This window comes from Magnolia sinica, chromosome 13 (assembly GCF_029962835.1).
Source record: "Magnolia sinica isolate HGM2019 chromosome 13, MsV1, whole genome shotgun sequence".
Lineage (NCBI taxonomy): Eukaryota > Viridiplantae > Streptophyta > Magnoliopsida > Magnoliales > Magnoliaceae > Magnolia > Magnolia sinica.
Window position 1 is genome coordinate 18,566,309 of NC_080585.1, and position 60,948 is coordinate 18,627,256.

At 40.4% G+C, this 60,948-nt stretch overlaps 2 protein-coding genes across 2 annotated transcripts; both read right to left on the reverse strand.

The window, feature by feature from the left end:
- Positions 1-13,629: 13,629 nt before the first annotated feature.
- On the reverse strand, positions 13,630-26,559 carry LOC131223066 (la protein 1-like). Its single transcript, XM_058218353.1, has 10 exons — positions 26,411-26,559; positions 26,240-26,318; positions 24,016-24,165; positions 21,530-21,672; positions 18,564-18,712; positions 18,095-18,193; positions 17,242-17,938; positions 14,988-15,135; positions 14,270-14,348; positions 13,630-14,010 (listed from the first exon to the last, which is right to left on the reverse strand). Exons 1-10 carry the CDS (start codon positions 26,459-26,461, stop codon positions 13,899-13,901), a joined length of 1,707 nt encoding a protein of 568 aa, XP_058074336.1. The 5' UTR covers positions 26,462-26,559; the 3' UTR covers positions 13,630-13,898.
- A 7,152-nt stretch (positions 26,560-33,711) lies between these two features.
- LOC131223067 (V-type proton ATPase subunit B 2) lies at positions 33,712-58,325 on the reverse strand. Its single transcript, XM_058218354.1, has 14 exons — positions 58,236-58,325; positions 57,021-57,076; positions 56,772-56,870; positions 45,476-45,535; positions 44,797-44,908; positions 44,477-44,685; positions 43,811-43,939; positions 43,451-43,588; positions 37,913-38,063; positions 37,416-37,498; positions 34,742-34,789; positions 34,565-34,618; positions 34,397-34,480; positions 33,712-34,285 (listed from the first exon to the last, which is right to left on the reverse strand). Exons 1-14 carry the CDS (start codon positions 58,291-58,293, stop codon positions 34,100-34,102), a joined length of 1,467 nt encoding a protein of 488 aa, XP_058074337.1. The 5' UTR covers positions 58,294-58,325; the 3' UTR covers positions 33,712-34,099.
- Between the last annotated feature and the right edge of the window lie 2,623 nt (positions 58,326-60,948).

Consider the following 60,948-nt stretch of genomic DNA (forward strand, 5'->3'; position numbering starts at 1 on the left):
TCATACCTAAAATGCCGTAACATTTAGACACATGTGCACGACTAAAACCTTAAAGGCAATTATCTTCCTGGTGACATATGAAAAGAAAATGCAGACTACACATGCATATAACACTCAAAGAGCACGCATAATTTGGTGTAACATTAAGGTGGTGACCTCCGATGTCACATGGTCAGATTTAATTGGCCATGCACAATTGTAGATCTTTAAGCGAAAAGAAAGCTATATAGAAATGTAAATATAAGTATAGAGGGTAACATAATGGTTGCCTTTGGTGGGCTCCTCAAAATAGGAGTATATTAAGCTAGGATCGCTAACAGATCGGGTCGTCAATGTTGAAAGCCAATGAGCCATACGTAAGGCTATCGCCTAATCCAAGTTTATAAAAGCGATGTAAAATAATAAAAAACTCTAGGTCTTTACTAATGTAACTAAACAAATCTCTTATTTAGTTCAACATTGCCTATTAAATTCTTCATTTAACATGGACATTTATATTAGTTTAGCCTAGTTTAGCCTCTCCACTTTTGTCCAACAATATGTGCAACAAGTTTGGATTAATTCGCATAGCTTTAACTAGCCTCTCCACTTTTATCTAACGCATTTTTGAAGCAAGTCATAATTAATTTCGTTTCATCAACAACTTTATCATTGGAACCCAAATCCCTATGTCCTGAGTGATTTTCTCAACCATAGCCTACTGGACAATCCATCTTCCCAAGGAGGAGCTCTGAGCGTTAGTTTTTATACATATGGAAATGATCCATATCCCTTATTTACATCCATTTTTACACACCCTCGTGGACCAATAGGATACTGTCATGTGTCAGTATTATGCGTCTTATAATAGTAAAACCATACTCGCACTCGAGGATATCTTTTGCCATTATCTTTCTACAACATGTCACCAACTTAAAGTAATGGCGGTGAATCGTACACACGTTTTAAGAAAATGAAGCGTCAAATGACACGTAACCCTAATTTATGTGGCACATGACTGAGGCAGCCTGTTCAACACGTTTATGAAAGATCCACTGAGGCAAGGATCCTATCATAAATTTGGATCTGCTTGGTAAGGGCGTATCTCACAATCATTCCAAAATGGGAGATCTTCCCAAAGACATTCTGAGCTCTCATAACGATTATGGAGATTCGAAGATCGGACCAATATCTGAGTGGATGGGAGAACCAATAAATTGTGGCCCAATCTAGATCCAATAAGAGATTTCCATGACCATGGTAAGGGGAGATATAAAAATAGTTTGTGACCAAATTGAATGAGACAAAATCCTAACGATTCACGGATCTCTGTAGCCATACTGGCAAGGGAGTTTAAAACAATTTATGATATTAGGAAATCCCTTCACAAAGCCAAGATGATCAGAGAACAACTTAACGTCATAACTGTGAAGATTCCTAAACCAACAAGGAAACCCATTGATTGTTTTACTGCCTCTAAAAACTATAAGAGGAGAATGCAATGAAGAGCACCAAGCCCACTTCAAACATAATGTATCTCTACAGTTTTTAATTTTTTTTAAAAAAATCTTAGATTAGACTTAGTTCCCCTGATTTAGCCATGCTACAAAATGTTTGAGGTTTAGATTAAATCACTATTGCCTAGTGTCACCACTACAGTACTATATGAGTAGGATAAATATCCACGACCTCTGTTATTGGATCCCCAATCAACCAAGTCCTTACTTTGAAGATCAAACATTTTGATCATATTATATTGACTATTCACTTAAATTGTCTGTCCATATGGGTGGTTCATGCATTTATTTCTCATTTTTATTTCTTTTTTCTATAGTTAAATTGTTACTTTATCGATTGTACTAAGCATCATCCATAAATCAATAAAAGTGATGTTGTTTTTAACCATCTTCTATTTTAACCAGATCATCTTCGTTTCATTGAAAAATACATTAGCTGCAATCACTAGTGAAAAAACAAATCCTTATGACACAACGTAAAAAGAATTTATCAAGAAGGACTAACCCATATACAAATCACATGGTCACTATTACATCTAGTTGTTGAGAGGATTGATAAGTCCTAGAATTTGATGTTAAACGGTCCAACTCAGCACAGAAAACCAACGTTCGATCAAACATTAAGTCGAGTACAACTCTAGCACACCAACATCATCCCAATCGCACACATTAACCATATATAAGCCCTTGCTAACACATATGGCCTCCTATTTAATTGAAGTGCACGAACACCCCTTATACAAAGGGCGTATCATGGCCTAGAGACATACAACAAATCTTCTCCATTGGTTTAGTATGATCCCGCGAATATGTAAAAGTAAGTGTGCCTGTGTGTCGATGGCGAGCAGATGCCGTCAGGTGGAGGTAACACCAATTTCAGTCAGGCCACGATTGTGGGCCCCATCTTAATGTATATGTTGTATATCCTCACCGTTCATGTATATTATTAACTCATTTTAAACCTTAATCCAAAAAATAAGGCAGATTCAAATCCCAAGCGGACCACACCACAGGAAACAGTGGTGATTGGACGCCCTCCATTAAAAACTTCCTACAGCCCACTGTAGTGGGTATTTTCTATCAAACCGGTTGATGATGTCACACAAACCTGGATGAAAGGAAAACATAAATATCAGCTTAATCCAAAACTTTTGTGGTCCACGATAAGTTTTTTATGGTTAAACACCACATTTTCTTGTTGTGTGTTCTACCTAAGATTTGGATTTACTTAATTTTTGGGGCATGCCAAAAATGAGCCAGCAAAAAGATAGCCGGCGTGGATGTACAACACATAAATGAAGGTAGGCCCCACATTATCGGTCTTACCAAACTCGGTGTTACCCAGACCTTATCGACTACCCTCCCTTGTGCACGTGCTCTGTTCTACACAGGCGTGTGGACTTTCCAAACTCTCGTAATGCTGCTATTCAAACTGACCCTTTGGCAGTTGGACGCCGACTGGGCTCTACCACAAGCCTGTCCAAAGCTCGGCAGAGTCTGGGGCTCGAGGGGCCCACTGTGACGCATGGGGTTCATCGACACCGTCCTTCAATTTTTCCTTGTCATTTTAAGGTATAAGCCCAAAAAATAAGGCAGATTCAAGGCTTAACTGGACCATACCACAGGAAAAGGCAGTGATAATGACCCCTACCATTTAAACCTCGTTAAGGCCCACCTGTGATGTTTATTTGCTATCCAACCTGTTGATAAAGTCACATTTAGATGAAAGGAAAACACAAATATCATCCTTATCCAAATCTTTTATAGCCTCTACAAAGTTTTCAACAGTAGATGTTTAATTACTATTGTGTGGTTGACTTGAGTTCTGGATTTACCTCAATTTTAGGCTTGTATATTGCAACGGTATGCATAAAACCCATATTATGGTGGACCCTCAGGGGCCCTGTGCCAAGCGCAGGAAGGAGTCTGCCTTCTTTTCTACTTGTACAGTTGTCAGTGGATACGAACAAAAAGTGGGCCCTTGATGTTACCACCAGTAGAAAATAAAGTGAGAAAGCACAAAAAAGAGTAGGTGCAGCGAATCTAGATTAAAGGCTAGGTACAACGCTAACAATTGGACAGTGCTTTGTGGACCCCGCAATGATGTATGTGTTTTAATGATGTGTCAATTCATTTTGAATCATTATTTTAAAGTATGAGCCAAAAAATATGGTAGACTTAAATTTCAGGTGGACCACACAATTGGAAACCCACACCCTTGAAAACTTCTAGAGCTCAGAGTAATGTTCATTCGCCATCAAGCTTATTAATTAGATCACAAAGATCCGAATGCATAGAAAATATAAAAAGTAGCTTGAACCCAAACTTTGTAACAGTTTGCTGTGATTAAATTAAATGGTATGAAATTGCATTAGATTTTGTTAACACAATTATTACACAGTGATTGCACGTCTAGAAATACTGGGATATTTTGGTCGTCCAATCCCAATGCTTGAGATAATGAAACTGACAATAGATGTCTGTCATTTATAAACGCATATATGTAAATGACACATATATGTACGGACAGCACAAATAAAAACATGTCAAAGTGGGGCTCACATGTGTAGTAAATTTCAAAATCCACTGAAAATCTTGCACGAAACATACAATTTCATCCTCGGTGATCCCAACCCCCGCTATCCTCCCAAAATGCCAGGTGGAATTTGAAAGAACTAAATGCAATTTCATCTCACCTAATCTCACTTAAGCCCTACCACCCCAGTGATGGGTGTTCAATCACAAGAAGTTTTTATTCTTGTAGTGTTGCTTATTTGAAATTTTGATATAGCTGCTTGTTTTTCTAACCTAATAAAATAATCTACCAAAGCAGATAAATGGTGTGGATGAAAGGCATCTATTATGATTAAAGCCTGCTATCCATTCCATATCATTTTGAAGACATAAGCTGGATCTAAGGCTCAAGTGGATCACACGGCGCCCCTCCGTTGAAACCTTCCTAGTGCTTATTTGCCATCTAATCTGTTCACGGGACTTTTTTTAAAAAATATCAGCTCATCAAAAGTTTTGCAGCTATTAGGAAGTTTTAATGGTAGGGATTCAATTCTCATTGTGTGGTCCATTTGAAATTTAGATCTGCCTCATTTTTTAGCTCATACCCTAAAATGATAGTTAAAAATGGATGGACCGTGTGGATAAAACAATTACATCACAGTGGGCCCAAGAGAGCCCCTATTAGACCGAGTCCGTCTACGGTCAGGATGCAATCCGCGTCCAGATGCGGACATCATTTCGTTTCTACTTTTTCCCAAAAAATGCAAAAGCATTACCCGAAATTCCACCAGAAGCGTGTGTACTTTTCCACAAATCCGGCCAAAAACGTCATTGTAATGGTATTGAAGAGAATCTTGTAATTTCGTTCATGGGCTAATTTGTAAATTCTAATTGAAAAGGATGATTTGGTCAATTTGCTCACGATACGGTATGGTAGGCGTAGCAGAAAGGAGAAGAATATGGCAGAACTATCTCTACAGTTTAAGTGGCAAAATAATTATCAATCTGGACCGTCCGTCTAGTGGTCTTCATTATGGATGGTCTATGTTTCGAAAATTAAAGTAATCTGATTATCATAGCCATCAATTATCATCAGTATCAATTACTTAACGTTTGCATTTAATAGTTTTCTTCCCTACTGCTCGGATGGCTATAAAGATTCCATCTACGTTTGTATCTAGAGTTGTTTCGTACCCGCTAGATAGACGGTCCTAATGGCTCGACGTCGCAGCAGTTCTTCGGGCTCCAACAAATGAGCGTACTGAGTAACTTAAACTCTATGGGCCCACCGTATTGTATTTATCTTGCCCATCAGTTATAATATCCACCGTTGAAACCTTCCAAGGCCCACAATGATGCCTTTTTATCATCTAACCTGTTAATAAGGTCACACAGACGTGGATGAAAAAGGAAAACACAAATATCAGTTTCATCCAAAATTTTGTTGGCCCCAAAGATGTTTTCAACACTAAGCGTTCAACTCTCACTATTTCCTATAGTGTGGTCCACTTTAGGTTTGGATATGTTTCAATTTTGGTATGATGCCGTAAAATGAGCCTAGAAAACAGATGGACGGCGTGGATAATACGCATACATCACCTTGGGCCCACATAATTTACTAAGTACCCAATCCTCGTTCCATTACATACTACATTGTGTGCTAACGTACAACGTTTTTAATCTTCTGATATCGTGACTTGTGTATAACATCTGAGGCGAGAAAAAGGTGGGCCACATCATGAAGATGAACACCTGTGAAAACCAAGGCGGTCCATTCATCAGTCGGGCTAAGCCACTGAGATCGATTTACAGCCGATGGTCTGCCTAAAAGAGCATGTTTGGCTCACTTAACCTTCCCACCTTTTCTCCAGTTGGTCTTCATTGCATGGTCCACCTTTTTCACGGCTCAGATGTTCCATTGAAGTTAATCACAAGAGGAAAAATCCAAGGATTGCATGGGGCGTTACCACTTGTTTATGGCTCAGGTAAGCAACATTCCATCACAGCTAAAACTACAGCCGCCTCAAACTGACGGGACTGGAAACGGATTGGCTACTCCCCCAGCCCCGTGGCTGATGGTCGGTGCTCTTTGGTATATATTTCATCCATTCCGTTCATCCATTTTTACATATCATTTTATATATCAATTTTGCAACTGAAAGGGATATAAATCTCTGGTGGACCACACCACAGGAAAACAATAGCGATTGGATATCCACCATTAAAATCCTCCTAAGGCCCACTGTACTGTTTATTTGACATCCAATCTGTTGATTAGGTCATAAATACCCAGATGAAGGGAAAAAACAAAGATCAGCTTGATCCAATACTTTTATGGCCCCCTAAAAAATTTTAATGGTCAATGTTCATTCAACACTGTTTCCTGTAATGTGGTCCACTTGAGATTGGGACATACTTCAGCTTTTTCTTTAAATAATATGAAATGATCTAGAAAAATAGATGGACGGCATGGATGAAACACATACATCATGGTGGGGCCCACAGAGCACCGACCACCAGCCATTGGCTGGTGGCAGGGAGAGGCACCAATCCGTTTCCGACGGGACTGCTAACGTGGACTAACGCCAGCTAGAGTTCGGACGAGGTTTGACCTGTTAGCCCAGGACCAGCCAGCTAGCTGGTGCCAAAGCTCGGTGGGCATGGGCTTATCATGATGAATGTGTTTTAGCGATGCCACTGGTCCATTTTGCCAGCTCGTTTTAAAAAATGAGCTTAAAAAAAAAAAAAAAGAAAAAAAAGAAGAAGAAAGCAGATCCAACTCTCATGAAACGATACTTATCAGAAATAGTATAGATTGAACACTAAGCCGTTAAAAACTTTTTACCGGTCACTAGAGTTCTAAAATAAGCTGATATTTGTTTTTTCCACGTCACAGTAGATTAAGTAATATTATTAACAAGTTGAATGATAAATAAAAATTGTAATAGCCCAAAAAACTTCTAAAAGTGGATGTCCAACCAATACTTTTCCCATACCCCTTAATTTTAAGCTCATGTTTCATAATAAGTTAACAAAATGGATAGCAGGGTCAATAAACACATTGATCATGGTGCAACCTTAGAGCATTGACATCACCTAGCTGGCTGGTGTTGGATCACTAGCTAAGCCAAGTCACTCCAGCTTCTGTAATAAGATGCCATCATCACATGTTTACACTTTTAATATAGAACCTATGGTATTTGTCGCATTTGAAAAATGTATCTCTCATTGCGTGAGCACATATGATATATGTGGCATATGTATACTGCAACCAACTATTCCAATACTTCTATGGTAAGGAAAAGCATATCCAAATATGGTAAAAATGAAGAAAGACTCATCATCCTCATGGTATATGACAAGGAAAAGAAAAAAAAAAATTTAATCTAATCAGAAGGGTTATCCCTTACCATTTTACAAATCGCTTTATCTCTAATTACAATTTATGGTTGAAAAGATAGCTGGATCTTATCTAGAGTCTCTACTCTTTAATCAATCTAACTCAATGAGAGTGCACCAACCATTTAATCAAATATTTAGTATACTTCAGCACACCTACTCATTATATAATCATATATGAAAATCTAAATACCGGCCTCAATTACTTGTCATGTGATATTGTATTTGATTGAATTGTACAAAACATGTAAAAGTATTCTAATATATGACTACGTCTTACTTTTTAGATGAATGTTAATATGATAGGTAAAGTGTAAACAATTAATTTTAATATTACACATTTGGCAAAATCATCTATATTAATAGTGCGATGGCTGGGTTACGCTTAGTAAATGGTGGTGAAATTTATTTCTAATTTCGTATATAACGGTCCTTAGAAACATCGTACAACTGTACCAACTCAACCATCGCACGTTTGGCAAACATAACGCTAATCCAGACCGTCCAAATGATTCAGCGACCGTGAATGGACCATAATCCACACACTATGATTGGGTAATACTAATAGGTGGCTGTTAACTGGACGGTTAAAGACAAACATTCAAGTATCCAAATTCAATTCAATGAGATATTTCATCAGACCATGAATCGGACCGCTGAGATAGCAATATATGGGAGACATGTCAATGTGGTGGGCCCGTCTTTCCATGTTGTTTGTATGAGATGTGGAAGAGGAAAAAGGCGGTAGACGAAGGATCTGGAGGAGGCGACAACGACAGAGGAGCTTGGAAGGAGAGAGCTGCAGAGGTGAGTCATTGCCACAGGAAAATGACGTGGCGCATACATGCAAAAGAGAGAGCTTTCTGGCTTGTCGGTGGCCTCGGCCGTGTGCTCCCCTCGTGGGGCCCACTGCCACGTAGCAATCCATTCACGTGAATCTACCGAACGCGGATTAGGTTAGACACCCTTATCCAGCCAGTGGGTGCAGCCTCACCGGGGGCCCACCTCGATGCATGTGTTGTTGTATATCCACGCCGTCCATCTGTTTTTTCATCTCATTTTAGTGCATGGTTATAAAAAATGAAGTAGATACAAATTTCAGGAAACAGTGGTCATTGAATGCCCAGCGTTAAAAACTTGCTGGAGTCCTGTGATGAAGGGAAAATATAAATAGCAGATCCAAAACTTTTGCCGGCTTAATACGTTTTTAATGGTGGAAATTCAATCCGTACTGTGTGCTACACCTGATATTTCTATCTACTTCATTTTTTGGATCATGCACTAAAATGAGCTGAAAAAACTAATGGACGGCGTGGATATACAACACTGGACCGCAGCTGCATGGATGGAGCCTAATCCGTGTTAAAAATAGCCTCCTTCCGGCGTCCTTATCCGCCACCCTCATGTTTCTTTCCCTGCTTCAGATAAAGAACAGTGCCGGTCTCGCAGTCCAACCCAGACACGTGGCAGATAAGGGACCCGGGGTGGGCCATGCTTAAGAAGCCAATCTGACTGGAGGATGTGGAACGATTTTGGGCCATCACTTATGGACGGTCAGGATCGTTCCATCAGAGTGGTCATTCGGCCACGGTTTTGTGAGTCATATATAACTCTCAACCATGTTGATTAGAATCAGCCGCTCAATTGGATCTTTGGGCCATGCTCGGTTCACTACCATTTGGACGGTCGGGATTGGGGTGCAGATTCCACTTGAACGGTGATGGATGGCTCGTAGCACTGCGGTGTACCAACGACGTCGCGTGTACCAAATATAAAATACTTACACAAACAATTTGTCACACGTGTGCCACATCTAAGCCACGCAGCAGGTGGACCAACCATCTAGATGGCTGAAAGAAAAATCGGTTGTAGGGTCAGCAAACATCCATGCCCTGCCCTCCCTGTTCAGGATGGAGCGTGGCCCAAAGGTCAAAACTCATTGGTTAATCTCAACCATCTAAATTCATCAGTTGATCTTTTTCCATCGGTGTGGGGCTGAATCTCTAAATTCAGGTGGTATGGCCCACTTTAGATTTGAAGCAGCTCCATTTTTTTTGAAGCGGATTGCGTACGTAGTAACTCAGTACGCACTGAGTAAACTCTGTGAGGCTTACTGTGATGTATGCGTCTTATCCACGCCGTTCATCCGTTTTCCCAGATCATGTTAAGGTATGAGGTCAAAATCGAAGCAGATACAAAGCTCAAGTGGACCACACCACAGGAAAAAGTGTGAATTAAACGTCTACCGTTGAAACTTCTCGGTGACCACAGAAGTTCTGGATCAAGATGATATTTGTGTTTTCCCTGCATCCATGTCTGTCTATGACCTTATAGACAATTTGGATGATAAATAAACATTACTGTGGGCCCCAAGAAGGTTTCAACGGACGTCATTATCCCCACTGTTTCCTGTGGTGTGGTCCACTTGAGGTTTGGATATGCTTCAATTTTGGGCTCAAGATATAAAATGAGATGAAAAAACAGATGGACAGCGTGGATAAGACACATGCATCACGGTAGGTCCACAGAGTTCAGAAGACCCACAGAATGAGTAGTGAACGTCCCCATCCCAGCATCTGACAAAACGTGGACTTCCGATCCGAACCGCTGGTTGGTGAGTCCAAACGGTCCCTTGGATCAGCCTATGAGTTTTCTGGTTTGTAGGGTTAACATGAGGTAGCCCATCTAAGGGACAGGTGGATATCATGCACGTTTACCTATGTAAGTTAGGCGAGCGCACGTGCGGTAGACAGGTTTTTTTCCCACACGTTAGAAATGCTGCTGGGTTTCGAGCCAACATGGCACATGTGCGAGATCCAAAGCCGTTGGGTGTGGCTGACCGTGAACATGAACTGCTCCTATGTTAGGCCCATCTAGTCATCGAGTGGGTTACACTTGGATAAGAACATTGGGCAGTTGGAAGAACATATCTAATGGTCTATATTCAATACACGAGTGACCCACCTGACCAATCTGCCTTTTGGGACTTGTGATTACAGACTGGAATTGGGCCAAGAAAAACCGTAGCCAGGCCCACTTATTTTTCTGGGCCTGGTAATAAGACCAGAGCCAGATATAGCTAGTGCATTGTACAATACCTTGGATTGATATGAAACGCTCTATTTCAGGTCAGTCTAAAAATTGGCCAGATTTTTTATTCCTGGACCATCTAAAGTAGAGGTCCATAATTTCAACGGTTACCATCACTTAACCATGGAACCATAGTTAGCAAACTCCATTATATGATTTCCATATTTTCGAGAAAAAAAAAATGTATAATTATCAAATCGTCCTGTATATTTCGAAAGAAAGGTTAGAAAAAAAAAAAAAAAACTCACTCTTTAGGCAAAACGATTTAAACACATTTTTTTTATTAATAAAACTTGTTTTATTAAAAACAAAACAAAAATCCTTTAAAGCAAATTTAAAATGTGAATGGGTAAAAAATTAAGCAGAGAAAGTTTGAGACATTAATTTATACAAGGATTACTTGAATAGGAAGGATGTGAGAGGTAAAGAGCAACATTCACATAGGCCCATTTGACAGTATTGATTAGGTATGAATTGGAATCTAAATCACAATTACCATGTACTGCATGTGAATTAGAAATATCAGTTGTGCTTGGCACTATGTAGATGGAATGTACTAAAAAAATAAAATTGTTTTTGGCAGGTGGAGTGAAACAAGAATTCTAAGAATTCACACGTGACCCATTTTGATGTTTATGTGAAATCCACCCTGATCTCTAGTTGGGTCACTCCATTTTATCGGTAGGGATGCCCACCATTGTGATGTTTATGTGAAATCCCCCCTAATCTCTAGTTGCCTCACTCCATTTTAGCAGCAGGGATGCCCACTTTTTTATTTTTCAAAGGCCTACCATGATGATTATATGAAATCCACTCCAACTGTTAAATGTTAATTTAGGTGTTGGGACTAAAAAATCAGGTCCATCAATGATTAAGTCAGACCACACAACGGAAAACAATTTGGAGGGTGAGCATTGCTCGTGTGTTGTTTCCCTTTGTAGCCCACCATAATCACGAGCTGTTTAATTTTTATGCCCTAGTGGTAAAATGAGGTGATGCACCTAATAATTGGGGTGGATCTGACTTAAACACTGCAGTAAGGCCCACAAATTCGGAAGTGGTTGACTCACAAGAGTTTCAACACTAGGTCACCTAGCCCACCATAATGTTTATGTAAAATTCAACCCAATCACAGGTGCGTCGCCCCCATTTTAGTGGAGCCCAAAAATCTACTTGATTAGTGACGATTAGTGATTCAAGTGATACGAAGGGAAATCTACTTGATTAGTGACGATTAGTGATTCAAGTGATACGAAGGGAAACAGTATGCAAGGCAACACTCACTCTCCAAATTGTTTCCCTTGGTGTGGCCCACCTAAATTAGAATGGACCATATTTTGTCATGAAGCCTAAATTTTGACTTGGCATATAACAGTTAAGAGTAAATTTCATATAGTCATCATGATGGGCCCTGAAAAAATCAAGGGCGGAGATCTCTCTTCCAACTGTTTCCTTTTGTATGGCCCACCTGAATGACAAACCAGGTTGATTTTTAGGCCTTGTGAGCTAAAATGAGATGACGCACTAGGTGATAGAGATGCATTTCACCTAAACACCACATTAGAGCCTATTAATTCTTCAAGTAATTTGGGTGATTTTCCTACTAAGGTCACTATGGTAATCAAGGTTGAAATCACTAATGATTTCAAAACACATGAACCAGTAGAAAACAAAATCCATTTATTACCTTCGCGACTAGCTTTTACATTTTATTTTATTTTATTATTTTTTATTTTTTTTTGGGGTTAGCTTGTTAGTACGCACCCCACTGTCAGTACGTACTCCACTGTTACCACCCCCACTAGGGAATCGTTGCCAAAACCTCAGTGTTGAAACGTGGTATTTTCACTCTGTCTACCACTTGAGCTATGGATCAAGGTGTCGACCAGTTTTTACTATTACCACTGAATCCATACTGCCAATCGAACCCTATCATTCCTTTTTTCTTAAAAATAACGCCAGGGTGTTCCCTCTCCATTTTGAAGCGAGACTATTACCTTAGGATGGATGCAATCACCTGCATTGGGTAATCCCAAGGAAAATTGAGCTCCAAATTTTTGGCATTTACGTTTTTTTTTTTTTTACCATATTCTCTGCAATCAAAACCAAATTAAAAGTGAACATTTCCCACACGACCTTCTGCTGTTTGCCATTTCACTTTGGCCCAGCAATGTATAATACCTAGTAAACAATTGCATAATCGATATTGGATGTGGAGAAACGATCACATACAACCATAGCATGCTAAGCTGCAATGCAACACCATTTTGGATTCCAATAGACCATCATAATAGTGCAAAAGGTGGACCCATTGTGACAAATCACTGAAGACATTAGGCCAATCCTCTCATCAGGCGAACCACACCATCAAAATCAATGGCCAGCCAGTGATTTAACTAAAAATGCAGGCATTGACTGCCTCACCCTGATTTTCACCAGCCGATCTTCAGAACGGGATCCACCTCTTGCATGTCCTAAGCGTGATACTATGGCAAGAAAATTAGGGTACAATGGTAAGATTAGCAGGCTATGGTCGTATGTGATGATTCCTCCTTTGACATGCCTCCTTATATACCCTGCAATAAACATACATGAACACTAACCATAAGCTAATTCATAAATGCAAGTATCATACATTTGAACCTGGGCAAAAACTTCAATGCTCAGGCAGTGTGATGGATGATATGAAAGCACAAGGTTTTTTTTTTTTTTTTTGAACACACAAGTAATTCAAATTAAACTATCCAAAGTATGCGTCCCAGTTTGGACTCACACGAACCAAAAAATTAGGGTTATTTGATTCATGTGATGATTAGATTGGTGGACATTTATTGGATGGTAAAAATTGGAAAAAATCAAATCAAACGGTCCTTATTTCAACAAGTGTTTAGGAATCAGAGGTAAGGATTGTTCAAACAATTTGATTTTGTACTGTCATTCAGGAACAGTGGCTTCCACATAGTCAGTTTAATTTGAGCTAACATATGCCAGGTGTACAACTTAATGAGTGCTGCATATCAAGTGTCATACTCTGCCAGAAATAACTCCCCTTTCAATATTAGTATGCATCTAGATCCGCATGCATGCATGTGTATCTTGGCACTCACATACCCACCCATCCACCCACAAATAGCCAAAAACATCAAGTCGGTGAACCTCCATTATTGTTACAAGCTTAAATATCATATGTGAACTTTGGAAAATTAGGACAAAAAGAACAACCCCAGCAAAATTAATTAATTAATTAATTATTCTAGAGATGGCAAAACAGATTGATAGATGAAAACACATGAAATCCTTATGAGGAAAAGATAAATTTAATTCTCAAGAAAATTGCCTGAATAAACCACTCTACATGTGGTCAGGCTAGAACAGTCCCGATCAAAGCATCTCCGGAGTCTACGCTGCTGCTACTTTCTGAACTTTATTCGGTCGCTCTTCAGTGGAGTCTCTTTCTTTGGGGCGAGAATGCTTACGGTCAGAATGTTTTCCCCCTTTGTTGTTTTTACCCCTGCATCACATAGATTCTCTAAGCTTCTTCCTTTTTTCCCCAGTGATGTTGGGGTTATCTCGCGGACAGAATATGCAAGATATGCATGTCAGTGGTTCAAAATATCATGAAACCCAGAAAAGTAGACCAAGATGACTTAGATTCGGTGGAAATTGAAACAAGTCATCCCCAATGAGACATGCATATCTGGGTATGCCGTGTTCTGTAACCAATGTTTAGAACCATGGACGTAAGCGAATGTGAAGCATGTGTGACATACCTTCCTTTATGGCCTTTGTTTTCCCGGTTTTTTTCCTGGTTATTGCGAAGTAAGCTCCAATAGTCCCTTTCAGCATCACCTGACAATACCACGGATTAAAGGATATGTTTGTTAAACACCAGCTCATAGCTGCCAAAATACAAATCATAAAATATGACATGAGAAACCGAAATGGAGCAGAGATGGAAATGCCTTGCAGCATTTTCATGACTCCATATTATGTACCATACATGTGGCCCACATATGATGATCCAAACCAGGCATCCTGTGAACTCCCCCATTGAATGGTGCATGGCAAAAATTGGTTTGATTGGACTACATATTAAATATCCAGTAAATGGATCTTTTCTCATTGAATGGGAGCAGTGGCCCTTTTTTTAATTTTCATTTGCATGCCACCAATTAAAACACTAGGATCATCCAAACATTGTTATAATAGACTAAGACCCATTCACTGTAGGAAATACCAAATGTATGGTTCCAATCTCATTTATGTATGCCACAGTGCAGAAATGACATGGACGCATGAAAAAGACATGCCTCCACAAACACTCTCCTCCTGGACATGCTTACATGCACGTACACAATATTTATGTAGGAGCACAATATGTCCGTAAGAGTGATCAGGCACCTTTCACTCATGGTAATGTGGGCGCTCAAATGACGTAAAATGAGAGAGAGAGAGAGAGAGAGAGAGAGAGAGAGAGAGAGAGAGTACCAGTTACTGCTTCTAACAAGGCAATGTAACTCTTCACTTTCAAGCCACATTCCTCAGAAAGCACTGCTGCAGCACGAGCTTTTTGAGCAGCCTCTGGGTATTCAAAACGTATGTATCCAGATTCTTCTCCCATTCTGAAGTCAATATACTTCACATACATAGAACACATGCAAGTAGAAGATTATCAGGTTCCAGTACAGTATGCCAGAAATAAATAACAAATGAATCCATAGTTTCCAATAGCCCTCTCAAAAATGCATGTTTTAAAGGGATAAGATAAATAATAAAAAATAAATATGATGATGATGATGAGCATTTTTTGTTATAGAAACAAGAGCTGCGGCACGAGAGGAAGGGAGTCATTTGGGAGAGAAATCCATGCTAGCACTTTGGAAAGAGAAAGTATGCGCTGCGCAAGGCTTTTTGCAGGAAAAAATATAAGCCGTTCTGGTCTTTTTTGCAATTGCAAGTGATTATCTAAGCCATCCGACAGACACCAGCCACAAGTTCCTAAAATACCCTTTTAACTTTACTCCAAATGTCATACAGGCACAAAAATGTCCAAGACCAGGCATTATATATAGTAGAGACAGGTTAATTACAAAAGAATGCAAGTGACAAAAATCCATGGAATTTGGTTTACATATTGGAAAATCAGCATGAGGTGTTTCTGTTGATTCCAGAGTAACTTTTAATAGTCACCATTATCCAATTAGGAAGAATCGGAATTAGCTCTTTCACTCTGACACCAGCTCACAGACTCTAATGTTGAAGAAAGCTTTGGAGGATGAGAGAGAAGATGCAGGCCTTGGAGAATCTTGTTGAACATGCAAGTGTTGTCTATGATAGCTAGATATAGTCATATGAACAACAGAAGGACCCACAAACTATTCATTTCCCGAATTTTAAGACATGGTTACATCCAGGCACTTATTTCTTTACTGTTCGTTCGCCACAAAAATTTGGCATAATTTCCTTTTCGAGTTCCAGACTGGATGGGTCATGCCGAAATACTTGGATGATGCATTGTGGGCTTGGCATGGAGGTGGAGTGGGCCGATCTGGTAAAACTAGGTGGAGGATGACTTTAATGGCAGTGCTTTGGCTATTGAGGAATGCGTGCTGTTTTCGAAACGAAAGGGCAGAGGTGCTCGCCACCATTATTAAGATCAAATGGTTTATTTCTAGTTGGGTTGGCTCCTCTTTAGTCGCTTCGGCGGCGTTCGTCTTTTCCCTTGGGTCCCTTGTATTTTTTTTGCGCCTTGTGCGAGCTTCTAATAAATTGTGTTGTCTTTCAACACACACACACACACACACACACTCTCACTCACTCACTCACTCACTCACTCACTCACTCGCCACCATTATTAAGATCAAATGGTTTATTTCTAGTTGGGTTGGCTCCTCTTTAGTCGCTTAGGTGGTGTTCATCTTTTCCCTTGGGTCCCTTGTATTTTTTGTTGCCTTGTGTTGTCTTTCAAAAAACATGCACGCACGCACGCGCACACACACACACCGTAACATGCTAGCCATATGTAGCTTTATTAATCTGTGAGAAAAATTCTACCGCATGTGGCTATGCTAGAGTTTTAAATTAAATAATGTCTTTACAGAGAGAAATTTAATACGGTTATTAACACTTGGAGAGTCATTATTTTTATAGTGAGATGCTCTGCAATGTTTCTCTTACACTACAGGACGAGAGAGAGAGAGAGAGAGAGAGAGAGAGAGAGAGAGAGAGAGAGAGAAGGGGGGGAAAAGGTACAGAAAAGACAGCTATTGGTAGAGCAAAAATTAGAAACTTGATGCACAGGAAATGGTTAAACAGTATGCTACGCGTATTCACATCACATCCTGTACCAGCATAACAATCATGTCGAGAAACGTGACAATGAACAGAGCCTATTCGTTATTGGAGCCTTTCAGGCTACATGAAATTACAAGAAAGGCAAAGATAAAACAGCATCATCATCATCATCATCATCATCATCCAAGCCTTATGCCAATTAATTGGGGTTAGCCACATGAATCCTTTTGCACCATACAATTGAATGGAGGAAAAGAGTTCATGTAGCCAACCCCAATTAGCTGGAATGAGGATAGATGATGACGACGACAACGACTCAGATGCACAAAATATATACAAAGATGAAAAACAGACAAATCCTTCACAAAGACAAGAAATTATTTTTTGAAGGGACAAAAAACAGAATCAGAATAATTAATAAATAAAAATGTTGTGTTAGTCACAATACCTTTACACTTCCATATCTTTGGAAAACAAGCTTTAGATCCTCCCTTGACACAACTTCTTGAGCAACCGTACCTTTTCCTTCATACTCCTGGGTATCATTTTCAGCCTTTTCTTCACTCTCCTGGATGGCATCCCCTGCAGCCTTCTCTTCACTCTCCTGGATGGCATCCTCTGCAGCCTTCTCTTCACTCTCCTGGATGGCATCCCCTGCAGCCTTCTCTTCACTCTCCTGGATGGCATCCTCTGCAGCCTTCTCTTCACTCTCCTGGATGGCATCCTCCGCAGCCTTCTCTTCACTCTCCTGTGTAGCACCCTCTGCGGCCTTCTCTTCACTCTCCATGGCATCCTCTACAGCCTTCTCTTCACTCTCCTGCATGGCATCCTCCGCGACCTTCTTTTCACTCTCCTGGATGGCATGCTCTGCAGCCTTTTCTTTGCTGCCTTCTGCATGACTTTGAGCAAACTTTTCTTTGTTCTCTTGGTCAACACCATCCAAAGATTTTTCCTCACTATCTTTAACATTTTTTGAGGTGTTTTGGTCACTCCCCTCAGCAATATTTTCTGTAGACTCTGGGTCCTCTACTATCTTTCTAACAGGATCTGCATTTTCTTTCTCATCATGAGCACCATTGTGTTCTATAGATCCTCCTTTTGACATTTGCTTTAATTTAAATGCAACAATTAAGCCTTTTGGATAACTGTCACCATCACGAATCAAAACCCACCAAAAACCCAACACCACAAAAAGGGAAGTAATATCAGCAACCCAAAAGGCAAAGATGAATTATAAAGAAAAAGAATAATTTAAAAATAATAATAATAATAAATCACTGTAATATGCAAGAAGAGCCTACTTCTCATTCACGTGGGAACCTTTTTTATAGTTTCCTTCTATATGAGGGGACTGCTCAAATTCTTCAATCAACTTTTCCCTTTCTGAGTCAAAATCTTCCCTGCATTATAAAAGGTCAATACAAGAATTTGCATGGACACAAAATGATGGATAATAGACAGTTTCCAGAGATTAAATTGGATGAGGCTGAAAAGGAAATAAAAAGCGTGTTCTCCACATGAACACAAAACAAAAAGCTGCAGAGCATCATTTTCTGTCAGGTTTAGGTCTCGAAGTTCTAGCAAAATTTTAACCTTTCATTGGGGACAAATAAAACTTAAAACATGTCAAATTTTATTTCCATACAGTACAGAGAGCAAAAACCAATACTTCATCACTTCCACTACATAAATCCTCATTGTTCATCTCATTTAAACCAAGCTAACAAAAAATATGTTTTGTGCAAGTCACAGACAAGTGGCATAGCTTACTTGGGTTTTAGTTCTAACTCTGTGCCCGCATAAACTAAGCTTTGCTTCAAAACATTGTTGGCATCTTCCTCTGTCGAGAACTCAATCAGAGCAGTGCCACAAAAGCATTTTTTGTTGGCAACATGTCGAGGTAGCCTCACACTATTCACCTGCAAGATTTAAAAAATACAAACATAGGTGATCGGATAAAGAAGACACATAACACCTTAGCACAAACATTATGATGATTAATGTATGCAACTAAGAAAACTAATGGTCTAACCATAACTCACAAGGATAACGAAAATATGAGAACATGAAATTTTAACAAGTAGAAAATACTTGAGGGATCAGCCTACTCAGCTGACATATTTTAGCATTCATGGTCGCATCAACAGCAAAATTCTTGTTCATAAAACAGGTACTACTGTCTGCCCAATAAATATCCAGCAAGAGATTGATAAGAAGCCACTCTCAGAAAGTTGGTGTGGATCCGAAGGTTACTAAAAGTCTAAAACATAAAAAATGGTGGTTTTTTTTTTGGCTTTTAATATACCATCCATGCCTTCTCAAGAAGAAGGGAAATGGGTCACAAATGGGTTGATTGATGATGTGCATATATATATATATATATATATATATATATATATATATATATATATATATATATATATATATATATATTCCAAAAAGGGCATGAAAATCCCTCATATTGATAAAAATCTTGTTTCATGTAAATAATTTCCTTTAGGTTTTGTTTTTGGACCATAGCATAACTTTCTCAACAGGCAAACGAAAATTGCAAATACACCCGACAAACAAGAGTTAATTTCTTTTTCCTTTGCAATCTTTCTATTCAAGACAAACTCTGATACCGTGGCATAGTGTGATGGTTGATGTGCACTAAGAAATTGCAAATGTGCAACATCCCCACTAATTGCGCTGACAATCTCCACTAAGTCACTAACCCCTCACACGTGTCGCCTCTCTCCTCACCTCCTTTAGTGTTGAGAGAGACAATTGCACCACGTGTCACCTTCCCTTTCAACTTGCCACTGCCTACTTCCAAAGCATGTACTCCTATCATGGTCCCTTCTCCTCTACAATCGCCGCCTAGCCGAACGCATTTCGCCCTTCCAGCTCCCTTCCCCCACCAACCCCATGTCGGCCAATCATCTTTTCACATGACCTCCCCTCCCCTTTTGGTGGTCCACTGGAGCACCAAGCATCAACTCCTTCCTATGCAAGGGTTTCCCGCATAGCTTTTCACACCTTTTTGCTTTTGTAGAGAAGCCTTCTTCATATCTGCTTTTCTGTTGATTCTCTCCAGGCTAATGACCGATTCCTTAACCACTCTTACAGAAACTCTTTCTTCCCCAACTTCAACGGGGATTTTTTTTTTTCCAACATCGGGTCAAGTTTTTTCCATTTTATGCAGATTCTAGCATATCACTGCATTTCACACCCTTCGGATAGCGAATCGATCGCCACCACCTTCCCGATACCCAACCACACCTAAACAAATACTTCATGGATCCAAAACACAAGCAGAAGCTCCCAAATTTGAAATCGTGCTTCTTCCCATAACAGATTAGTCTTCCCACCTACTTATCTCCCAGACTATGTCATCCCTGAATAGATTACATGCGAGAATAAACCTGCCAATATTCACATGAGGACGGATAGAAATCTACATCATGGTATCACTCAGGTGTTTAATAATCTTGTCTTCTTCTACCACAATGCACTCCTGAGAAATCCATGCTCCCACCTCCTTCAAAGCTCCTAGACTGATGGATGCAACAAATCTCCAGTAAAAGGACTCTCACGCCTTCTCCAGCACCATCAAGTGAATCTAAACTTATGGACCTTCTTTTGTCAAATCTCTCCACACCCATTAATTCTTCTAGGCATGATTAGCTTCTAACTTCTTAGAATCCATGACATGCCTTTTATCCCATGACTTGCAATTCCGACAAACCACATCTCTAAATGATTTTCCTCCCTCAAGCCTCTTCTTTACCCTCTTCCTTGGAATAATGGTTTCTTTCACATCTCCATACTTCCCAAACGCCCTCCGGAAACGCAATTCGGACCATTCTTCTGAAAAATCCTTGATATATGTTTTCGGCTGCTCTTATAACTTTCGTCTCCTGGTCCCCCCTCTTCCACTCTTCCTTCATTTTCCTTTTCTTCCTTGTCGGAGTCCACTCCCCTTGTTCCATATCCCCCAAGCCAGTTCCCTCATTCGATGACCATTCGCAATTACCACTGCTCCCACCCTCAACAATCATTTTCCCTTTTTCTCGTTAAGCATCTCATCCTTTTTTTTCCTTTTTTCTCAATTTGTCTCCCTTCCTTCTCCTCTCTCTTGCTCCTCGTGCAATTTTGCTTCACTATTGCTTCCCCCTATTCCTCTACTCATCTTTGAATCCTTTTCTGCACATTTAGTCTATGTTCGGAATGAGAGAAAACTTCCCACAGACCTCTCGGTTTCTCCCAAGAGAACGCCCTCTCGATCCGGCAGTCAACCGCCCCCATGAACAACATCGTTCTCTCTCCATAGCCCATCTTTGTTTTTTCTTCTTTTGTTAGCTTACAGGTTATCTCTTCAGCAGGCAACAACAATATGTCAAGATGTACTGTAGCAAATCTTTAGGAGATGCATTAGACTACCAAAACGAGGTAGTTATGAGTGCATTTTTCTCTTATGGTGAAAGAGTATTCACTAGGGACAAAATAGGACTTTAATGTGATTAGTTGGAAAATGAGTTTCTAATAAGAGTATAAGAGATTTAAGTCCATTTTTTGGAAACTATTTATAAAATTACATCTGTTTTGGTAATTATCCCAAAAATAGTTTGTTTGGAGCCAATTGTAATGGTAATTATCCCAAAATAGTTCGTTTGAGAAATTATAATTTCATGAGAAATGAAAATGAACCATGTTCTCAAGATAGATCAATCTAGAAAACTAGCACCACATACCTTCCCATATTGACTAAAGAAGGATTCCACATCTTCAAGCTTTGAAGTGTACTCTAAAGGCGATGCAGCAATCGTTCTAATGTCTACTTGTTCCATAACCTCTTCCGGCTTTAACATTTCAGTAGTCCTGCCAACCCTCTTCCCTGAAAAACCAAAAACCCAAGACCAAAAAGAATGAAATTAAGGGAACAAAACAAAATATCCAAACAAGAAGGTAAAGAGAGTTATCAGGTATGAATTCATGCTAGAATCTCTTTGTAGACAACCCAAATGCAAAATTGCGGGAATATGGCCAAACATACAGGGATTTTGACAACCATTTCTAATCATCAATCGAGCAACCAAAATGGTCAGCAACATAAAGGATTTTTTTTTTACTCTTCAACGAAAAATGAGAACTATTTTTAGTTGGTGCTAAAATGGATTTTTTTTATTCTTAGAGAGAGAGCAACAATTTTATTTGAAAAGCACCAAAGCGCAAAAAAAAAAAGAAGCTAAAACAGCCCAAACTCTACAATTCAAAAAAGAGGAGAGACACCGAAAGAAAGCAAAACACACCTAACCCTTCGAAAAAAGCGAGAGATTGGCCGGGTTAATCGCCTTTATATAAAAAGCCCAACTCCTTAAATTACAAGTAATCTCTGTTATCGGCTCACACTAAGAACAACTCCTATTACAAAAACAACTCCTATTTCGCTCTCCCCAAATCAACCACCAAATTGCAAGCAAAATCAATCTCCAAATTCCTTTCCCCGATTTTCCCATTCCTCCCCTGTGCCAGGCCCACAACAAATCTTGTGTCATCTTTGGCATAACCCAATCAAAGTGGAGGGACTGAATGAAGTGATCCCAAATTGAGCGCAAACGCACAATGAATGAATAAGTGGTCTATTGATTCAGCATCGACCATACACACCAAGCAGATATTAGGAAGGACCAAAGATCTTTGCAAATTATCCATCGTAAGCACTTTCTTCCTTCCCACAAACCAAGCGAACGCCACAACCCAAGGAGCAGCACCATAAGACCATAAGTGGGAAGGGAAAAGGTGGGGTTGAGAGGGATTGGATATAAACTCAAAGAATAATCAAACTGAGAAACGGCCCGAAGGGTGAGCTTTCCTTAGCACAGCTGACCCCAAATTGATTGAACACCATATTGAACAACATAAAAAACAAATTGATAATTCAGCTAAAAATGGGTTTCTTATTATTATTTTACTTTGTAATCAGCCATCATTAGCTGACCCCAAATAGCTGGTACAGAGCAGTGATGCAAAATTCTGCAAAGTTGCCAAACATTCAGGGATTTCCGCTAGCCATTTCTAATAACCAATTAGAGTGGCCGAAAAAAAAAAAAAAATCAGCTACATGTATTATGATGGGAAATCCACAAAACAAAGATCATATTCTTGCGGCCTAGAAACATAACAAACAAACAAACAAACCAAAAAAAAAACACCCACCACAAGTTTCAACGATGCTGAGAAAAATGAATTAATAGTTCACCTGCACCAAAATAGTTTTTTTTGAATGTTGTAATCAGCCACCACACCAACTAGTGGCACAAGGCTTACATGATGATGATTGTAATCAGACACCAGCTGTTGAACCCAAATAGCTAAGACAAGGATATGATGATGACGACGACGATGACAATGACGGTGATTTAGTGTCAACTACTGGGATTATATCCTTTGAGGAAGTATAAATCCCTCAGCTAAGTTAACCATGTTTTATTCCAGTCCGGCATTCAATGTAGGTGGGGTCACCTACTGGCAATCCTAACGTTCATCTGGTTGGACCCACTTTGGATGGGTGATGTTTGCAACGAACTCACCCTCTGACAATGTCATCCATCCGATTGTCACCCTCTGACAATGTCATCCATCCGATTGTTGGCTAATGTTGGAGGGAAAAAAAGGATTGACAGCTCAAATGCAACAGGAAAAGACGACCAATTGATGGGCAAGATTGTTTAATAGAGAAGATTTTCAGCCCATCAACCAACTACGAACAATCTGGATCAAATAAAGTTTGACCCCACTTGTATAAAATACTGGCTTGATAGAAACACCAACTTTGAACCAAAAATGTACGAAACCTCACAATGCCAAATGAAAAAATATAACAAAATAAACGCAAAAATAAAGTAAAAAGAAGCAAAGAAAGAACCACTCTTCAGATCTTCATCAACATCATCCTATTAGCCTTTCTCCCAGTAATTTGTGGTTGGCTTTTCAGGGGTATCATGGACTAGGCTAAAACTATCATGTATGATAAACAGATCAGTTTCAGACCAACCACTCTCGTCAGATATATAAAGAAAATGAGTTTTTTAAACTGATTTAATCCTCAATAGGAGAAAGAAAAAGAATTCGGCTGCATGACAATCAGCTTAAAAATGAAAAAGAAAAAGAAATCATCTGCAATTGAGATAATTTTTCTAATGCTTCATTTAAAAAAGATTAATAAAATGGTACCCACCATCTTCAGATATTTTGAGGAACTGAGACTTTCTCAGTGTTTCAGCAACTGATGATACCGTCTCATCTGACACTTCTTCCTGTTTAATGGTTCCCAAGCCAAGATGGCTTCTCATCCGAGCAAACGAACATATCAAAGCCAAACTAACCACTGAACTTACAGTCAAGGACAAGACACAGCAAAAGCATGCTATAGTTCAGAGGTATTGATCCTTTGAAGGGAAAAAAAAACATTACAAAAACCTACCATCTTTAACCTAATTTGCAAGTATCGATCAGTTCCTCCAAAGCATCTACAGAAACCTACTCCTCCCGACCCCCAAAGTCTTGAAATTTCATTTTCCGCTCATCCCACTCTTTCCTCCAAAATCTTATATATCTGCATTAACGCTGCAGGAACCATCTCATCCTTTGAAGACAAGTTTGGAATGCCCAAATCCCCATAGGGTCAAAGCCTTTGCATGGGTAGCAATGGCAAACAAGATACTGACACTTGATAATCTGAAGAAGCAGAAGTTGGCATTACCAAATACATGCATCATGTACAAGGAAAGTGAAGAATCAGTTGATCACCTATTTTTCCACTAATTGGTGGAAGGGGCGATACAATCTTACTTCCTATTGCGTTTTGGGATTGCATGGTGCTTTAATGCAGCCATTGAGAATGCAGTGGAAGGGTGATTGGGTGGCCCATTCAAGAATCATAACAAGACACTATGGAAGATGTCCATATTCGCAATCCTATGGGGTATGTGAAAGGAGAGAGATTCAAGGATATTCAAAGATCTCGCTTTGTTGGTGGAAGTTATAAAAAGAATGATCTCCACATGATCATCAATTGGGCGCTGGTGAGGCAAGAGTTCCTGGGATGCTCAAGGACAGAAATACATCAGAACTGGGAGAATCCGAAATGATTCACGTTATTGGAGGGAAGGATGGTTTTTACTTGCTCTTTGTCATTTTTGTTTTTGTTTTTCCTTCTTTTTAGGCTGGCCCATATCTAAGTGGTGAAAAGGGTAACTTTTGGTCTTCTTTGGAGGGCCTAAAACCATTTATTTTATTTTATTTTCTGTTTTTAGTGTTATTAATAAAATCATCATTTCTCAGGAAAAAAAATCCAGTATACAGCAATCAATACAGACTGTTTAAATCATAGGCCACATTGTGGATGGAAGCAGCTGCTCTTACAATCATATCTGACCAATTAGTGGCCATAAAATCGGCAATTAAAATAAATGCTTGTTGGTCCAAATTCAACAGGAAAAATGAGATGGCTGAGATAAGTGAGATTTTATAGATCCCATGTGTCAGGCGATATGGATTAACACACATCCATGCCATCTATCCAGTAGACGGATCTTCTGTTAAACTTTAGAAACTGTAAAATAGTCAGTAAAGACGTGTTACAGAATGCTCGGGCCAAGAGTTGCACAGTTGGCTCAGGTTTTCAGTTGGTACATGCAGAACAATGGTCCCGTGATCCAAATCGTTGATACAATGGCCCTCTCCATGAATAGCCTATGCACCAAAAAAAAAAAAAACCAAATTTGAAGTTCCTAACTCTGGAATATTCTGCCCTTTATTTGTTGCGTGTTTATTGATGTGTTTTCTCTCGCAACTGACTATTTTTCCAGCCACCAATTAAAGGATTAGGATTTTTTTTATCAAGGAGATTCTTTGGGAATCCACCATCCAACGGCAGGTTCCACAACATCAATAATTTTGAATAATTCAGTCACTGAATGACTATCCGCCCAGTGGATAACTTCTAACCTATTAAGTGAATGCGACATCCAGCCCTTCCAATCGGTTGTCCCCACCATGAGGATTACCTAGTGCAAAAATCCGCCCCATCTACTTACTAGGTGGGCCAAACCATAGAAAAGGATGTACAGCCATTGATAAATAGCAAAATACACGTGTGGTCCACTCAATGAGTGGATGTAACTGATATTTGCATACCGCAATCCTCGTGGTGATCCCAACTTACTGGACGAATTGGATGTCGCACACATGAAAGGTTGGAAGTCATTCACTACGTGGAGCTAAAACTTGTGGTCCAACAGGTTGGACCTGAGACCTTCTCTTTATAAAAATACTTACAAAAGAAGTAAATTCTTTAGAAATAAACCCTCTCTTTGTAAAAAAATACTTACAAAAGAAGTAAATTTTTTAGAATATTTCTAAAGAACAACAACAGAAAAGATCGATTTTGATAAGGATACATCCGTCATCGCTCTGTTGTATGGATTTCTGGAGGAAATTGTCGCGAGGGAGATTGCTATCGCTGAAATAGAACTCGACCTGAAATTAACAGAAAAGGTGCTGATTTTTCCATCTATTCAGAAGCAGAGAAGACGAGAAGAGAGGGGTGAGGGAAAGATCGAATCTTTTACCTGTCTGATAACGTTCTTCGCTTTTTCTTCGTCCAGTGCAGCGATGGCCATTGATGTATAGTCGAGGGAGCTCGGGAACAGTTGCAGAGAGAGAGAGAGGGAGAGAGAGAGAAGGGTTTAGGGTTTTTTTTAGCTGTTTTTAAGGAGTGGGGAAACTGGGTTCGTTTCCGAAGATATAAATAGCCTGACACAAGTAGGAGAATTCTCTTCCCGCCGTACAACTCGCACGCTTTCCTTTCATGCTTACACGTGCGACAACTCCTACTGTTGCGAGGCTCGCGTGCGACCGAGGAAGACTTGGATTCGATCGCAGACGCGGAATGCCAGCGGACGCTTTGAGCTACCGGACGGTGCTATTTGGGCCCCACCATGATGTATGTGTTTAATCCACGCCGTCCATCCATTTTTTAATATGTTTTTATGGCATGAACCTAAAAAAGACGCATATGAAAACCTCATGTGGAACACACCATGAGGCTTCGTTTGGCACCATGGGTTCCAAATACCCAAATTGGAAATTTCCTGAATTTAAGATTGCCTGAATTCAGAATCCCCATGTAATTCAAAGAGAAATAGGCACTTAAATTAAAATATATTTATAAGAGTTTAAATTTAATTATTAAATCAACTTTAATATTCTTTAATTATGATAGATATGTGATGTTTGATCCCGTGAGTGTAATAAGCTCGTTGAAATATATATTTTAGCTGAAAATAGTAAAATTCAAAATATTTGAGTAGCTAACCAATGAGTTTTAATCGTTGATTTATATGGAGAATATTTAGACTACTCAAATCATTCTATTAAAGTAATTTTAGTGAGGCAGTTTATAACATGATTGTTTTGAAATATCATCAGTTGGCCACATGCTCAATGTATTAATGGCCTAATGGCACATGTTATGCATACCACTCATCTACTTTTAAGTAGGAGCGAAAAAAGGAGAAGAAACTTCTCACGGCGGCAAAAGTTTTGGATGAGACTATATCTATGTTTGCCCTTAATTAAGTCTACCTTGCGGGTTTGATAGCAAATAAACTTGACAGTGAGCCTTAGAGGTTTTTAACAATGGCCATTTGATCTCCATTTCTTTCTTGTGATGTGATCCACTTGAGATTTGAATATCTTATTTTTGGATTCATATTGCAAAATTGAAAAAAATATATTGATAAGTGAGAAAACACATGCGTTATGATGAAGCCTGCATAGGCAAATTCAAATCCAAATCTTATTTGGACCACACTACAAAAAATGGTCGCGAAGGAACACAACATTAAAAACTTCTTTGGGCTACGGAAGTTTTGAATGAAGCTTATACTAAGTGTTTTTCAATGATTTAGAAAAATAAGCCGACTGCATGAATGAAACACATACATCATCTTAAGGCCTGTAGAGAACTGTCTACTACCCTCGTCGCTGACGGTTATGTCAGTAGACAATCGGCCTCCTTGGCTAGTGGTGACCCCACAAGGGAAGGAGGGGGACAATACCATAATAAACAGTGGTGATTGACCATTAATGGGCCACAAAAGTTTTGGATCGAGCTGATATTTTTTTTCTCCTTTCATTTAGGTTTATGTGACCTTATCAAGGTTGGATGGCAAATAAACATTATAGTGGGCCTTTTGAAATTTTTTTATGGTAGGGCATTTAATCACCATTATTTCTTATGGTATGGTCCACCTGTCTTGGTGAGGCTGGTGCGCACCTAATCTACTCTCTTAGGGACCCACCTAGCTGCCTTGGAAAAGCTTTGTGGACCCCACACATCATTCATCCATTTTGAAAACTCATTTCAGAGCATGAACCCAAAAGTAATGCATATCCAAATCTCAAGTGGACCACGCTTCAAGAAACAGTGATGATTGCACGCCTACCATTCAGAACTTTCTAGGGCCCACTATAATGTTTATTTCCATCCAACATGTACATCACTTACAATTGGAAGAAGTGAAAATATTAGCTCGACCCAAAACTTTTGTGGCCCTCAATAAGCTTTTAATGGTGGCATTTAATCACCGTTGTTTCTTATGGTGTAGTCCATTAAGATTTGGATCTACTTCATTTTTAGATTCATGCCTAGAATGAGCTATTACTGTGAATAAAAAACATTCATCATGGTGGGACACACAGCTTTTTTCGGATGGCAATACTTATTACGAAATTCTCTCTGTCTTACACAATGCGTAAGCCGGAAACGGATTGCGTCCCACACCGCTTGTACGTAACTTGGTCCATACAAGGGAGGTGTCGGGCCTACTTTGATGTATGGTTTTATCCATGCAGTTTATTTATTTTTTCAGCCCATTTTAGGAAAAAAAGCTAAAAAATGAGACAGATCCAAGGTTCAAGTGGACCACACCATAAAAAATTATGGTGATAATACACACCATTGAAACCGTCTTAGGCCCACGGTTTGTTTACTACCTAATTTGTTAATCGCCACGTAGACCTGAATGACTGGAATTTGTTAATAGTCACATAGACCTGAATAACTGGAAAACACATATATCAGCTTGTTCCAAAACTTCTGCTACTCCCAGGGAGTTTTTAATGGTGGGCGTTCATTTCCCAGTGTGTGGTCCAACTGAGTGTTGGATCTGACTCATTTTTAGGATCATCTATTGAAATGATTTGGAAAAATAGATGGACAGCAGGGATAAAACCCACTTATCATGTTAGACCCCACAGAACCGCTGCATGACCCGTCCATCCATGCGAGGCACAATCCGCGGGACCAGATGCAAAAGCTGCAGGAAGTGCCTGCGCTAGAAACCACGGTAGGGCCACCATGGTGTATGTGAGAAATCCACCCCGTTCATCCGTTTTTTGAGATAATTTTAGGACATGAAGCCAAATTTAAGCTGGATTAAAGACTCAAGTGGGCTGAAAACGTGAGAATTGAACGTCCATAGTTGAAATATTCATGGGGGCACTAAAGTTTTAAATCATGGTAATATTTGTGTTTTCAGTTCATTTCAGTATGAATGATGCTATGAACCGTATGGATGCAATTTTATTACCCACCTTTTCTTCGCAGCCAACTTGAGTCTTGGATCGTTATCATTTTTGGTCTCAAGTCCTAAAATGAGCTCACATAAGGGATGGACAGGGTAGATTTCTCAAAAGCATTAGTGTGGGCCCCACCTAGGTTTTAAGCGCAGAAACTTACTCGGAAAGGTTTTCGCAGGAAATCCGAGTCCCAATCAGCTTCTGCTTTAAGACAGATATCGGATTGCGTACTGAGTTATTCACTACCCTCTTACGTACTGATTAAACTCTATTGGGCCCACTGGGAATGTATGTGGTTTATCCACACCGTCCATCCGTTTTTCCATATCATTTAAGGAATTGAGACTAAAATTTAAGCATATGCAAAGCTCAAGTGAACCACATAACACATGGAACAGTGGGAATAATGATTTCCACTGTTGAAGCCTTTCTAGGCCCCATCCAACCTGTTCATAAGATCAAAAAAATATGGATGAAGGGATAACACAAATATAAGCTTGATCCAAAACTTCCGTGGCCCTCAAGAATTTTTCAATGGTAGAATTTCAATTCACTAAGTTTACCGTCGTGTGGTCCATTTGAGCTTTGGATATGCTTAATTTTTGGACTCAATTCCTAAAATTATCTGGTAAAATGGATGGAAGGAGTATAAAATATATAAATCATGGTGGATCCCACAGAATTTACTAGTTACTACGCAATCCGCCTCCAAGACGGAAACGGATTGGCTACTCCCCTGACACCAGCCAATGGATGGAGGTCAGTGTTCTGTGGGCCACACCATGATATATGTGTTTTATCCATGTTGTCCATTTATTTTTATAGATCATTTTACGGTATGAGACCAAAAATTAGGTATATCCTAATCTCAAATGCATCACATTACAGAAACAGTGTTGAATGACCGTTGACCATTAAAAACATTTTGGGGTCATAGAAGTTTTGGATCAAGCTGATTTTTGTTTTTTCCCTTAATCTGGACTGTATGACCTAATCAACAGATTGGACTTCAAATAAACAGTACAGTGGGCCTTAGGAGGATTTTAATGGTGGATATCCAATCACTATTGTTTTCATGTGGTGTGGTCCAACTGAGATTTATTTCCCTCTCATTTTTGGGATCAAGCCTAAAATGATCGGTAAAAATGGATGAACGGAATGGATGAACACACATACATTATGGTGGGGCCCATAGAGCACCGACCACCAGCCACGGGGCTGGTGGCAGGGGGAGGGGACGCGGATTTCCTGCGAAAGCCTTTCGTAGTAAGTTCCTGCGCTGGGAAATTAGGTGGGGCCCACTGTGATGTTTGTAAGAAATCCTTCATGTCCATCCATTTTGTGAGTTCATTTTAGGACATCTTACCAAAAATGAACCATATCCAAAGCTCAAGTGAGCCGAAAATGTGATAATTAAACGTCCACAGTTGAAATATTTGTGGGGCCACAGAAGTTTTGATTCATGCTAATATTTTTGTTTTCAGTTCATCCCAACAGGAATGACGTTATTAACGGTATTGATGGAATCTAAACATCACTGTTGAACCCAGGAAGGTTTCAGCGGTAGAAATTTTCCTAACCACATTTTCCTTTAGTACGGCTCACTCAAGCTTTGGATACCGTTCATTTTTGACATCATATCCTAAAATGAACTCACAAAACGGATGGACGGGGAGGATTTCTCACAAACATCACAGTGGGCCCCACCTAAGCTCCCAGCGTAGGAACTTCCTGCGGAGGGCTTTCGCAGGAAATCCGCGTCACAAACAGGAGTAGCCAATCCGTTTCCTTCCAAGACACGGATAGGCGGATAGCCGTGTTGGAGGAAGTTCCTGCGGTCAGAAGCTAAGTGGGCCCACAGTTTTATAAGAAATCCACCCTTCCATCAGGCTTGCCAGCTCCGGATTCAAAACTCAAGAATGCTGCGAGACGAAAAAAAAAAAGAGAAGCAGGGAAATGACTACAGTTGAAGCCTCATTGAAGTCGACTGTGATATTTATATGCCATCCAAACGGTTCATAAGGTCATTTATACTTGAATAAACTGAAAACACTTACTTTTTATAAAATAGGGCTATCATCACCTCTCTATTTTCCAACAAATGTGCAAAAATATAGACCATGATAAGTTAGAAACACGACTCACAAACAGCTATTTATCCCTGATATCCTAACTGGTTCAAACAGCATTAAAAAAACAGCCTACATTCATGACCAATTACTTTTCAGGAAATACAACACATACTACGAATGAGCTCCACATGGCCCAGCCCACAAAAACAAGCTGGTTGGATCATCCAAATGACAGAATTTGAGCATTGGAAGTGGACCTCTAATCAACTTTTTCTAATGTCCGTTTTATTGGGATGCAGCAGTTAGAATCATACCACTCTGATATTCTGCAGTATTCATAGTTAAAGAAGAGGCTTTACTGTTAATCTCACCCTACAAAAACTATTTTTGATAGGGGAATTTATATTTGCACTGTCTAATGTGGATACCTGCAACATCACAAATACATATCTACTATACATAATTCAAGTAGCTTTAAGACAAGCTGAGAATTTTAAATATTCAAAAGACATAAAAGATACTTTAAATGAAGGTAGGGAGTCAGATACGGCGCAAAAAGCTTATTTTTTACACACACCCACCCACCCCACATGGGCACTTGAACCCATGACTTCAGTGTTGAAACCCAATGCTTCTATTATTGAGCCATGCGATCTAGATCAAAAAGAAGCTTACAAATGGTAGATTTTACCGGCAAGAAGCCATCACCTTGATGTAGATCTATCTCTCTGACCTGCAACCTTTCCCTCCGAAATGAGATTTGCTTGGATAAATTCAATTAAAACTAAACTTTGATTCTCGTTCATCTTCAACGATGCAAACAATTTACTTTGCATGGTGAATCACATTGCGTGGGGGAAAATCAACAGATAAATGAATTGGGTCATTGAGAAATTAATTTTTAAAAATCCAAATCTGGGGGCTAGAGTCCAAAGAATCTTATTGCAAATTGCAATACGTCCAGATGGAGCCAAGCAAACCTGCATAATTCTCCCCATTTCTCTTCACTTTTCTCCACACGTGTTGCCAGCTTGTGTCGTACCCCCAGCGAGTTGTGATAATGGGAGTACGCGGATTGCCTGCCAAGGCCTTTTGCAGGAATTTCCTGCCTAGGTGGGGCCCACCGTGATGTTTGTGAGAAATCCACCCATCCATATCTTTCCCAGATCATATTAGGAGACAGTCCCAAAAACCAGGCTGATCCAAAACTCAAGTGGGCGACATGACGGAAAACAGTGAGGATTGAATGTCTACCTGTGAAACATTCATGGTGCCACACAAGTTTTGGAGCGGGCTAATATTTTTGTTTTCACCAGTAGGCATTTCCCTACACACTTTTTCCCGTCAGCAGCCCACCTGAGTTTTGGATTTGCCTCAATTTTTTTTGCCTACATCCTAACATGATCTGGAAAAACGAATTTCTCACAAACATCACGGTGGGCTCCACCTAGCTATCCCGTCACAGGAAATTCCTGCTGAAGGCTTTCCACAGGCAATCAGCATCCCCTTGAAATTATCTGCAGTTCAGCCTTCACAGTACAAGCAGCTTGCTGCTCCAATGAGCCACTGCAACAGTCGAAAACTGCAGTGTCACAACACTGCCCACCGGCTCAAGTGCCTCACCTATTAAATGTGGACCATTTTGCGATGTTTGAATAGACCATTTCCTTCTCAATCACCAGTCAGGTTGGCTGCCAGTTAATGATCCCCATCACAACGAACTAGTTTTAGTGTGCGCCTGTGCATGGGGCGCATTATCCTGGCAAAAGAAATGAAATTTCCTAAGCCACACACATGCAAGGGAGCCCGTCTACACACCATGCACAAGTCATAGTACATAGGCGTGCAATCTAATACTTTCATTGGGTGGGCCCAACCATGTATACGCTCTTATTGTCCTGAACCCAACTCGAAACCAAGATCCAAAGACCCAGTGGTACCCAACAGGTACCCGAATCGCCTTTGGATGTGGATCCAAATCTTCAAGAACTAGACCCTGAACTGAAAGGACGGAACCTGGCAAGAAGCACACCCGGTTGTCCTGGATGCTGGTACTAAAGGCCCAAGCCAAACCTGACCAGTTGACAGCCCTATGCACTGATGTCATCAGAACACAACTAAGCAAGCTCATGCTCAGGCAAACGCCACAATACTCGTATTTTTAGAAAGAATAAACAAAAAAGGATAAATTACAAACTACTGTAAAAGCAACGGCAGCACAAGAAACCATCATGGTCCTGATGATGCATTTAAACAAGGAATAGATGTAAACAACACAACAAACCATTCGTGATTTCTCTACAACAAATCCAAAAATCACAATACAGAATGAAAGACAGGGACCTAAGTATGACATAAACCCTAATAGGGTAATATAAGCATTAAAAGATGAAGATATTACAAAGCTAGACAGTACCAATAATACCTCAAGGCTTTCGGCAATTGAAAGAATAGTGACCATAATATATCTAAAGAAACAGCTGAATGGACTTGAAGAGTAACCACCAGTTTATTCTTTGCCAGGTTTCTATGAGGAAGGCTGCCTAAGAAAGAAGAAAAGGGACAGAAGACTTGAGCGGTTGTCCGGGCGAAGCCGAGCATGCATCAGTGACCAGCATCACGACTGTAGTACTGATCCAAGGTCTTTGCAGGAATGCGGTGGAGGAGCTCCCGGGGGAAGATACGCAGCAGCGTCCACGCAAGATCGAGTGATTGGAAGATGTTGCGGGTGTCATATGCTCCCTGAGCAACGAACTTCCTTTCGAACTTGTCTAGGAACTCGAGGTAGAGCTGGATCAAAATATATAGGTAGCATGGTTAATACAGCTCAAGTTCTGCATGGATGATGAGAGAGAGAGAGAGAGAGAGAGAGAGAGAGAGAGAGAGAGAGAGAGAGAGAACCAGATCCTCGGAAGAGAGCGCCTCTTCTCCCACCACAGCTTTCATTGCCTGAACGTCCTTCCCAATTGCATAATTGGCATATAGCTGATCATATAAAAATCAATTGAGATCAATTACCAGCCATCCAAAATCAGGTATAAATGGGTTCTTTACCACAAACTACTGTACCTGGTTGGACACATCAGAATGATCACGGCGAGTCATCCCCTCACCAATAGCACTCTGCAGGAAAAAAAAAAAAAAGAAGAAGAAAAAAGCAATGAGAACATGTACTGAGGATATATCTTGGAAGTTTGCAAAACAGAGTACATCATCTTTCCAGTCCCATATCTATCATCCATTTACCTTCATCAACCGTGAAAGAGATGGAAGGACATTGATTGGTGGGTATATCTGTTGAAGAGATAATAGGAGAAGGTGTTTAGTTTCTACAATCAGCAATAATCATGTAATAAACCCCCCAAACATTGTAAGATGGCAATACTCTGAAGCAGACCATAACATTGTAAGATGGCAAGATGGAACGTGTCATCCATTCATAAGTTAAAAACATGAAAATAATAAGGCCAATTATTGTATTCTAATAAGACTTATGATCATGTCAACTGGAATTTTTTAGATTACATAATCGAGCAGCTTGGTTGTGGCACTAAATAGAGAGGTTGGATCCAATCTTGTGTTCAATCTCCATCTTTTTCCATATTGACCAACAGGTCACCAAATGGCTTCTTTAAAGCTTTTCGCAGCATCAGATACGGGGATCCTTTATCCTCGTACTTAATTGTCGTGGTCGGGGAGGCATTTAGTAGGATGCTTCACAGAACAGAGAAAAATGGTTTGATTTGAGGTTTGAAAGTAGTAGATGTGGGGGTGCAAGTTACTCATCTTCAATATGTGGATGATGCGATTTTTTTACTTTTTTTTTTTTGCAATGCAAACATAACCTCGGAAGAGAACCTTCGGAAATTTGTTGTATGCTTTGAAGCAATTTTGGGCCTAAACGCTAATGTTTCTAAAAGTGAAAGGTTGGGGATTTGTGTAGATTGTAAAGAATTACTGCAGCTGGCAAACGTTTTCGGATGCAAACGAGGAGCTTTCCCTTCCACTTATCTTGGGTTGCCTCTTTGTATAGGAAAGCCGGCGAAGCATTTATAGGACAAGGTCATCAAAAAAGTTGAAAGCAACCTATCAAGTTGTAAGCGTCAATATCACTCATTGGGAGGTTGCTTAGTTCTTATTAAGGCATCATTTAGCAACATGTCGGTTTACTTTTTATCATATTCAAATGCCCTAAATCGGTTCTAGAAAGGCTTGATAAGTTGAGAAGAAATTTCTGATGAAAAGGGGCCAAAGAGAAAGTTCAATTTGCTTAATTGAGAAGACGTCTATAAGCCATTTAATGAGGGAGGAGCCAGATTGCTCTTCTTGGAAAATGGCCTTGGAGGTTCAGGTTTGAAGTGGGCAAATTATGAAGGGAAATCCTTGTTTCCAAATATGGCACTCTAATGGGCGATTAGAGCATAAAGTCTTCCTCTCTCCATCGTGCTTTTAATGTTTGGAAGGCGACCGAGCAATTTTTTTGTGGATGAATTTCTCTCTTGGAAAGGGGAATCATAACTCGCTTTAGGATGGACGCGTAGTGTGGAGACCAGCCATTACATGAGCTTTTCCTGAGAATAGCTAGTCTTGCCACTGACCAGTTCATTCTTGTGGATCATTGTTACTCTATGTGCCGGGTCAATGATTTGCCTCCTCCATGCCAGAGGAATTTACTGGATGAGGAAGTCGAGGGGTTATTAGCCTGACTAATCATTTGATACTTCTCATGCCTTTGCCCCCAAGAAGAAGATGCGATGGTTTGGACTTTGGAGAGCACATTGCTTGGGTGTTTTCTCGGTGTGCTCGTTTTACCGTTTGATTTCTAAGCCGGCTATCTCGTGATCCTTTCAATTCCATCAGTGGTCTAATGGAGCTCTTCCCAGGGTTGAGGCTTTTGTTTGGTTAGCGGGGAGGAAGAGGGTGATAACCATCGACAACCTTCAAAAGAGATCTATTATCATTCCCAACATTTGCTTGATGTGCATGGGAGACATAATCGATTAACCATCTCTTCATTCATTGTCCTTTCGCTCATAAAGTTTGGGATAATTTCCTTCTCCTTTTCCATATCTCTTGGGTGATGCCGAAGTCAGATGACCATCTTTTGTGGGCTTCGCACAGAGGAATAGGCAGGCAAATCTCGGAAAGCAATTTGGAGGCTTGTTGTGATGGGTATCTTTTGGTTCATCCGGAATGATCAGAACAGTCTGTGTTTTCAGAACAAGAGATCTTCAGTTGAAAGGGTCATTTGCTCAGTGAAATGTGCCGTTTCAGAATGGGCCCCTTATGTTCAGGCAGCTAATTCTGCTAGGCTTTCTTTTCTGCTGTCATCGTAGTGTTGATTTGTATTATTTCCCTGCCTTTTGGCAGGCTTCTTAATAAATTTTCAGTTCTCTCTATAAAATAAAAATAAAAATTACTGTATTCTAATATTCCACATCAAACAGTTATTAAATTATTTAATGGAAATTCTGTAGTAAATAGTAATTAACAATATAAAGAATTGAGAACATCAAACCTTGGAAAAAAAATTAGTCTTAACACATTGCCTTCAATTCAATATCATCTCCATTCAATACACAGGATCAGTCTTAACATGTTGTCTTCAATTCAATTTCATCTCCATTCAATACGTACGACAAAATGAGTTGAACCACTGAAATCATGAAATCCAGCGCCATTCATTCTATTGAGTAGGTCAGGCAATTTGCCTAAATATTTTGTCAAATGAAATGGAGTTGAATATGATTCATATTGGTGATAAAAGCAATCATAGGATTTGACACAACACTAACAATATGAAGCCAATTCCATAATGACTCGAGGTTTTACAATATAATACTGAAAGATGGTCCTTCCATTAAAAAAATAAAAAAAATAAAATAAAAAAATACATGAGAGATTATAATTTCAACTGTACCTGTCGATTGTAGAGCTGCCTGTCAATATATATTTGCCCCTCGGTGATGTAACCCGTAAGATCCGGAGTAGGATGTGTGATATCTGATGCATAGAAGCAAATCAGGCACATGCATTGTTCAACCAATAGAATAAGAAGATGTGTTACAGTAGATACCAGATCAAAAGACAGCATTTTCTGTTCCACACCGCAATCATATGGGTTGAGACTGCCTTTTGGTAAACCTAAGGCTTAATCCGGTTAGCCCCATCACACAGGATGGGCCCTGCAACCAGTGGTCCACATTTACAGGGAATGGATCATCCAGTTAAGATCATCCCATGACTGAGAATTTTGCAGCGTTTCCCATCCAACATAGGGCACATCATATGAACAATTTAGATCACCAGAAAGGCTGCCTCCAAAAGTATGATTATTAGGCAGAGCAAATGCTCGATAAAAAATTATGTATTCCTCAGTGCATAATCGTGCATAAAAACTTTGCAAGCTATAATCACCATCATTAGGCATGGTTAAAATGGGAATCTGTGTGATGGATCCCTTTCGCCCTTCAATACGTCCAGCACGCTCATAGATTGTTGCCAGGTCAGTATACATATAACCAGGATACCCACGCCTACCAGGCACCTCCTCTCGGGCAGCAGATACCTGCAGCCAAAATGGATATTTTGCGTCACACGAGTTGCAACCACTTAAATGTTCAGGTATTTGGAAAAACTAATGGGGGCGTGTCATATGATTTTCTCTTTCGAGCTACTTGATTGAGTTCTTGACAAGCTATAGTGAACTCTGACAGGCCCTACAAAGGTTGAGAGTCAAGTTTCAAATCTTAAGCAGTTCTCAGACAAGAACCATTTGCGAACTGCCAAATATTTCTATGCAATAGAAAATCTATAAAAACAAAGCCATTTACTTTTGTTTGAAAGATGCCCTAGCTTCAACAACACTTTTATCAATCACAACATAAGGATGCCCAACATGGGCTTCCGAGAAACCTGGATAGGGAAGGATGAATGATTTAGTTTAAAGAAGTGAGAAGGCTAAGAACATCAAGGAAGAGGGAGGGAATTCCCAACACATTTACAAGAAGCACCCTCTCTCTAGCCTGGGATCCAATCATGAAATTTCTTTTTCTACGAAGGCAAAGGAAATGCACATGTATTATAATGATTAGACCACATACAACAAATTCATAATATGACCATTTATGCCCACTTACATGCATCTCTGTCTTTGTATGGGCAACCAACATGTATACAACTTTATCAGAACATGATTAGTAAGGGGTCCAAGGGGCATATCCAGATGGCTAATGTGACCTAGGATGTGGACTGTGGGTACCAAAGTTGAGAAGTCACATAACCAAACAAAAACATGAAGAATATGGTCTTCAAAAATATAAAATATAGTCATCATGAAAGCTTGACACAGGTGCTAGAGATGCTAGAAGAGATGTACATTCCAAGATCCTCCTGATTGTGAAAACAATGATTGTTTCTCTCTAACCAAATCGCCTAAATTATCGTAAGCAGGGCCAATCTCCATCTGGTTTGACCTAAGCAACCCCCTCCTCCAACGTGCCACAACCTTAAATGACCATCAATCGAAGCTAGCATCACCCAAGAGACGCTCGAAGCCCTGAGAATTCTGGAACAAACTACCCTGGAGAAAGAGCAGTGGATGAAGAGATGGCCAATGACTCTTTGCCATTCATACATAGGAGAGAAGACATATTGGGGTGGACCATCGATCTTTTTTGCAGGTTGTCGATTGTGAGGATCCTTTTTCTTCCCAGCAAGCCCAGCAAAGGCTGAGATGTTAAGAGGAGGAGCCTCGTACAACCAAACATACGCAGTATGATGGCTATCTATCCCTTGCTCTGCCTAAGAAAGGCACAAAAATAGAGAGCAAACTGAAAATTTGGCAGGCTTTCCAAAGCACCGAAACAAGGAGTCTTCAACTCCAAGAGTGATCGAGATTCCCTACAAACAAGATAGGAAGTAGAGGAAGTCACTGAATTCATTATCATTTAAACTCCTACGTGGGGGAACCCAAACACCACTAGAGGCTAGAAAAGAGAAACAACACACGATATAAATATTAGCCACTGGACAAAGATTAGCCAAAGTAGGGAAAGCCGATCTCAAATATGAATCCTCGAAATAAATATCGTCCCAAAATCTGACCTTGACACCATCCCCCACAGCAAAGCTGAAACCCTCGAGCACCTTGGGGGCTACCTGTATTACAACCTTCTAGAGGAAAGAAGCACAGGAAAGGGAGGATTCTCTAATCCACCAGCCTATGATGGGAAAACCGTACTTTGCCTCAATAACATTCCTCCACAAACTAGAGGCTTCAACATCAAACCACCAAACCCACTTGCCCAACAGGGTAGAATTGACCATCTCCAAACTCCTAATCCCACCTCTCCCCTTGCCATAGGAACGACAAACCTCTTTCCAATTAAGAAGATGAAATTTCCTTTAGACGCACCTCCCTACCAAAGGAAATCTCTTTTCAGCTTATCAATGCGCTCAATGACTGTCTTAGGGCACCGAAATAACGACATGAAATACAAGGGGATATTGGAGAGAGACAATTTAATCAAGGTTAGTCTAGCCCCTAAAGAGAGTAGCTTACTCTTCCAGGGGCTAAGCTTTATCTCCATTCTCTCCACCACCTTATCCCAAATGTGGGATGTCGGTTTACCCAGACCCAAAGGGAGGGTGAGACAGGAGAAAGGGAAAGAACCTGCTCGACACCTGAAAATCTCAACAGGATGAGCAACCTCCTCCTCAGGAACACCGATACCCAAAAATTGACTTTTAGATAAATTAATATGCAAGTAAAAAACCACCTCAAACCATCTGATCGAGTTCCTCATATTGGAAATTGATGATTCATTAGCCTAAAAAAAGGATAGTGTCATTTGCAAGCTGAAGATGACTAATTGGTTGGGATTTTTATTTTTTATTTTTAATAACTAAGAAGCCCTTAATAGTCCCACCAATTGCCCTTTGGATAGCATTTTATTGAGAGCTTCAGCTATAGTCACAAGAAGGAAGATAGAGGGTTCCCTTGCCTAAGTCCCCGAGAAGCTTTGAAGAACCCAAAAGGAGACCTGTTAATAAGAACTGAGAAGGTAGCCAAGGACACACAACACCAAATCCAATGCCTCCATTTCTCCCTAAAACCCATCTACCTTAGCAAATAATCTAGAAAGCATCAGTTGATATGATCATACGCTTTTTCAAGGTCCAATTCACAAATCACACCTTAGTTACCCATTTTGTGATAGGAATCCAAACACTTGTGAGCAATCAAGGCACTATCGATGATCTGTTTTTTAGGAATAAAAGCACTCTATAACAACGAAATAATTTTGGGGAGCACTGCCCTAATTCGCAAACTCAAAATCTTAGCAATGATTTTATACAGACTACTAAGAAGACTTATGGGCCTTAAGTTCCTCAAGCAATCCACACCTTCTAGCTTAGGGATGAGAGCAAAAAAAGTGCACCCCAACTCTTTCAAAAGGAAGGTTGAATTAAAAAGTTCCTCTGTGAATGCTAAAATATCGAAGTTAATTAACTCCCAAAAGGATTGGAAAAAAGCCAATGGGAAACCTTCAGGCCCTGGGGCCTTGTCCCTTCCTAACTCCCAAACAATCTCCTTAATCTCTTCAAGACGGAAGGGCTCCTCCATATTCAAGGCCTCCATCATGGAAAGAGATTCAAAATCCAGATTGTCTAGAAAAGGCCTTTCCTGACCCTCATCCGAAAGCAAGTTAGAGTAAAATTTAATGACAGTGTCACAAATATACCTTTATCGACAATATTTTTACCGTTAACCAAGAGGGAGGTAATGCAATTAGCTTGGGCCTAAGCGTTGGCAATCCCGTGGAAGAACTTCGTGTTTCTATCTCCCTCCTTAAGCTACACTACCCACAACCTCTGGTGCCATTGGATTTCCTCCTCTAATAACCTAGAGCGGTAGTCAGAAGACAACTTATCTTTGAGATCTTTTTCTGCAATTGATAGAAAGTTGTTCTCCTCTTTGATGTCCAGATTTTGAATCTCATTATGCAACGAGTCCATCTCAAAATCCCTTAGAGCAAAAAACCTCCCGCTTCCATGAAGAAAGTTTGGGTTTCAACAGCTTCAGATTTTTGAATAATGCAAAGCCTGCACAACCCACAACATCGAAGGAGGATCGCCACTCAGCAGCAAGATCCCATAACCCCTCAACTACAAGCCAAGCCAGCTCGAGCATGAAAGGTTTGGGACCCCAATTGATCTCCTCCATTTCAAACAAAGTTGGTCGAATGGTTAGACACAATCTTAAGAAGACCCCTTTGGTGGGATAATGGATACTTTCGAACCCACCCAAGAGAAACCAAGAACCTATCCAGAAGGGACATAGCAGGAGAAGCCTAACCATTCGACCAAGAAAAATTAATACTCCCCATCACAACATCCACCAGCTCATGCTTCAAGACACAATTTAAAAAACCACTCATGCTACTGGAGGCCCTAATACCATGCAATTTCTCATGATCAAACTTGACGATGTTGAAGTCATCCCCAATACACCACAAGAGATGCCATCTATCGGAAACTGAAGAAAGCTCCTCCCAAAAAGAAGAGTGAAGAGACAGAGGATTAGGACCGAAAACACCCGAGAACACCCACTTGAACCCAGAAGAAACCTCACGAAAGACAACTTTGACCGAAAAAAGACCAATTCAATTCTCCTTACTTCAGAGACTAGGATTCCGAGTTAATAAAATACCCCCAACTAACCCCCCCCCCCCCCCCCCCAAACAAGGCCCTTTTCAACCAACTAAAGCTTTGACTCCTGAAGAACCATGATGCTGGCTTTTGATTTTTTGTAGATATCTTTGACCTGGATGCGTTTCTGGGGACATCCTAACAGACGAACGTTCCAATTAAGAATCTTCATTGGGGAACAATCCCAACCGCTCTACCCTTCCATATCTAGGAATCCCCTCCCACTAACCACACAGACCAGCCCCAAGATTCATCAGTTACCTACATCCCTTAAAAGATTATTGGGAACGACTGTGGACATCTACCAGAGATAACCAAATACCTCTTTCTTCCACCATCTTAAAGAAGGCTACGTAATCCTCAACCTTATCCCCGAAGACCACCCCTAATAGTCTGCCCACATGACAAAGGGCCTCCCTAACCCATCTTATCCCTCCTCTAATGGTCGCTGCCAACACCTCCGGACTCTCCTGATGGATAGGTGAGGAACACAGGTTACCTTGGACAAAACTGAAGCCTTCTGCAATATGGCTAGCTCCTCCTAAGGGCTAGTTTAAGATTAACTTTGATGGTAGTGCTATGGGTAATCCAAAATTGACAGGTTTGGGAGGAATTTTCAGAAATCATTTGGGAATATGTATTCTCCAACATTTGGGCCTGCTGGACTGTTTTAACTATACTTTTGCTGAAGTGAAGGCAATGCTGCAAGGGGTGAGCATTGCATCTGATATGAACCTCAGTCCTCTTATTATTGAGGGGGATTCAGCAGTTTCTGTTTCTTGGGCCAACCTGAACTTGTGCCCAGGAGGTTTCGCATGTCATGGATGAATTCCATGACACTTGTGTGTCAATTGTGTCTCTTTCTTCAATATCCCCAGGGAAGCAAACCCGGGAGCAGATTGGCTACCATGAAAGGTTGTGAATGGAGGGGATATGGTGTTTTATTTTAGCAGCAATCGTAGGGGAAGGCCTTATGTTGTATTCCTTTCCTTGCGTGTTTGTCTGGCCGTGAGCATTTTTTATGCCAGCTAAACCCAGCAACACACGTGTGGTTTGGGATAAGGCTTACATGATGATGCTGCTGATGAAATGATATGACTTGATCCAACAAGGATAAAGACAGCACCTTTTTCTTTGATCATCAATGATAAACTTAGCACTCATTTCGCATTCACAATTGTATTGATTAAATGAAAATGCTCAAAAACATTAAAGCATGTAAGCTAATAGACAAGCAATTACCTCACGGAGTGCATCTGCATATGAGCTCATATCTGTTAGTATGACTAAGACATGCTTTCCACATTCATAAGCTAAATATTCCGCAGTTGTGAGCGCAATACGAGGAGTGATAATGCGTTCAATTGTGGGGTCATTGGCCTGTATGAAGGGCAAATCAGAACAACAAAATACCAGGAACAGTATGGACAGTTGACAGATTCATATATTGAAAGATGATGATGATAAAGATATCTTTTAAGGATAATAATTAAAAAACAAAAACAATGATAATAATAATAACAACGACAATAACGATAATAATAACAGTAATAATAATATAAACACCATGATAATGGGTTATATTAAAGCTAATCAAGATACCAGGTTTAGAAAAAGGGTCACTCTCTCCATTGAACCATTTTCTTCAAAATCACGTTTGAAGAACTGAGCTGTCTCCATGTTGACTCCCATAGCTGCAAAAACAATGGCAAAATTGTCCTCCGCTCCATCCTGTCAATTAATAAAAATGATTAAGAAAATCCATATCACTCGAAAAGTTTGAACCCTCACATAATTCTTTTTTTTGTAAATTATATTAAAAAAAACTTGAAGGCCAAAAAAAGAAATTGCCATGTTGTTTTTCAATTGTCACATCATTGAAAATTGAAAAATTGCAATTGTAAATTAATCAACATTTCGCTAGAGCATTTAAGTTTTGCAAGTTAGAAAAGAGCACGGGTCATTGCAACAAAATTTAAACATTTGGCAATGATTTGGACTCGACCCATATTTCCATCAGGCAACCAGCACACTTAGAGAGAAAATTTGCAAGTGAACTTATGACTGATTTTTTTATTATTTTTTTTTTCATTTTCATTTGCTTTGGTTAAAATTTTCTATTCCAGTGAATTATTACGAAAAAGTACACTCCTTTTGCTACTTGTTCAGATTGGATTATGAGACTAAAACCAATTACAGAACTATAGAAATTGCCAATGTTCAATTTCTCAGTTGTCTATACTAAGGATTTAGATGCATTGGGTTTACCTCCATGAGATTTACAGACTTCTCTAACCGCTTCACTAGACCAGCCTGACGACAAATCTGGGCGGCTATTTCATTATGAGGAAGCCCAGCAGCAGAGAAGAGAGGAATCTTCTGTCCTCGGGCGATGGAGTTCATGACATCAATCGTAGATATCCCCGTCTGAATCATCTCTTCAGGATAGGTTCTCTCGCTAGGGTTGATTGAACTTCCTGCAACAGAACAGCCGAGCTTACTACTTGTTCATAAAGAATATGCATTTCAGGTCTTAAAGAATGCTAATTGATGATTTCAAATCCATCAGCTCCCTTGAAATGACTCACCTGAAATATCCAAGTAAGCCTCAGGCAATATAGGAGGACCATTGTCTATCGGTCTTCCTGATCCATTGAAAATGCGTCCAAGCATATCCATTGACACAGGGGTTTTCAAAACCTGCAAATGGAAAGTTTGAAAAGGGTAAAAAGGGTCCTCCAGAAAAGCTTCTCCCTTTTCCCAATGTAACAGATAAGGCAAGAAGTGCAGATACCAAAGGTTGAACTTTTAAAAAACACCATTGTCAGCATCTAATGAAGTAAAATAAAATCCATCATGAAATAGAGAAAAATGAAGTAATCCAAACTATCACCGCCACCACCATCATCATGAAAATTTCCAATTCACTGGAAAAATAGGATGCATAAGCCTATCCTGAATAGCTGGAACAAGGCTAAGATGATGGTGGCATCATAAATATTAAAAGAAAGGATCGTAGAGATATTATAAGATAAATGGATACTAGTTTGTGTGATATGATCACACATGAAGTGATATAGTGACTACGAGAAAATCTGGATGGAATACATTTCTTGTAACCACAACCACCCCTCCCCCCCCCTGGACCCACTAGTCATTCTTAGCATTCCCAAGACTGTCTAATGGCAGTAACATACTGAAGAAGAATCACTTTTTGAGTGAAACAAAAAACTAGGGAAATTAAATAGCATAAGTAGGTGTGGGTACCTCCCCTGTGAATTGCACAGTTGTAAATTTGTTGTCAATCCCTGAAGTTCCTTCAAAAACCTAGCAAATACAGTGATATTAACAAATTAAACAGGTAAAAGTAATTGCATTCACAGAAAATGATTTATTGATTCAAAAGAATAAAGAGCAAAACCTAAAAAAGTCCATTCCTCACTACATGGAGTAACTACAAGATAAAGAAGATTGTTGATGCTTTTGAACTTCAACAGATAGGAAAAAGAAAAAATAAAAAAAATAATACACACACACACACACACACACACACACACACACACATATATAAAAGATCTGGTGAAAAACAGATATGTTGTCTGAACGATGATTTGAGTACATCCAGGATGTAACTGGGAATTGATGAGGATACTTTAGTAAGTGAGAAGGTCCTTTTTTTGTGTGGAAGGGTGGCTGATTGATTTCATTCGGTAAAGAATAAGGGTGTAATATTAAAAATAAATTTCACCATTACAAAATATTAGACTTCACTTGGTGTCAGTTCGAAAGAGGCAGTGAGACAACTGCCGCAATCCCAGTATCAGGGGTCAGTTGTTGTATGAAGGCCCTTGTTGCAACCAACTAGCTCGGTGCATGTTAGATTCCAACAATTCAAGGGACGGATGGTGGGCAGGCCAACAATTCTAGATCGTCCCACTTAGCTTTTTGCAAGCCTCCCTCACTAACACGTTGAAGCCTTTGAGAATCGAGCAAGACATACGTCCCTTGGCAGTCCTTCATCAGGAAGAGAGGTTCCCTTCAAAACTAGGTGCTTACATGTGGCATTGCTTATGCTGTGGCTCTCAGTCCCATGTCATCACTTGAGATGAAATGGCCAGTCAAGATGTAATCATTGCAGGAGTCTCTCGCTTCAAGGGGGACGGGTGACTTGATCCTTTCGCTTCCACCATCACCCCATGTAACCCTTTCCCCTCGTCAATGATCAAGCCGGACCCAATTCGTGTTACCTCAAGTTCCTCTCACGTGTGCCCCAACCAATGTTTTAAATATCAACGATATCGACTGATATATCCCACAATAATTCTTGAATCCCACCTATGCGATACGAACCGCACAGGTAATGTCGATATATCCCACATGTTCGATCCGGTGAGCATTTTTTATTTCTGATCTCTTTTTGGTTGAAATTATGTTAAATCAGTGTCAAATGGTTACAAATCCACTAGTTTTTCACGCTTTGCATGAAAATCATGGAGTTGGAGCTTTAGATTTCGATATCCATTGGTTCTTCATGTTCTCCATGTTTTTTTTTCAAAATTTTTCTTTAACCAACTGTCAATTGAGATTAATTTTGAAGTGTTTACGAGTATTTGATGAAATGATCATCACATGCACTCTAATTTCAAATTTTTAGTGTAAGTAGTCCAATTTGGAGAAAATTGGGAAAAAATCAAAATTTCCCCAATTTCTCCCAAATTGCTTGCAATGTTGCACTCCAAACATGAAATCAAGCATGTATGAGGCTTGATCTACTGATTTTTTAGGTCCTTGTCAATTTTCAAAAAATAAAAATCATTTTTTAATTAAAATATTTTTCATTAAAATATCACTTTTTTTAATTTCCCTTCAACCAATTGTCAATTGAGACTAATTTTAAAGTATTTACGAGTGTTTGATGAAATGATCATCACATAACTTTAAATGTTATGCATTCAATTTGAATATAGTTGCATTAGTTCAGTCAGATACTGCATAACTTAGGACCCTATACAAAGGAAACCTATTATGTGCACTTTTTTTTGACATGTTATGATTTAAAAGTGTGTATTAAGGTCTTTTTTAACAATCCCTGAAGTTTCATTGAAAAATTCAATCATTTTCCCAATGTTTCCCAAAAAGTGCAATAAATTACCCGATACAGACGATATATCCCGTGCGATAACCTATAAGTATCTATATCCCAAGAGTGCGATACATAACACGATATCACTATTTCGAACACTGGCCCCAACCCCTCTAATTCCCCCAAGTCTTCGGATGGACTCCAAACTCCTCACAGCTCAACTTTGTTAGCTTATGGCTTTGGCATTTGTTCCCTTCGATGCCCATCTTGCTAAGTTAGATTGCCAGGGATACTTTGATGACCCTCATCGAGATTCTCCCATCTTTGATCCGAACGAGCTACTCCAACACTTTTGGACATATTCCCCCTTCAACTAGAGCACATGGATGAAGCTTTGGGTTCTCCCTTGGGTAGACTCAAGTCTCCAAAATTCCTCAACTATCGTCGACAGCGAGCTGGGGGCACTAGTAAGGGGCAAACGATGGGTCAAGTATGCAAGCAGGCATGTGGGCAAGCTGCTTGGGATGGTTTTCGGCAATGGGGAGGACTATGTTGACCTGTTTCGCCTTGTTCTCCAGAGAGGCCAGATGTTGGAACAAACCATGGTTCACAAGAGACTTGTTTCAACCTTGGGATCCAAAAAGCTTTCTAACCTGGGGTTGTTTCCTTGTGCTGCAATAGAATCTACTCCCAAGAGTGAGAGAATGGGTCAAAAGGGTAAATTGGTTCCTCAATGAAGATCCTTTCTTGGAATGTCAAAGGGTTGGGCTACCACCAAAAGCGAACGATAGTTCGGGATGTTTGTAAGAGATAGAAAGAAAACCTAATCATGATATGGGAGAAAGCTTCAAGCTAATGATAGAGGGGCGGTAGAATTCTTCTGGAGTCACCGGAATGTTAAATGAAAGGCTTAGGATGCTAAAGGGTTGGCAAGGCATGTGTTGGTCACGTGGGACCTGCGTATATGGAACTCAGAAGGTGGCTCGATTGGTTGTTTCTCTGTATAAGTGCCCCTAAAAGAAGTTGCAACTGGTTTTAGATGGGGCTTCTGTGAAGTCTACGGTCCTAACCAGCTACCCTTAGACCACTGATGTGGGAAGAGCTCTCCTTGGCGCTTCAGTGTTGGATGATTCCCTAGTGTATGGGTGGAAACTTCAATGCCACGTGCTTCATCCACAAAAAGTTTAACAATGCTTAGATTACTATCAACATGCGAGGATTCTCGAAGTGGATTCAAAAGCACAAACTGGTCGACCTGCCTTTAGGTGGATCGAGATACACTTGGTCTAATGGTCAGGAGAGGATAGCCATGTCCAGACTAGACCAGTTCCTTAAATCTCCATTGTGGGAAATTTCCTTTAGTGATCCAGCGGGGTCTTCCAAGACCTACTTTCGACCACTATCTAGTGCTCTTGGAGGTGGACAAGGAGAACTAGGGCCCGAAGCCCTTCTATTTCGAACTAGCATGGCTCGAGGTGGAACTATCATGGCTTGACCTAATCAAAGGGTGGTCCTCTTTCAACATCAACGACCTAGCTGTAGCCGGTGTTAGACTCTTTTGGAAACTCAAGATATTGAAAGAGAAGCTAAAGACCTAGAAGAGGGAGGTATTTGGATTATGAGAGTTGGAGCTTGAAGGGCTTTTGCATCAAATCTAAGCCTTGGACATTAGGGAGGTGATGCAGGACATGGAAATTAAACATGATATGCAAAAAAAATTCAGGCTTAAGATTATACTAAATTAGAAACAATCACACAAAATTCCACATCCCACATAAAGTCAAGCACTCAATCAAGGGGAATCTATGCGGGTCCAGGCTTACACATGTTAGGGCTGGATCAATAAAAATTATAGACCAAACAATACTCAAAAGAGAATAAATTCATCCACACATGCACAGAAATATTTCCTCAATCCAAGGGATTCACAGATTTCAATTTGGGGAACCCTAGGGTTTAAAAAGGGCATGGAAATAGGGATTTATTACAATTTAGGATTAGGGTTGGGGAAATCAAGTGAGGGAAGAGAGAAAGAGAGGAAAGAGAGAACCTAGAACCAATTCCGCACGTGTGGACAGCTAACCCGCCTGACGTACGTACGCTGGTGGTGGCCCGCACGTGTGTGGGGCCCACAAATCAGAAAAAGGCCAGCTTGGCCCTGGTTGGCCAGGGGTGGGCCACCTTCCTTCCAAGTTTCAGGCCAAACGGATGATCAGTTTGATCACGGTGCTCCGCTGAAGTTTCAGCCCTCCTGTAGGGCCAGATTACGAAATTCTGTTGTAGAGGGAGAATCACTGCGAAAGGATGATGGATTTGATGATTGGATGGTCGTAGGAGATGGTGGATATTGATGGTAGGAGATGGGGGCGACTCGGGATGGGTGTGGCTTCGTACCACGGTAGTTAGCCCTTCGAAGAAGGGAGGGTTTCGCACCCAATAGAATTTTCACAACTCAGAAAATTAGAGAAACAGGAAAACGCAGAATTTTATTCATAATATTCATTGGAAAAAAAACTACAAGGGGTGTCTATTTATAATAAAACCCTATACTCCAAAACTCGCGCCATGTGCACAACCTATTACTTAGAGATGAAGTGACCACAAATAACAACTAATCAAAGCAATCTAAACCGTCCATGATGTTTCTAATAACAAAAATAATCAAAACTCAAAGTACTAGATCGTTTAGAATAGTGGGTCACGATCATGAGAACCCATAGTGGGATTCACATGATGATCGGGTCCACTCCAAGGGACCAAAATGCAGTCCTCTACCTAGGAGGTCCTCTCTGGACGTCGTCATCGATCCAGATCGACGATGGGGTCTTCCTCCTCCTTGCGTACGTGCCTATAGAGGCGTATGTGTGCGCGTGATGTCCTCATCAACTCTCTCCATCTGCGAAGATTTCACCACTGGCGAAACAAAACTCCTGAGCCGCTCTAAGATGTCAGGATTAAGTCTCTGAAGCTCCTCCTCAGTGAGCCACGTACTGTTTGAAGCTGGGCGTGACTTCCACTTGACCAGGAACTTTTGAAATCCGTTGTCCGTCGTTGATACTATCTGATGGTCCAGGATATCCTCTATCTCCTCTCTGGGTGTGGGACGGGTAGGTATAAGAGGTAGAGGCTGGAAAGATGGGTCAGGAAGGGTAGGTATGGGATGTATAGGCTGAGAAGATGGGTCGGGAAATGGCCATGGATCAAGGGAAAAGTCCGGGGAATCAGGGTGGTTAGGCAAAAGACTGGACGATACATCAGTGACCCCCTAAAATGCAACCAGATCCTCCACATTGAATGTGGAACTAATTCTCATGGAGAGTGGAAGATCTACCACATACACATTGAGACCGTTTCGTTTTATAATTTTGAATGGTCCAGTGCTACTCACGTGTATTTTACGAACGACTCCTTGAGGATACTGCTCTGGCCTGATGCGGACCATCATAGTCCCTTTCATTGAGTTCCTTGAAACGATTATGTTGGTCTGCAGAAAATGTGTAATGTTCATTACTAGTAGTAATCTTTCTCCTGATTTCTTAATGCAATGAGTGAATGTGATGCGCAAAAGACTCTGATGGCCTATAGGACAGAGACATAGGGACAAGATCAATAGGTTTCCTAGGTTTATAACCAGTAACGACTTCAAAATGACTTATACCAGTGGACCTATTGACAGAACTATTAAACGCAAACTCGACTATAGGTAGTACGGTGTCTCACGTCCTGGTGTGTTGTATATCCCTCATAGGGGGAAACTCATCCGTTAGATCATCTGGAAAGACATCACGAAACTCATCCACTACCGGAATGGTCTCAGTGGGTAACTCTACACTAACCTCCGGTGCACTTTTTCTAGCCACAAGGCTGTACATGTTGTACCACTCAAAATAATGATCCATGTCTGCCAACCAATCTAGAAAAGTTTTAGGGTCCAAGTGGTCATCAAACGTGAGAGCATTTACTTTAATTCCTTTGAGAAGTTGCGCATCAGGGTCATAGTGGTCTTGATATCCCTCACGGGGTGGGTGCACGGGTGCGCGCCCATAACCGATTCCTTGGCCACCTTCATTCCTTGGTCTATCCTCCTGACCACCTGCCTGAGATCGGGCATCTTCCCCAATGGTGGGGTTTGCCCTGGCGGAGGTCTCTAGTTGGGTAATGCGCATATCAAGCTGCTTGAAGCGTTGGTCCATACATTGTTCCAAGCGCTTACCCAAAAACTCAAACTGCTGGGTCAGCTTGTTCATTTACTCTTGCAATTGCTCCATGTTTAGTGTAGGGTGCAAGCCAAAACCACGACTCGTACGTGTGGGCATACAACTACTAACTCAACTTAAGGACCTTCTAATACGACTATATGCGGCTAGATGGGACTAAATGCTTCTATAGGACTCTATATGGGAAAAACGACACAATACTACTCAATTTCCAGCAACGTATCTGCCCAAAGAATCTGTCAACAGAAAATCCAGCAAAGGAATATGGGGATTTTCTGATAGCAGAAAATTCAGCAGCTTATATCAGGAATTATGGACCTCTAAACAGATCTATATGATGATATTTGATGCATAATGGACATAAATAAACTAAACCCTAAACATGCAATGCATTCCCCTATAAAAACCTTATTCTCTGATACCAAATTTGATGCAAGACATGGAAATTAAACATGGTATGCAAAAAAAATAATAAAAATCAGGCTTAAGATCATACTAAATTAGAAACAATCACATAAAATTCCACATCCCACATAAAGTCAAGCACTCAATCAAGGGGAATCTATACAGGTCCAGGCCTACACATGTTAGGGCTGGATCAATAAAAATTATAGACCAAACAATACTCAAAGGAGAGTAAATTCATCCACACATGCACAGAAATATTTCCCCAATCCAAGGGATTCACGACTTTCAAATCAGGGAACCCTAGGGTTTAAAAACGGCATGAAAATAGGGATTTAAGACAATCTAGGGTTAGGGTGAGGGAAATCGGGTGAGAGAGGAGTGAAAGCGAGGAAAGAGAGAACCTGGAACCGATTCCGCACGTGTAGATAGCTAACCCGCCTGACGTACGTACGTACGTTGGTGGTGGCCCGCATGTGTGTGGAGCCCACAAATCAGAAAAATGCTAGCTTGGCCCTGGTCGGCCAGAGGTGGGTGTAAGGCCCACCCCCACAGCACATGATATTGTCCCCTTTGCCAAAGCTCACGACTTTAAAACGCGTCATGTCTGTTAAGGGAGGAACCCAACATATAACCACCATAACTCCAGACAACTCTTCCGATGTGGGATAAGGTTCCACCTTCACTGTGGGTACAATAGCCTGCCAACCACTGGTAGCTCGCCCAGGCCCTTTAGGCCCCGCCCACATCAACGTCCGCCCACGTGTGCCCGCCCACGTGTGACCACACAGTGATGGGGCATCACAGTGGGCCACCTACCCTCCAAGTTTTGGGCCAAACAGATGATCGGTTTGATCACGGTCCTCCGCCGAAATTTCAGCCCTCCTGTAGGGCCAGATTACGAAATTCTGTTGTAGAGGGAGAATCGCTGCGAAAAGATGATGGATTTGATGATTGGATGGTTGTAGGAGATGGTGGATATTGATGGTAGGAGATGGGGGCGACTCAGGATGGGTATAGCTTCGCACCACGGTAGTTAATCCTTCGAAGAATGGAGGGTTTCTCACTCAATTAGATTTCTACAACTTACAGAATTAGAGAAGCAGGAAAACGCAGAATTTTATTCATAATATTCATTGAAAAAAAACCTACAAGGGATGTCTATTTTTAATAAAACCTTATACCACAAAACTCGTGCCATATGCGCAACCTATTACTTAGAGATGAAGTAACCACAAATAACAACTAATCAAAGCAATCTAAACCATCCATGATGTTCCTAATAACAAAAATAATCAAACTCAAAGTACTAGATCGTTTAGAATAGTGGGCCATGATCATGAGAACCCATGGTGGGATTCACATGACGATCGAGTCCACTCCAAGGGACCAAAATGCAGTCCTCTACCTAGGAGGTCCTCCCTGGACGTCGTCATCAATCCAGATCGACGGTGGGGTCCTCCTCCTTGCGTACGTGCGTAGGGGGCGTACATGTGCGCGTGATGTCCCCATCAGGAGGAGGGAGGTCTCTTATCACCCGTTGATAGAGAAGAAAAGGGAAGCCCTCTTGCTACCTACAAAAGACGTATTAATGATGAGGAAATCAAGTGGCGGCAATGGTCGAGAGCTACTCGACAAAAACACCAAGTTTTTCCATGGTATGGCGAGCGCTCAAGTAGATCCAACGGAATCTCTTCCCTGCTAGTGGACGGTCAAAGAGTTGAGGACAAAGCGAAGATAACAGAAGCCATCACCAATTTGTACTCCAATCTTTTATCTGCAGATAGATGGCAAAGACCGAGATTGGACAACCTATCATTTGACAACATTTCTAAGGAGTCAGGCTAATCTTAAGATGAACGTCTCTGTGGAAGAAATCAAGGAGGCGGTAATGGCTCTCAAAAGGGATAAAGCCCCGGGTCCTAACAGATAGCTCTTGGCTTTTTTCTAAGTTTTCTGGGAAATTTTCAGAGTAGATTTGGTTAGCTTCGTCTCTAAATTCTTTGAGTTGTATTCAATACCCCCCGAAACGGGTCACTCTTTCCTAACAATCATCCCAAAGTTTGAAGGAGTTGGTAGCCTTAAAAACTTCAGACCTACTAGCCTTATCCGCAACCCATATAAAATTGTCGCCAAGATCCTCACTAAAAGATTTTGCACCACTCTCCTGAAAGTCAATGCTTCACCTCAAAGTGCCTTCATTGCAGGAAGACAAATTCTTTATCGTGCGCTTGTGGCCCATGAATGCGTTGACTCATATCACCAAGCTGGTTCGAAAGGTATCATTTGTAAACTGGAAAAAGCTTACGACCACGTAGATTGGAAATCCCTTGACTACATGTTAGGAAGACCCGAGTATGGCCTTCGGTGGAGAAGCTAGATTCAAATATGTGTTTGATCGGCTAGATTCTCAGTTCTAGTTAATGGGTCCCTCTTCGAATACTTTTCCATTTTTAAAGGCCTTAGACAGGGGGATCACCTTTCCCCATTCCTATTCTTAGTAAATATCAGAAGCATTGAGCAAAATGTTGTCTACAGATCAAGCAGAGGGGGTGTTTCAAGGCTTTTCGGTTGAGAATGTGAACCCCCAGGTTTCCCACCTCTAGTTCGCAGATGACATGTTGATCTTCTGCGAGGCTGATTTTACTATAATCGACAACCTTCGAAAGATTATTATGTGTTTTGAGGTTGTGTCGGGCCTAAAAATCAATATCCCTAAATATGAAATTTTGGGGGTTCATCTGTCCGAGGTGGAGGTCTCTAGCATGGTCGTGGCATCCGAATGTCGAGCAACGTCCTTTCCTAGCTCCTATTTGGGCCTCCCCTCTACATCAGCAAGCCTCCTAAGCACTTGCAGGACAAGGTTATCAAGAGAATGGAAAGAAATTGTCGCCGTGGAAAAGTCGACATCTCTCTCTTGGAGGAAGATTGACACTTGTCAAAGTAGCCCTCTCCAACTTCCCTCTATGTTTCTTCTCCCTATTCAAGTGCCCTAAAGGGATGTTACTGAAATTTGACAAGCTAAGACGTAATTTCCTTTGGCAAGGTGCAACATCCGAGAAGAAATTCCACCTGCTCGATTGGAAGGAAGTTTGCAAACCCTTCAAGGAAGGCGGTGTTGGAATTAAGAGCTTGGAGGCTATGGATGAAGCCCTTTTGGTAAAGTGGGTTTGTAGGTTCAGAAATGAAGAAAACAACCTTTGGAGCAAGGTATTCCATAACGGTAACAGTGGACATAACGGCCACCACTGTTACCTTGATGATACAGGCCGTAATGGCCATTATAATCTCTTTTTTTAATTGAAAATAAAAAAACCCGAAAAAACTGCATTTGCCGCATAATGGCGGTTATGGTTAATTTTTTCCATAACGACCATTACATCCGTTATGACCCCATAACATGTAACGATTTCCACAATTACCTTTATGTAACAGCCGTTACGGCACACCATGCTTTAGAGATCTATTATCAAGGGTAAGTATGATATGACCACCTTTGGGTGGTGGACTAGATCCGCCTAGCTGTACAAAGCTTCTTCCTTATGAAAATTGGTGGCCCGAATGGAACACAAGGTTTGGGAGGGCATTGGATTCTCGTTGGGCAACAGCGATAGAATAAGGTTTTGGGACGACATTTGGGTCAGTAAGCAACTGTTGAGATCAATCTTCCCTAACCTTGCCACTCTCTGCCCTATCGAAAATATATCAGTAGCATCCTGCTCCTGGAGTGCAGCAAATGGTGTTTGGGTCTCCCCATGCCAAGGAATCTGAGCGTAATCAAAGAAGTGGAATTCTACCAGCTTTTGGAGCAATTAAAGGGTGTCTCACCTTCCCTGAGGACTGCAGACTCCCTGACCTGGCTGATAGATCGTTCCGGGACCTTCTCGGAGAAGTCTCTATATGTGACCATTTCCCATAGTCCCAACACTGTCAATTCCAATCACATGGCTATGTCTGGGTGTATGGAGTCCCACCCAAGTATGCAGTGTTTACATTGCCGGTTGGGAGAAACAGAGTGCTGACTATTGATTACTTATGCAGGAGGGGAATGATCCTCTCTAACGTATGTGTCCTTTGCAAAAAAGACGCGGAATTGGTCAAGCATCTGTTCGTTAGCTGCCCATTTGTGTCCAGAGTTTGGAATAGGATTTTGGAAATTTTCAAGGTTCCTTGGGTGATGCCAAATTCAGTGCGGGAGCTCTTTTTTTTTAGTGCGGCATGATGGAATGCCAATCAGCTCTGGTAAACGCAACTGACTATTTGCTCTGCTCGCTGCATTATGGACTATTTGGGGTGAAAGAAATGACCACTACTTCAGGAATCAGTGCAGTTCAGTACCGGCAGTGGTCAGTGGGGACTTTAGGCTCATCGGGAAGTGGGCCCATGATTAGGGGTTGTTCTTTGTCCTAGTCTTTTCTGCTTCTGTTTGAATTCTTTTCTTCTTGCCTCTTTTCTTTAATAAAATTCTTTGCCTTTCAAAAAAAACATAAAAATCTAGAGGACTTGAAAGGAGAAAGGCTTTATTTTCTTCAGTCTTGAGCACAATAAGGGACTTCATCGAAAGAGTGCAAAAACTGTGCACAAATGGAAAGAAAAGGAACAAGCAGAAGCATTCCTCACGGAAAGAATATAACAGTCAACAAAAAGGGATGGATCTTTTTCTTTTTCTGAAAGGCAAAAAAGGGATGGGTCTAAATCTACCCATTAGCCCAGGCAAAAATGTAACACATGCTGGAAGGTTATAATGCATCATTAATTTGATATCTGGAATTGCAGAAGTTCATTAAAGGAAGTCAATAATACATGTGTTAAAATGAAAGGTTATGAAGGAAGAAAAGAGCAAAGAAGTCATATCAACCTGCACAATAGCTTTCTCACCATCGACTTCCAAGACCTGACCACGTCGAATTGTGCCATCTCCCAATCGTATATTGACAATTTCCTGATACTTTGGACCCTAAAACATTTTTCCATCAATGATAAGAAAATTTGCAGTGAATTCGTGGGCAGCTCCCATATCACATGGTTATTCCAAACGAAAATGCCATGTGGTATGAGATATAGCAAAGCAAAGATCATTTATCAAAAGAGAAAAACAGAAGCATACTTTAACTTTTTCCAAAATAACCAGCGGTCCTGCAACTCCAGAAACAGTCCTGTACTCTGCAAAGAGCATCAGAACAATACGCTTACTGATTTATTTGAACCCAAAAGTTAGTAGAAGAATTTCTTGAAGCACAAGCACATAAAATGGGACATTCATTGAAAATGTCCCAATGAAATTGAAGCCAAATCATCGGCAAAATAAGAGGTAAAAGCCTGCTTCTTCTTTTCACTGTACTGGTCAGAAATAGTCGAAGCAGGCCATGGAACAAATCCAGATATCCAAGACAAATTTACAATAAATTTTAAATGAGAATGACTATTAGTTATGATGGGGAATGGACAGTTTTATCACTAAAGAGAATTATGTAACAGAATCCTAGTCATAAATGTTCCCAGTCACTCAGTCAAAATGTATCTGCTTGCTTAGCTCAATGGCATTATCCCATCAAATCAATCCAAAAAAAATTGTTTTAGAAGCTATTCTTGTGACAAACAAGCTTACTGAACCTAACCTTATAGTCACCGATTCAAATGGATCTAGATCAAACTTTATTGAAAAGTAAAATGGGAAGGGCTCCAAAATAGAACAATGGATGAAGCAGATTGTACGTGCAAGGTTTACGAGAATGCTACTCTCAAAAGAACAATGATGGTCAACTTAGATCAGTGTACAAGAATAACACAGCTAGCTGATTTGGTAAGTTCAAGAATGGATCAGCTCATAAACAATGATTATGAGTATGCTTCTTTCTTTTGCACTGCAATGCCTTTCCTCAAATGGATATGTCTAAGCGTTGATAACTTTAGACATCTGGTTTATGAAGATGAAAATCCTATCTGAAGTAATGCAAGATTTAGTGGACCCACTCAAAACAAGGGCACCATGCTCAAATACAAGCTTATCCAACCTAACCAAGCAGTTGCAGTGCTGTTCTATTTGCCAGTTGTCATTTGAATCGATTAGGTATATGGTCCTTGTTGAACTAATCTTTTTTTGATATTGGTATCTTGTTTCCGGTAGAACCATACACAAGATGTCAATGCTGAGACTCAAGCATCCTATCCATAAAAGCACAATCCTTGGCTTGCTTAAGAAGGTGTGCACATACAATGAAAACATATCTGCAAACTCATCGATATTATCAAGCATACACCATCCACACATCTAACAGGAAAAACCCAGTAATATAAAATGATAGATTCCAAAAGAACATACCCATGCCGATTTCAAGAGATCCGTCCTCCATCTCGGAATTATTTTGAGATATGCCCATCTTCAAAGTATTAACCTAAAATAAATCTCTGCATTAATATGTTAAACAAAACAATTGTAAGAAGAACACGTTAAAACCATGATATAAAACAATCTAACAATAAACTCCAGTGAGCTATGAATGGTTTGTCAAATGACAGTAACAACTAATCCTAAAATTTTAAAACTTAACAAATTATACTATTGCTAAAGCAAAGCCCAAATCAGTGAATATGCATTTCCATTAAAATGAGGGCAATAGAGTTCAAAATATTTTCTTTTCCTTTTTATCAAAACCGACTGTCTCAAAGCAAACCTTCAAAAACAGAAAAACCCAAAGCAATAAAATAAAAATAAAAATAAAAAACCTCAAGGTTCCCGACTGTTTCAACTTTCAACCCATGCACTACTAGTTTCAGCAAAAAATGAGAGTACTTCATTCTTTGCTCAAAACCATCCCATTTTCTAGTAGAACTTCCATGATAAGCAAAAACTCTAAAATCTGAAGCTTGGGGCAGATCTAAACCATCATCATATGTGAATGGTTACCCATGACAACAGCAAAAAGTTTCCAAACAAACTCTTTGCCCAGAAAGGCCCTCTTTTACCATAACCTTCTGAAATCAATCATGGATTCATAACTGATAAGCTTTTGCACCACTACAAACTATTCAGGCAAACTGACCAAAAGTTGAGAGCATAAAGAGGCCAAAAGAAACAGGCTAGACTGCAATATGTGTTGTCTACCATTTCTAAAATGGTGGCTCGATCTGCTATAACCATGGAATAAATGTAAGTCGACTAACACCATTCAAATCATGGGCCCTATTGTGGATGGAAAATACCCCAAAAGTCATACTAACAAAATTATTTTAATCATCTGATACTGACAGTTGACTTTGGACCACTAAACATGTTCTTGTTAAATGTCCATTAGATAGCCAACCATTCGATGGTCAGCATCATCCAATAAGTATGATTTTCAAGATAAGCTCCCACGAAGACTACATGATTTAGACGATCTAGATTGACCAACTTGTACACCACATGCAGAGGATGAGTCACCACCACCTAAAGAAATAGTGGAGAAGCACATAAATAGATACATGCATGCTGTGTGTGTGTGACACTAATGTAACTTATGGTAGTGTCGACATCTTTGGGCCCCACCATGATGTGCGTTGGAAATCCAACCCGTACATGGTACATATGGTGTGCCCCCTTTTCTAAGACCCAAAGAACCAAAATCAGCCTGACCTATAACTCAAGTGTGGTCCACACCACAAGAAACAATTGAGAGGGGATGCCCACTGTAGTTTTCTGTGTTTGGCCCACCGTGTTGTTGTATAAACCATCTAACCCAAATATTGTGTGCACCCATGCCACATGGATCAAGTGGGCCATACATATAATTTAGAGGTTTTATGCATGATTTTACACTATTCTCGATGATGTGGCCCACTTGTTCTGGATTTGGCTGAGGGGTGTCCTATTTTCTGGACAGGGCGCATTTGATTCATGGTTTTGATGTGTGAAACACATCGTGCTACAGCCTATGGGATCATTCTCATATCTATGTATGTTATGTGCATGCATCCAATTCGTCCATCACGGGCACCCTCTAATGTTGGGCCCAGAGCCCAAAAAGAGGCCAATCCGAAACTTGGGTGTGGCACACTATAAGGAACAGATGGGATGAGGTGAATACTATTAAAACTTTCCCCTTTTTTTTTGGTGAGGCCCAACGTGTTGGGTATATGCTGTCCAACAGTGAATTGATGTAGACCACAAAGATGAAGGGACACACAAAAATCAGGTAATTTCTCAGATAGGCTAGAGTCTAGACCAAGTGAATTTAGAGGTTTAGCATGGATTGCCAACTCTTCCATCTCACATGCAACTCACCCAAGTTGAATCCATTCCGAGTCAACCCCCAACATTGGTAAGTCAATACTCGACTCGAGATCGGACAAGTCAGGCCGATTCACCGAGTTAAAGAAAAAACATGAGTTTTGGGCATGATTTACACTATTCTCCTTAGTGTGGCCCACCTAAGTTTTATCAGACTATTTTAGGAGTGAAGGGTGCACATGTGGTGGCAAACATGTTGGATGGTGTGGCTTTCATACACGGATTGCGATGGGCCCCACACAGCTCGATGCTACCACAAGTTGTTTAAGTGTTGAAACACTAATAATGTGCATGTGTTGAGTGATTACTGAGTAATAATCTTAGAGTGTTGGCACTAACATAAGTTATGGGAGTGTTAAACTCTATGGGACTAATTGTCAAATCCAGAATTCCATGTGGCCAAAATATCAGCACAGTTGGAAACTCAGGTGCGCCACAAGAGGCGCACCAAAAATCAGGTCATTCCAAGACACGATTGGGCCATGCCAAGTGAATTCATAGGTTCTAGGCATGATTTTACATTGTTGCCTCAGGTGTGGCCCACATGAGTGTCTGATCAGCCTGATTTTTGGGCTCCAAGGTGAACTTGAGCTGGCACACTTGATGTTCAGATTGGATGACACAAACACAACATGGGGACCCAACTGGAAACTACAAGAATCAAACATTTTAAAACTAATGATTTTGAAATAAGACCTCAAAAGTTAGGGGTAATTTGGATGCTATTTTTAGGTGCAGACACTTCATATCTGTAAAGAGTTTTGCA

Excerpts from the sequence above, each read along its gene's own strand:
- LOC131223067 (XM_058218354.1), bottom strand. The coding sequence starts at position 58,293 with ATGGGCATATCTCAAAATAATTCCGAGATGGAGGACGGATCTCTTGAA. Across the intron at positions 45,536-56,771 it reads GTGAGAAAGCTATTGTGCAG|GTTTTTGAAGGAACTTCAGG; the intron begins GTTGATATGACT and ends TGTATTTGCTAG. Across the intron at positions 43,940-44,476 it reads AGTCTGTAAATCTCATGGAG|GATGGAGCGGAGGACAATTT; the intron begins GTAAACCCAATG and ends ATTAATTGACAG.
- LOC131223066 (XM_058218353.1), bottom strand. The coding sequence starts at position 26,461 with ATGGCCATCGCTGCACTGGACGAAGAAAAAGCGAAGAACGTTATCAGA. Across the intron at positions 24,166-26,239 it reads ACAACAGAGCGATGACGGAT|TGGTTAGTTTGGCTTTGATA; the intron begins GTATCCTTATCA and ends CTGTAAGTTCAG. Across the intron at positions 14,349-14,987 it reads CTTGTTAGAAGCAGTAACTG|GTGATGCTGAAAGGGACTAT; the intron begins GTACTCTCTCTC and ends TGGTATTGTCAG.